The 61,025-nt window shown below is 47.0% G+C and overlaps 3 protein-coding genes across 7 annotated transcripts; 1 reads left to right on the top strand and 2 right to left on the bottom strand.

Moving 5' to 3' along the window:
- Nucleotides 1–3,344: 3,344 nt before the first annotated feature.
- Nucleotides 3,345–4,606, bottom strand: POU4F3 (POU class 4 homeobox 3). Its single transcript, XM_052689809.1, has 2 exons — nt 4,487–4,606; nt 3,345–4,205 (listed from the first exon to the last, which is right to left on the bottom strand). Exons 1-2 carry the CDS (start codon nt 4,604–4,606, stop codon nt 3,345–3,347), a joined length of 981 nt encoding a protein of 326 aa, XP_052545769.1.
- Nucleotides 4,607–12,740: 8,134 nt separating this feature from the next.
- RBM27 (RNA binding motif protein 27) lies at nt 12,741–35,718 on the bottom strand. Of its 3 annotated transcripts, XM_052689674.1 has the most exons (22): nt 35,548–35,718; nt 33,353–33,471; nt 32,581–32,705; nt 30,655–30,761; nt 29,989–30,182; nt 28,943–29,200; nt 28,205–28,438; nt 26,803–26,937; nt 24,681–24,830; nt 23,018–23,165; nt 22,611–22,764; nt 21,040–21,303; nt 20,806–20,934; nt 19,837–19,959; nt 19,276–19,350; nt 19,004–19,168; nt 18,476–18,580; nt 18,178–18,369; nt 16,752–16,838; nt 16,185–16,295; nt 15,478–15,581; nt 12,741–14,258 (listed from the first exon to the last, which is right to left on the bottom strand). In XM_052689674.1, exons 1-21 carry the CDS (start codon nt 35,604–35,606, stop codon nt 15,495–15,497), a joined length of 3,021 nt encoding a protein of 1,006 aa, XP_052545634.1. In that variant the 5' UTR covers nt 35,607–35,718; the 3' UTR covers nt 12,741–14,258; nt 15,478–15,494. The 3 variants fall into 3 exon arrangements, with proteins under 3 accessions (XP_052545634.1, XP_052545633.1, XP_052545635.1); XM_052689673.1 differs by having other exon boundaries at nt 12,741–15,581; XM_052689675.1 differs by lacking the exon at nt 35,548–35,718 and adding an exon at nt 33,584–33,626 and having other exon boundaries at nt 12,741–15,581.
- A 323-nt stretch (nt 35,719–36,041) lies between these two features.
- On the top strand, nt 36,042–59,507 carry LARS1 (leucyl-tRNA synthetase 1). Of its 3 annotated transcripts, none has more exons than XM_052689551.1 (32): nt 36,042–36,190; nt 36,653–36,771; nt 38,139–38,226; nt 38,850–38,930; nt 39,436–39,576; nt 39,930–40,091; nt 40,727–40,839; nt 41,168–41,231; nt 41,729–41,796; nt 42,118–42,343; nt 42,545–42,632; nt 42,730–42,806; nt 43,448–43,501; nt 44,414–44,554; nt 45,177–45,254; nt 46,067–46,152; nt 46,242–46,307; nt 46,400–46,482; nt 46,825–46,963; nt 48,423–48,635; nt 49,233–49,290; nt 50,170–50,233; nt 50,842–51,025; nt 51,279–51,369; nt 52,095–52,235; nt 52,794–52,937; nt 53,025–53,135; nt 54,186–54,296; nt 55,609–55,713; nt 56,840–56,935; nt 57,889–58,021; nt 59,090–59,507. In XM_052689551.1, the coding sequence occupies exons 1-32, from the start codon at nt 36,185–36,187 to the stop codon at nt 59,293–59,295; spliced, it is 3,537 nt and encodes a 1,178-aa protein (XP_052545511.1). In that variant the 5' UTR covers nt 36,042–36,184; the 3' UTR covers nt 59,296–59,507. The 3 variants fall into 3 exon arrangements, with proteins under 3 accessions (XP_052545511.1, XP_052545512.1, XP_052545513.1); XM_052689552.1 differs by having other exon boundaries at nt 36,044–36,190; nt 52,794–52,934; XM_052689553.1 differs by lacking the exon at nt 36,042–36,190 and adding an exon at nt 36,414–36,567.
- Nucleotides 59,508–61,025: the final 1,518 nt, after the last annotated feature.

Raw genomic sequence — 61,025 nt, 5'->3', positions numbered from 1 at the left:
ATTCACGTCTTGATGATGGAAGAAATTTGTTTCTAACATTTCTAGGCAAACTGCAAAGCACGACCACTCTCGTTAAAGACAAATTTGCTTAATTGCCTTAACGCACCGCTCTGAAGGTAACCAGCACAGCTGCACGGCTGGAGCCACTCCTCCTCTCCTATGGGTGCAAAGCAGCGTTCTGCTTTGAGCCCATGTGCTCCCAGTGCTCTGCTGAATGCCCACCTGAAGCGAGGTGAAGCGGAGAGGAGCGCGAGGAGCGGGGTGGGATGTTCTGCATGGGTTGGAACTGGACGGGATGAGAAACTGCGTGCAGCAGAGATGGGATGGAGGCCCTCGGGGTGCCCAGCAGTGTCCCACAGCCCATCCTCCCCTCCTCTCCTCCCCCCAGCTCTGTGCACTTGGGGGCCTTACCCCCCCCCGCCTCTCCCTGGGATATCAGCTGTGCTTCTATTGATTTCCGCCCCACATTTGTTTTTGCTATTCATTATTAATGGGATCGTTTTTCTATCCTTCGTGCATGAAGGCAAATTTTGTGTAAAAATCAATTGAGTGAGCACCGCCAATGGCTTGTTTGGTTTCCTTCTCTTTCATCTCTGGTGTGCAGTCCCCAGGAGACACAGGGCAGGATATTAAGGAACAAGCATGGGAGGGAGAAAAGAAAATAATAAATCAATTCTTAGTGGTTTGTGAACCATACGAAGGGATTTGCCTGCTGGTCTTTGTCTTACACACGTGTCTCACAGAGCAGCTCTCTGCTGCCCATCTCCCTTCAGTCATATTTCACTTTCTGCCCTTCCTCCAGGGCAGCGAATTCCTCTTCCTAGGAGCGAGGCTGGCCATGATCCACCGCGGGCCACAGGGCCGTGCTACAACCCCACCACTGAGGGTTGGCCACGGAGTAGAACTCTTTTCTCAGCTCCAGTCCCAGCCCGAGCCCCGTGGCTGCGCGGGGGGGAGTGGGCAGTGAGCAGCAGTGGGAGAGGTGGGTGCTCTGCAGGGGGTGCTGCCACCAACGCTCTTCTGGGTGCCAGTTCCCCGTCTCCCTTCCCTGCATTGCCCCTGGCATCGTTTCCCAGATCCAGAGCACTGCCCCTCACACCAAGAGGAAAATACACGCCATTTTCCTGTGCTCCTCGGCACCAAACGCCAGCTCTCAGCTACTCCTGCTGAAGCCAAAGGAACCGATGCCCCAACTCTGGGGGTTTTGTCTCAGTGCGGTCACTGGAGCTCTGGAAGCCACACTCAAGGCATCAGGAAGTGTTAATGCAGCATGTGCTGACCTCCAAAGTGAGATCCTAAATGAAGCACTCAGGTCATTCAAGAGAATGAAACTGGGCAGAGGGTCGCCTCAGCCCTGGGCCAGGACGAGATCCTCCTGGTGCAGCTCTGTCTCCATCAGAGGAACCTGGAGCAGAAAGGATTGTGCAGTCAGTGCGGGTGGGAGAGCAGCATGCAGAGCTCTGGTTCTGGAACAGTGACTGTAGATTTCAGAGCCTAAGTTCATTTAGGTCTTGTTTTACATCTTCAGGCCATTTTCTGGGCCTGGCCCAAAAGGACAAATGTAAAACCGTCACATAGCAGAGACAAAACCAGACCAGTCACAAACTAAAGCGGCAGGGACACCTTTGCCATCCCAAGAGCAGCACGATCCCAATCCCCTTTCGGCAGCGGCCGGCAGGAGGATGCGTCTCCACGGCTGCAGCGTGGCACGGAGAGGTGAGCCGAGCCCGGGCGGGGCGAGCAGAACGCAGCTGAGCGAGGATAACCCGGCCTGCAGACGGGAACAGAGCCGTGCGAGGGGCGCTTCCGAAGCGCTGGAATTCCTGTTCCGTGCTGGAAGACAAACGGCGAGAGGCTGCCGTGTCCTTCTGCAGAAGCGCTGACCGCGTTCAGTCCGGATACTCCTTTTCCGTGGGTTAAGGGCTCCTCGGGATTCGGATCCTTCTGTTTGAAAAGTTCTTCGAATTCCTGTATCACAAAGAGTGTTTTGGCTTTAACAGAAAGGCGGCGTCGGTTCCACTCTCCGTCGGCAGCTCCGGCTGTGGGACCGATCCCAGCAGCACCGGCAGCCACCCGAGCGAGCAGCGGGCAGAGCAGCGGGTGCAGCCCCGGCCCCTCCCGGCTCCCCTCGGTCCGGCGGCCGCTTCCCGGGCGGGATAGGCCGAGGCCGGGGCTGTGCTCGCCGGCCAGGAGCCGGTAAGGAGATAGAAACGCCCTTACCTGCTTTTACGGCGGAGCGCCCGTTGGAGCTCCCAGCCCCGGCGGCACCACCCGCTCTGCCGCAACGAGGATCCGCCGAAACGCGAGCTGGCAGAGGGAAGGCTGCCGTCTGGATCGCCTCCTGCCCTTTTTATACAGTGGGAGGCAATTAATATTGCATCACCCTTATTTTAAATTTTCAGAACCCACAATATAATGTAATGGCATAAGGGCATGTATTATTAAAGGACATTTGATTGGGGGAAAATCATTGGGGCTGATTGGAAAAAGGCGGCGAGAGGAGCGCGCAGCTTCCCGAGAGCCGCAGCGACGGGCGGAATTGTCGGATCCGCTCCTACCGGGGGAGGCGGGCAGACCCGGCTCCGGGGTTCGGTGTTTGTCACTCATTGAAGTGCCAAAGCAAAATATTCAGAAGAGCCTCGCGCTTCGACCATTAATTTTTAATCGTTAAGGTGCTTCTGGGAATCATAAATAAAAGCCTTTTCCCCTTTTAAACAGCATTACAAATGAGCCCACGGTGGGTTTGTTTGGGAGACGTTTTTGTTCCGCTCCAACCGGAGGGGCAGCGGTCGTCTCCCGCCCGCCCCGGGTCCGGCGCCGGGGGCACAGCGGGGCCCGACGGGGCGAAGCTTCGTCCCGGTGTCCGGGGGAAACGCACCGGAGGACGATTTTCGTTGATTTCGCGCTCGCAAATATTTTCCTCGGTCCTCCCAGCGCCGCCGGCTCGGAAACGAGAGAGGGAGCCAGAAACGACACGTTCCCTTCGGGTTGAAAAATAAAGCCTTTATTCCAGAGTCGAGGTGGGGAGCGGCGCTCCGTTCGGAGGGCGACGGGACGGGACGGGGCGGGCGGGGAGCGCACACGGCCCGGAGCTCCCGGCACTGCGCCCGGAACGGCCCGCACACGGCTCTCCTCGCGCGACAGTCCGGGAAACCGCGGGGACGCCGCGCCAGGCCACGAGGCCCGGGGGATGAGGGCGGCCCGCCCCGTCCCGGGGCTTCGGTGGGGCAGCGCCTGGGGTTCTTCCCATCCCGTCCCGTCCCGTCCCGCCCCGCCCCGTCCCGCCGAGCCCGGGGCGCAGCCGCGCCGTCGGTGGGCAGGGGTGCCGCCCGGCCGGGCCGCCGTCAGTGCACCGCGGAGTACTTCATGCGCTTCTGCTTCTGGCGCTGGTTGCAGAACCAGACGCGCACCACGTTCTTCTTGAGGTCGAGCTTCTCGGCGATAGCCGCGATCTTCTCGGACGACGGCCGCGGCTGCAGCGCGAAGTACGCTTCGAGGGAGCGCTTCTCGGGCGCGGCGATGGACGTGCGTTTGCGTTTGCGCTCCGCGCCCGCGAAGAGCTCCGGTTTGGCGGCGCGGTCGCGGTGCGCGGCCTCGGCCTCCTCCAGCCAGGCCTGCAGCACGGGCCGCAGCGCCGTCATGTTGTTGTGCGACAGCGTCAGCGACTCGAAGCGGCAGATGGTGCTCTGGCTGAGCGAGCCCACGCCCGGGATCTTCAGGTTGGCCAGGGCCGCCCCCACGTCGGCCTGGGTCACCCCCAGCTTGATGCGGCGCTGCTTGAAGCGCTCGGCGAACGCCTCCAGCTCGCGCGGGTCGGACTCCACGTCGGGCAGGCAGGGCGCGGTGGGCAGCGGCGGCGCGGGGCCCCCCGGCGGACCCACGGCCACGGGCAGGTGGCCCACGGCGCCCAGCGGGTGCGGCGGCAGCGGTGCGGGCACGGCCGGGGGGTCGGGCAGGGCCAGAGCGGGGGAGAGGTGCTCCAGCAGATCGGCGTCCAACGCGGGGTGCGGCGGCGCCGCGGGCAGCGCGGGGTGCGGCAGCGCGGCGGGGGCGGCCGGGCCGCAGGGAACGCCGCTCATGGCGTGGTAGGTCGCGTCCGGCTTGAAGGGGTGGCTCTTGGCGTGGGAGACGATGTCGACGGCCGCCAGAGCCTCGGCGCGGGCCAGCAGGCTCTCATCAAAGCTTCCAAATATATTGCCCTGGAGCTGCGAGCAAGAATGCGCATAGTGCAGTCAGTGGGGAATACTGTCATCTCCGGATTAAAAACCTCGCCGAGCACGGAGATTCCTCCTCAAAGCTCAGGTCATAAAAATTAATATGAAGGCAGCGGCTTTGCTCGAAGAGACATGTGGATCAGAGACGGGAGAGGGGAGCGGGATGGGGGAGCGCGGAGACGCGCGATTGTTCTGCTGACATGAAAAAAACATTAAGCGAGCGCCTGTCAAAAACCGTGCCTTAAAGCGGTAATTACGCTCCAGCTACATACCTGCGGGGCCGGGAGGCAAACCCTGCGCATCGCCTCCGCGCCGGCGTGCAGCCCGGAGTATTTGGGCTCCTGCAGGGCGGCGTGCATGGGGAAGGGCTGCTTGGCGTTCATGGCCATCATCTTCGCGCACCTCGCAGGTAGGCAGCCCCGGACATCGATTCAGGGTTGTCTCTGGCTCGCCGCCGTCAAAGTGAGCGATTGGCACTGACGGAGCGTCCCCCCGCCGCTCCCCCCCCCGCTCCCTCACTCATCTTACACCGCCGCCCGGAGCGGGCCCCGCGCACGCGTGTTGCGGGCGGGAGCGGAGGGCGCGGGGCCCCGCACCGGCTCGGGACTCGCCGTCGGGGCGGCTCGGTGGGCGGCGGGTCGGGATCGGCCCCGGCCGGGCGGAGAGGCGGCCGCTCCGCCGACCCCCAGTTCTCCCCGTTGATAACTACCGTCGGGGGACCGCCGAGCCGGGCCGGCCGGGGGGCTGCGGCCAAGGGGCAGCTCTCGGACCTTGCGGGACCTTCCCGCGGCCGGGGGTATCGCGTAACGCGAGGCCCAGCTCGGGCCGCACGCAGCAGCCGTCCGTGCGGAGCCCGCGGCTCGGCTCGGTTCGGCTCGGCTCGCTTCCGGCTGGGTGTGTCCGGGAGAGGGGCGGCCGCCCGCACAGCGCAGTCACTTCTGCGGAGCGCACAGGACTCTGCCCCCCTGCCCCCGTTTGACTCGTTAAGAGAAAACGGACAACTCCCTCCTCCCGAAATAGTCCTGAAAGGGGCAAAGCTGCTCCCGAGCGGTTGTTACTGATTTTTGATTTCTAATCGCCTTCCCACATCTTCAAACGTTACCAGACCTTGGTGGCCTGGGGATTTAAGTAACCTGCACGTAGGAAACGGGCGATTATTTAGCGAACGTAACACCCGTGCCCGGCTTCGAGGTTTACAAGAGCTTTGTGTGCAGAACAAGTTTGGTTTGGTCTTCTGACCGACGGGAGCGGCTCTCATTGCGGACGGCCGCGCGCAGCCGTGTGCCGCCTCGCCGCGGGCTGAGCGAGGGACGGGGCGCCGCGGGGACGCGAAGGGGAGAGAGGGGCGGCCGCGCGGGATCAGCACCGCGGACAGCGCAGCGGCGGGGCGGCTCCCCCCGCAGTGCCGGGAGAGCGGAGCGGGGCCGCGGAGCTCCAGGCTCTGATTTACGATAAAACATTTAAAGCAAATCATTTATATTTCAACGGGCCTAAATAGCTGCATGAAAGTTTTATCCGAAGCGGCACCATATTTATAGGCGGTCCTACTTTGTTGGGAGTAATTAATAGAGGGATGCTTTTCAGACCTTCGTTTTATCCTTAACCCCTCCTTTCTTACCCGCTCTGGCTGACATCAGTGCATCAGAGCATCCCGGCAGTGCTGGGAGCAACGATGGGAGCAACGATGGGAGCAATGATGGGAGCAATGATGGGAGCAATGATGGGAGCAACGATGGGAGCAACGATGGGAGCAGTGCTGGGAGCAGTGCTGGGTGCAATGATGGGAGCAGTGCTGGGAGCAGTGATGGGAGCAGTGCTGGGAGCAGTGCTGGGAGCAGTGCTGGGAGCAGTGCTGGGTGCAATGATGGGAGCAGTGCTGGGTGCAGTGATGGGAGCAATGATGGGAGCAATGCTGGGTGCAGTGATGGGAGCAATGATGGGAGCAGTGCTGGGTGCAATGCTGGGAGCAGTGCTGGGTGCAATGATGGGAGCAGTGCTGGGAGCAGTGCTGGGTGCAATGATGGGAGCAGTGCTGGATGCAGTGCTGGGTGCACTGCCCATTCCCTGGAGCTCCTCCCCCCTCTCGAAGGACTGCCCTGCACTGCCACTTCTCCTCATCCCCACACTCCCCTTCCCTCTGTTGGCCTGGAGCTGCAGCGGCCCGTGGGGCCTCCATTCCCACTCCCACGTGGGATGGCAGATGTGGCCCAGGCACACAGCGGCCGAACATTATGTGTGTGCACAGAGCTCTGCCCGGGGCCGTGTGGCATCCCAGCCCAGCCCGAGCCCTTCTGCTGCCCACACCGTGTGGTGGCTTTTCCTTCCATCCCGAAGGCCACTGTTCTGAAAGACACCGAACGGGGTAACCTAGCTGCTGAGCTCCCTTTAATTAAAGCTGTAAAATATTGATGTTCCTGGCCCTGTCTACTGACGTTACACCTTACAAACAGAGGAGAGGAGTCCAAGGGATAAACAATAACAAGTTAAAAGAGCCCAGATGGTTTGCCATCAGAAACTATCTGCAGACTCAAAGGTGTCACTGCCATAGATTTCAGAGATCATTCATCTACTGGTAAATAATTAATGGTATTTCTGGAAGAAAAAAAACACCAAGCCCATACCCTGATGAAACATCACCGCTGACTCATTGAAAATCTGAAGGCAGCAGTCAGATTGAAGGCGTGTGCTGAGCCCACGGTGCCATCCTATTCTTTGTCACCATTTGAAGGTCGTTATCCATTTTCCTAAGACATCAAAACGTTCTGCTCTCATTTAGGATTTAATTCAAAGCCCATCACAGTCGGTGCGCTGTCAGCAGGCTCTCGGTTTCATTACATCATTTAGTTGGAAGGATTTGTAGTAAATGCTTACATGGGGGTGAGGGATGCTCTGACATACAGAAGTCCATCGTTTAACACGCAGTTTGTCCTCACACACTCTCTATGACGGGTGGCCATCAGAGCTGCCCCACACCACCTCCAGGCTGACATATCTCACCCCATGGATTTTCCTCAGTTGCTCTTTAAAGCACCCGTGGTTTCCTGCAAACAGCCCACGGTGCTGCTTTACACGTGAGAGGCTGAAGTGAGGGGACTGGCTCATGGATGTGAACCTTCTGTCCTTTTGCACACACAGCTCCCACCCACTGCTATGGAGTTGCATCCCCTGCCCAGCACTGTGGGGTTTCTCCTCAGCCTTCTTCACTGCCCATCTATAAAAGAAATGACTTCTTTTTTCTCAAATAATGCTTTCCATCCTCCAGTAAGGCTCCAGGGCCGAGCCGAGCTCTTTGCTGAGGTGCAGCGCCTTCTCTGAGGTCGCTGGAGCCCTGCAGGAGGAGCTCTGCGTCGAGCCCAGGATGTTCTCAGTGCACCCTCAGCCCCACACGGCGCTGCGTGCAGCACGATACGGCCGTTCCACTGCACAATCTGATCGAGGAAATGGCTAGGATTACCCAGACGGTCAATTATTCATCAGCTAAACGGCTCAGCATCAATTACCTGGCTTGATTCTCTTATTCATTAAGGAGATTGAAGAGCCCGACTTAACAAAGCCAAAAGAAAGTTGCTAAGCTACGGCAGCTGCCCGGCTCACGGGAGGGCAGCAGTGCCGCCCTGCAGTGGGGCTGGGGCTGAATCCTGCTGGGGTCACCGTGTCCCGGCCAAAGGAGCAGCTGGGGAGGACAGCGTCCCTTTGTGTCTCTAAGAGTGCATCCGTTTCCCTTAGGGAGCGTTTGGTGAGGTTTTATCAAAGGTGGGAGTTGGGGTCTCACATTCGGGATGCGGGACGTTCGCATGGTGACGGCGCTGCGCACACAGCTGCTGAGAGGAGTGGGGAACTGTTGTGATGTCCTCACTGCTTCCGATTGAAGAACAGGGGCTCTCTCTCACCTCCTGTAATTAAAAACATTAAAGCATTTTGCCCTTCTTGTCTTTTCCAGCTGCATGCAGGGAGCTCCCAGAGACCTCAGCTCTGGATGCGTCACTGAGCACCAATGCGGGCACTCCCAGAAAGCCGTGCAGGTGTTTGCAAGTATCGCCTCGAGATCAGAAGTGTTCCTTGGAGGAAAACTGTGTCTGTAGTAAAATATTAAAAGAGCAAAAGCAGAGATGCGTGTTGCAGGGCAATTTTTCAGCCAAGTTTTTGGTTGAGGTCTGATGGACACAAGGAGCTCCGTGCGCTCCTCTGTAACGCGCATGAATTATAGAGCTTGTTTCGTGTGTCTTTCCCTGAAATTAAAACTGTACCGAAGCAGACTCTGATGCTCGTTAAAAATCAAACCCCTCTGTTTCCAATGAAGATCACATGAGTGACAGAGCGATATTTTCCGAGGCAGGAGGAGGGCAGAGTGCTCATCTATCAGGCATCTCTTTCTTGTTATATTTGCTCCTAACTCTAGAAATACATCTAAATGTGGTCTAACAGGACTCTGCTCCACAAGAAATTAATGAGGAGCAGGCATTAATTATTCATGGCCTGAAACAGGAGGTCTGCTAATGTTCCCGCTCATCAACAAGTCGCACAGCTGCAGCACACGGCGGTCCTGGGGAGGAAGGAGGAGAGCGCTGCGATGCGCGCCTCGCTGCCTCCGTTCTGCCGCGCCAACACGGGGCTCCCGAAGCCGCCTGGTGGCACCCGCGGAAACACGGAACGAAAAGAGCCCGCAAAGCCGCAAAGCCTCCCTGACACAGGGAAAGTGAAGGAATAAGACGAGGAAACAAACAGCCGGAGCGAAACAAACAAAAGGCTGCAAAGGCACCGGCGGGGTCCGGAGCCGGGAACGAGCATCCGAGCCGCAGCCGGGATCCCGCAGCGCGCAGCTCCGCCCCGGGCAGCCGCGCTCGGCTCTCCTGCGGGCCTTCATTCGGGTGGATGCGATGATGTGAATCGAGGTGCTGAGACGGCTGCCCGGAGCGCACTTAGAAACTGAGGTCTCCAGTTAGGAAAGACAAATTCACTGAAGCGTAAGTGGACAACGAGTTTCTTCCAGACAAGAAACTGAGATATTGAACAAGATCAAAACATGTATTTCCTTCAAAGAGACAAAATTACGCGGCCCAGAAGTCCCCAGATCCTTTCCCTCTGCCAGAATCCTCAGCCCGGAGCTGCTCTCCCAGTTCCGTGAGGTCGGCTGCTGCTGTCACAAAAGCAGAGCGCGGCTCTCAGCGCAGGCACGACGTCCCCCCGCGGTGCGGCGGACGCTGTTTGTCTGCGCAGCCACCTGGAGGAGCCCCGAGCGTGCGGAGCAAAGCGATTTGCGGCGTTGCAAATTGTAGCAAACGGGGGCAGAGGAAGCAGCTCCTCGTCCATCCCCATCCGCCTCTGCCAGCACGGCCCCACGGCCTCACATTCACCACATTTTGGTCATCATCCGCAAGCCAGTAAGAGCAAAGATACATTTCATTAATTATCCATGATAATTAACATAGAGATCGAACAACTTAAATACTTCCACAGGGGAAAATTGTCCAAATATTTTGCATTTGGGAAGATTTGTACTCCCCACTCAGGCCGGATTTAAAGCACCACAGACTGTGCTAAAGCAGCACCAGCTCAGCACTGACCCCACGGCAGCCTCAGAGCCAGTGAGGTCACACAGACATACAGGTTTGGTGACTTATCCCTACCGCAGAGTCTCTCCTCTCTGTGTCCCACGCAGTTCAAAGCTCCGTTCAAAACTGCATCCTGAAACCATCCCAAGGGGAGGATTGGGCTGCTGGGATCCCGGTCTGCATCGCAGCAGAGCCCCTCCCTCCCTCCAGGACCCCAAATCCCCCATTCAGCTGCTCACCACCCTGACACCAAGCCCACAGCCCTTCCCGCTGTGGCTGTTTCCCATCACTGTGCTGTGGGAATTGCTCTGCATCCCTTCTGGCTGCACAGGGCGCAGTGCGACCCCCCGGGGCTGCGTGTTGTGCCAGGGAGGGGATGTTTGCTGAGTCCCCCCTGGGGGCTGCGGTGCCCACGGGCTGAGAATCACAGCACAGCAATGGGGGTCGGGGGGGGGGGGGGGGGGGTTCTGTGCCCCATAGCTCTATGAAATTATTCAGCCCTGCGCTGCTTTCACATTCCTTTTACGTTAATGCTCCCTGAAATCTTCATTAAAATTTGAAATTAAAATGTAACAATCGGAGGGGGGCAGGGAGGAATTCTGTCACCTAACATTAAACTCATCGCTCCCACATTTACATTTCCTGGATTTTTAATTAGAGAAGTCACACGAGGCGGTCATTCGCACCGCACAGGGCTGTGTGTCACCGCAGCTCCGGGCGCTGCAGGGCTGCTCTGCTTTCAGCAGCTCTGCTTGTCAGCATCTGTGACATCTCTCTGCTTCTTGCTCTGTTTCTCACCTGTCAGACGTGTTGAGGAGCGCTGCTGTGATCAGGCAAAGCACATCTTGACTCACTGAGCCACCTTACACCGAGGGGCAAATGTCCCCCAGAAAGCCTGGCAGGCGAGAGGCGTTTCCAAAGCAGCAGAAAGTTCATGGTCCAGAACCATTGCAGAAACCCCTGGGGGTTCTTGGAGCACCTCAAGGCTTTGCTGTGCAAATCCTCCCACACCCACAGTGGTTTATTCTGGGGGGAGGGTGACCTCGGGAGCACCACTCAGAGCCCCCACAGCCTGTGCTGCTGCAGCAGACGCCGGGGCAGCGCTGCTGTCACAGAGCTGCTGTGTTCCTCACAGAAATGTTGGGTCTCAGGGCAGTGCTCACCGCAGGTTGCTCTATAGCTACTCCTGGCACTCTCTGGAAGGCACCAGTTCCTCCCAGAGCCCGTGGGAGCCCAGAGGCTGCAGGGAGCACTGGGGGAACTGGTGGAGCTGTGGGAAATCCTCCAGTGCAGCCGCAGGCGAGAGCTGCATCCTCCTGAGCACACAGCTGAGGTCAGGTGGGCACACCTGCAGGATGGGGAGTGCAGGCAGTGGAAGCTCCCGGCACTGTGTATAACCCCACATCAGCCCTCTGCCCACATAACCACCCCTTCGAGGCAGCGTCCACCTTTTGGGATCCCTTCCTGCACACTGGACAAACCTCACACTCTGACACGGTGCAGCCAAATGAGCGAGTCTTACTGCTGGCCTTCCTGTCCCAGTCGCCGTCCTGCCCCAGCAGAGCCAACAGCTGCAGCCCCCGATACCTCCTTACAGGCAGCTGCTTCTGGCCAGAATTAGACTCATCTTTCATAATTTGAAATTGGGACTTGGGAATTCACCTCTCAGAGAAGTCCTCCTCACTTTTCTTTGACCTACAGATAACCCAAAGTCACATTAAAAAGCAGAGACGAAGAGTGGATGGAGTTGCTATTTGACATATCTTTAGCCACCAGAGACCGTGCAGAGGTGCATTACATTGAGTCGACTCCAAATAATTTTCACATGAATTACTAAAGTGCCAAGGATGTTTAATTCATCAGCATTTAAATAAATCAGAGCAGAGGAGCTGCACGCTGACGGCGGATGCTGTGCTCACCTCAGGAGCACTCAGTGACAGGGAGCTGCACCGTCCTGCATTGCACTGCACTGCACAGCAACTGCCCCACACTGCACAGCACTGCACTGCACAGCACTGCACAGCATTGCACAGCATTGCACAGCATTGCACAGCACTGCACAGCCCAGCAACTGCCCCACACTGCACAGCACTGCAGGCACAGAGGGGCTGTGCTCCCAGCAGCCCCCAGCTCAGCAGTGTGGGACGGCTCAGCTCTTTGAGGCAGGAGGACCTTTGCTGCAAAGGTGGATCCCAATAAGAGGAGCCACAGCATCAGCTCTTGGATGCCATCCTTCAGGTGATACAAAGGCAGCCCAACACAGCTGGGTGTGTTTGTAAGCTCTCAATAAATATCTGGGCAGAAAGCAAGATGGGGAGCACTGAAAACCCACAGCAGTGCTGTGAATGCACCACAGCTCAAGGGAAGGCACACGCAGGCTCACACTGGCAGCGATGCACACGAAGCACAGAAAAGCATCGGGTGCTGTGTGCGAATGTGGGGCTGCAGCAGATGCTGCCTTACAGCCGTTTGCCTCACATCAGTCCTGCACTCAGGCCTAAGAGCACAGCGGTGTCCCAGCGGCAGCGCAGATGGCGAAGGGCTTGGAGCATCTCCCAGAGGGGAGAGGAGGGACCTGGGAACGTCCAGCCTGGGGAGGGGGCTGAGGGGCATCTGATCAGTGCCTGCAATGCTCTACAGGCCGGTGTGCAGCAATTGGTCAAGGAGCAACGGCCTAAAACTTGAGTGTAGGAAGCGCTGTAGTGAGACGTGGAAGAACTGCGTGGCGACAGAGCACTGCCACAGGCTGCCCAGAGGGGCGGTGGAGGCTCCCAGGTGTGCGGGGCCCCCTGGCCGTGGGATTGTGATGAGGAACTGATGGTCGCTGTGGTTGGGCTCAGCGATCTCTTCCAGCCCTTCCAACCCCGCCATGCTGTCGTTCTGCCACCCCCCAGCACAGCAGCTCCACGTGCTCACACACTGCAGCTCCACACACAGCTCCAGCACCAAAGTGATGACGCTCTTTTTGTGATCATTGGGTGGTTTGGTTTTGTTTTTTTTTTGAATGGTTCTGCTGTCCAATTTATTTAACTTAGTTTTCCTTTTCTTTTCTCCATTTGGAACCATTCCCGTAGCATATCTTTATTGCAAAAAAGTCAACATGCATCTTAGAAATTCAGATTGTAATCAATAAAACAAACATTACATATATGAATTTAAATGTATAAACAGTTAGAAATTCAACAGTATCTCCTATTACACTATTACACAAGTTCACAATTCTGTAAAAACTATAGTACAAGTTTACTATACACCAAGGGAACTTCATTCCTTTTCACATGATTTCGTAAGGAGGAAAAGAAAAGAGGTGCATTCTCACAGCAAGCAGCGACAGTTTCCACGTCCACCTTCCAGCTCTGGGGCTGCTGTTTCCTTTTGCCCAGCTGACACCCAGCGCAGGCGGCGCAGCTCCCCGCCCCACAGACCGGATGCCCTCCGTCCCCACAGCTCAGACCCAACACCTCCCGCCCTCAGGCCGCACTGCTGCCTCGTGGGCCCTCAGGAAGCATCGGCGCGGAACGGCAGCGCAGAGCAGCGCCCGCAGCGCCAGCAGAGCCGCGGCTGGGGCAGGATGCTCGCCCTGGGACACCTCGTGCTCCTGGCGCAGCGGCGGCGGGAGCGCTGCCACCACTCGCGCCGCAGGGAGGTGACTGTGCTCACGGCGCACAGGCTGAGCTCAGATGCACGACTCATTTTTTCACTCCAGCGCTCAGAAATCGCTTCTGGACGTCGCTGCCCACGTGGGCTGCGAAGGAAAGCGGTCAGAAAAGCAGAGCGATCCCGGGAAGCTCTGCGGGAAGCAGCGCGTGGAGCCGCCGCTCAGCTCCTGCCAGCGGCCGGCAGCCCAAACCATATGAAAAGGAAGCCCGTTCTGCACCAACGGCGCCGCAGCTTTTCTTACGGCTTCATTCGTTCGCTGTAGTTTTCATTTTGCAAATACAAAAATACAACAGTTCTTATTGAAATCTATACGCTGGTAGTTTTAGTACACAAAAAAGCAACATATTTACAAAATTATACAGTTTAAGAAAAAACTCTGTACAAAAAAATATATAAATCCTTTGTTCCCTCTATCACTTTTAACTGTCCGGACTCAACACGGTTGCTGCAATGGGCATTTCAACATATACACCGACTGAACCGCAGACAACAAGAACAACATCAGAGGAGAGACGTGGGGAATAGCTAAGATACGTTTTCCCTCATTTCCTTGCAATTTCACCTCAACGTTAACAAGAACGTCCACATCGCACACAGAGGTTCTAACGCGCAGAGGCGGAGCACTGAAAGGCTGAATTCCCTTCAGCTGGTGAGGAACCCGAAGATGACACCGCTTGGACTTCCAACGCACCACCACAGCACAAAGGGAACGCAGGCAGGGAGCAGCAAACACAGCGCGCTCAGCTGTGTTACCAACATCAGAGCCACAGCAACTCAGGGGTCTCTCTAAATTTTCTTCAGTCGGGAACTTGCTGGCAAATACTCTGGTAAACTAAAAAGAGGAGAGCATTTTTCACTGACATTCAGTTTATTTTGTATAGAAAAGCACATCAAAGCGTACTGAGAAGCGCACTGTGCAAACGCACGGCCAAAGAAAACGCTCCCTAGGTGGCACTGATGTTGGCGAGCCACAAAAGCCACGCAGCAGTTAAGAGACGTGGCTGCAGGATCTGAGCTGGCTGCCCTCATTTCTACCATTGCACGCCGCTGCTGGGCGCGGGTTTGGAACGGTGCAGCAGTGAAGCAGCCGAGCGGCGCCGAGCGAAACGCATGCAGAGCTGCAGCCACACAGCGCCGCTCCAAAGCCTGCAGCGAGACAGGAAGCGCCCTGCTCTGAACACCTCGTGGTTTGGCTCCAGTATAAACAGAACCAGAGGGAAGAAGAGTTTGGAGGGGCTGTGAGCAGTTGCCCATTCAGTTCTTTCTGGGGAAAGCAGGAAACTCGCTCGATTCAAGCTCACAGACTCAGGAATGCAGCGAACGGTGCGGCTGAGACTGGACTGCACTGAACTACAGGGGGAAACCACGGGAGAGCAAACCCTGCCCTGCAGCTGAGCCACTGCTGCTGCGTGCAGCGGGTCTGAAGAACAGAGCGAACGGACAGCATCACAGCCACCCCTGCTGGATTACCTGTTCCACCCCCTCACAAAGCAAACATTGAAACTGCGTGGCTTTCAGACATCCTGAGGTGTCTGATGAGTTCAGCCACAGGAACTTCTACAGGCAGTGACTGCATGTGAAACAAAATGCCACCTTTCTTCAATTAGTAAATGAGGCGTTTTTTCTTTCACAACATTTAATGACAGTTTGTGTCTTTCCCCCGAGCCTAGAATATTGCTAAATAAAACCTGTAACATCTTTTCAATTATAAGCTAACAAATCAATCACATTATAGAAAACCCAAAACAAGGTAATAGAGGGTGACACAAAAAGAGGACAAGAAAATACTAATATCTGTTTTCTTTCTCTCTTTTTTATCCTTCTTAAATAGAAAAAAATCACCATCCTGGTGAGCTTGATACTTCTATAAAAAGTTACTGGGCCTTTGGCTAGGTTGGCATCGCAGCTCTATCTCTGAAATGTTTTTATAACAAACTTTGCTCACTTTAAATCTTGTGGTTTGAAAAGAAAGTAAAGCTTTTTTTGGCTCATCAACTTTCTTAAATAGATGTCTAAAAGATGTAGCTTGAACTATATGCCTAAGGTTATACATTTCTAACGTCAAGTTTCATCTTCTCCAAGAACGGGATTCATCCTCGTCTTCATCCTCATCATCATCATCTTCGTGCAAAAACAAATCTGAGGTTTCAGTCTCCTGGATGAAGAAGAAACAGGGTTTGAAACCAAAGTTCTGTGCAGCAGAGCAGGACCTGTGACACAGCACAGCATGGGCTGCATGCACAGGGCACAGGGCACAGGGCACAGGGCACAGGGCACAGGGCACAGGGCACAGGGCACAGGGCACAGGGCACGCAGCTCGTTACCTCCCACAGACCATCAAGGAGAGCGGTGGACTCTCGCATCAAGAAAGGGAAAGAAGCCAGACTTCAAGGAAGCAGGGAGCAGCCACCCGCCCACCAAAACAGGCCCGTTCAACAAGGCCAGGAAACCCCTTAACAGCCTTTAAGGGCTCACAATTGCAATCCAAGAATTAATAACTTCTCCTCCAGTGGAGGATTCGCACCCAGTAACAAGATGGGCAGCCCCTGTGTACGTGAGAAAGTGAGGTTTATCCCAGCAGTTTGCAAATGCGAGTTTCCAGTGGTGTTCTATTTTCTTTCACTGGATTAATCAAAACCAGGGGAGGTTCTGCTTTGCAGAAACATCTGCAATGAAACTTATTCTGTCAACAGAAACCCGAGTTCTAAAGGAGCTCTCATGCTAAAGCAGTTATTACTTTACCCACGTGTCTTCCTACCTCTTCCTTAGATTCCTCTTCCTCAACTTCTGTGGACACAGAGGGTACCTTAGGTTTGTACCATGATATCTGCAGCCTTCGGTCTTTAAACTTGGATCCCTGGTTAGCAGCCTAGATTGCATTTTAAATGAACACGTTTTTAAATGGAAAATCAAATTAAGAAGTCTTCAGATCACCAATAACGAGTTAAAGCCAGTGAGCACTAATTAGTGCAGATGTGTGTCTGAACATCTCAGACGTGCATCACCTTCTGCAGTCCTCAAGAGCAACTTCACGTAATCCTGAATCTACTGAATAATGCCCACCTACCATCAATCTAAAGATATTAACAGGGCTCTAAACTGACTGTGACATTGAGTCCACATCAGCAGAAAACCCACCGTAATCCTTCAGACATGAAGCCTATCCCCCTTAGCAACACTACATGCAGGAGCAACAAATATTTGCACTACGTAGCTCAAATGAGTGGGATCCAAACCCCTGAAGTTTAAAGACAAAAAGGCAGCACAAGCAGGTAAAAATTCTTGTTCTGGAACCGAGGAGAAACAAATCCACCACATCACTTACATTCTCAGCTTCAGAGCGAGATTTGAAGGTCAGAACAACGCTCAGTGGGGAGTCTTCTTCTTGGAGATCCTCAATGTCTCCGAATTTCTGTAAGAAGAAAAATTGATGAGGAACAAAAGCAATGCTTTCCTCCAAGAGACTCATCATCACATGCTACACCTGAATCGTTTTGGTTCAGAGCAGCCCCGAAACCTCGTTAGTTTTAGGACAGAATTGGGAGAGAGAGGAACCTCAGCTGCGTTGGATGGCAACACCGCAGCACCTGTGCCTGTATTTTTGGACAAAAGCTCAGATCCATTCACATTCTCATAAATGGAACTTAATTTTGCAGGAAAAAAGGAAATAAATGTATAACTGAATTCAATTCAAATAATTGGCTGTTTCACTTATCTTTCTTGCCCTTCAATACTACTGCAGACTTGTTAAACCAGTCCTTTAGAGCTCATTTATTTGCAGAGGAGATAGGAATCAAACATTGCTACACACCTGAGTATGTTCTGCAAACACACAACGCAATTTTGTCTGGGACCATGAAGAGAAAAATGTCTAGCACAGCCAGATGAGCATAAGGCTTTATTTTTAGAAGTCAAACACCATTTTTAAGAACAAAAATTGCAGTGTCCACAGCTACGACAGGTTAAAACAAAAAACAAACCATGCAAAAAGAGGGGAAAAAAAATTAACAACAAAGCCAAACCACCCAAATCCCACCACAAAGGGCTTCTGGAGGCAGCACCAGCAGCCTGAACCCATCCCAAGTGGCCCTGAAGAGCAGATGGAAAGAACTCCACCAGCCCTGCCAAGGAGGACGTGCCGTTCTGGGCAGCATGACTGAGGGCAATGCCAAACGTGTTCCTCCTTCAGCGTCACAACTCAGCTAACAGAACAACGTGCTCAGTAACTCACCTTGCACACTACCAAGTTATCTGCTGTTTCCAAATGAGTTTAACTTTTATGAAATTGAAAAAGCAACAGGGTTTTGCTTTCTGAATTAGAGAGAAACAAGACAAATGTGCACGAATTGCCAATACCTGTTAAAGCAGACACGCTGGTAGGTATTTCTCAGCCTTCTATCATCTGTTTTTAACTATTCTAATGCAGAATAAAAATAAGCCATTTGGCTTTCCTATTAAAATAACGTGCTAGGCAGCCACTGTAAAGCAGCCGTAAAAGGCATTACATTCACACTCTTGAAAGTGTTTATTCATAGCTTGTTCCATCAATTCAAGATGAATTCATACTATAGAAAGGAAGACTTTTATTCATCCTTAAGACTTTGGAAAATAAACTGTTGCTTACAGAGTTCCCAGCCTGCCTCTCTCTGCAGCACACTCTCACGGTATCAGATACCCACTTCATCTGAGACTGAAAGTGCAGCCCTAACTGTCAGCTTCAGTTTTTCTTGTGAACGTGACCTCATACTTACAGAGAAGTGCTGCAGCAATTCATCTTTCTCCTCTTCAATGAATCCTCCAACTGTTAGTGCTTTGGGACGATGGTCTACCACCATGTGGTTTAACATCCCCCTTCCTCTCCCACCACGGCCCCGTCCTCGCCCTCTCCCTTGGGCTGGAGCCGCCTTTCCTCGGCCAGCAGGCAAAATGCCTAAACGGGCAGCCTGTGGAAAAAGAGGAAAAAAAAGGCAAATAAGGTGTAAAGGTTTGAAAGGAGCTTAAACTTGTGTCTGCAAAGCACATTAAAAGCATAAATCCTGACATACTTACCTCTACTTGCAGCTGATTCAGCTTTTTCCGCAGTTCAGTTGTGTCTTCCCCAGAAGAGAGTCGTTTGTGGAAGTCTAGTTCTGCATCCAGAAGTTCCTTTTGTGCCTTAGAGAAAAAGGTACAGAAAGAGAAAATGGAAGTGGAAAGCAGAACATGAATGCACACTTTTAATGCTTTAGTCCCCCTCTTTAGCAGTAAATTTATGTAACTGACACAAACAGGTCAGTACACAGCAGCCACACCTCCCTCTAAATTCAGTTCATCAGGCTGCTGCTTGCCTCCACGATTCTCCCCCAGACTCAGTTTTGGAAGGACCTGGAATTCCACACTTCAGAACTGGAACAATCCTGAATGAGCTGTAAGTTGCTCACCCAAGCTACTTAGAACCATAGTCTGCTTCTCCACAGTGACCAGGCAAATTCAAAACACGCTGGGAAGCAAGCTGATCAAACATGGTTGTGTTTTTAGGACACGTCATTAGAAACAGTTACAGAAGACAGGTGTGCAAGTGCATGGCACAACACATACCTCTGTCTTGGATTTTAATTTCGATGGCGTAGAGGTTGCAGATGAAGTTTTTAACTCATCCTTTAACTGAGATATTTTTCCTGCTAGTTCTTTTAACGTCTTCATTATTTCTGCTCTCTCTTCTGGTTTCATGGCCTTGTTTTTCTCCAGCTTGGATATCAACATCTGTACATTAATAAAAGAGCAGCAATATAAATTCCAGCAAGAATAATGCTGAACAGACAGATATCTACAAAACCAGGATGTGCTTAATGAAGTCAGTCCAAACTCACCTTCTGGCATTCTATTTGTTTTTCTAACATCTCCTGCTTCTTTTTCCTCATGTCTTGTTGGAGTTTCATTGCCTCCTAGGAGAATAAAACTCTTCCAATCAGAAGAAGTAGTCTAGCATTATATGTACTCACATGTCACATTTTCTTTCTGAAGCTACAGAAGTGAGGGCCATAATGAAAACCACTAGTCTGCAAACCACAAAAGTATTCAGTACATCTGGTCTGGAAAACAACAATGAAATCCTGCCAATTTCCTGCTGTGAAGTACTCTACTAACTTTTTTCCACCTCCAAACACCCCTTGAAGAAACATATCCCATGCTGTCAGTTAAGTTCCTCATATTTGCAGAGATTAAAATCAGAGAAATGCCACCAGAACTCCATCCCTCAAAAACAAAAAGCCTTCAGTGTGCATTATCACGATTGTTCCACGATGATAAAGCTTACACTGACTGTGCAAAACGCTACACAGCCACATCTGAGGTTGAAATTGTCCATCAATCCTTTTTTTTAAAGTACTTTAAGCACTGCACTGTTCATCCAGCAGCACACAGCACAGTACCTGCTTCTTCTTAAGAGCCTCCTGTACGTCGTGAGGTTTAGATCCTGCGCCAGGCTTCAGAGCCGCCTTCAAGTTTGAAGAACTGTAAACCATTTTTGAATGGCTTGTAGGAGTAGGAAATGTCTGAAACAGTAGAAATGCACACACATCAATATGTGGCAGGTTAAAATCAGGAATTTTAAATAAATATCTTCCGTGAAACAACGCGTGCTTCCAGAATTACAAAAGGAGACAAATACAGCAATGCAATGAAAACATGCAGAAAGCCTTCAGCCTAACGATCCACCTACTTGGGAGCCACCAGCATAAATGATTCATGGAACGCTTTCTGCAAAAGATAATTTCTTTTGGTCTTCATCCAAAAACTCCCTCTCTCTCCTGATATCCACGAGGAGCACTGCTAACACTCAGCTCCTGTATCAGAACCAACCCAGCACAACCCAACACACTTGCTGATCAGACATTCAGAAAAGAAATAAGGCAGCAACTGTCACTTGCATTCTTCCTTTCTTACAAGAAATAACTTCTTTGTGACCAAGAACATGTGCTGCCTTATGACACCAGTGCTAATTAAACTGTATCAGATTGAACTCTGCGGAAGTATTCTGTAAGTTTCCAGTACCATTGTTAAAGCACAGTGTAAACACCAAAATCACTCAACAGTAATTAGGTTAGTCAACAGAAAGCTGACATGTAAGCTGTAAAATTTGTTTAGAATGAAACCGTGTCAAAAATATGTTATGCTGCTGAAGACGGTGACACTCTCTGGAATTACTCTCCCTGGTTTATATGAAGCAGCTAATGAAAATTGGAAGAAATAAATGATCACGTCACAGAACACCAGCGATGAAAGGAACGAGCAACTGAGGACTCGCAAATCCTGCTCCATTTCCTAGTTCCACTTAGCAGACCCACACAGATGACAGCTGTAAGTGAAAGCACGACGACGGTCAGGTTTCATAACCATACCTGACAGTCCTCTGCCACGGCCCCAGCCTGACTGAGATCAGACTGATTTCCACCTGCTGCTCCAAGGCGACGTTTCACCGGGACTTTGTTCAGGACATAGGCACCGGATGCCAGCGGTTTGTTCACTGCCTGCGCGCCAGAGATCGAAGAACGAGAGGTTACACGTGCTGCACCTAAAAGCAGCTGTCACTTGGGAGCACTGCTATCAGCTCCGGAGGCCGCTTATCAAAGTACCTTGGGCAGATTGCTGTGCATTGTCACGGCGGGAGCCGGGGCCAGGGCCTGCTGCTGGAGGTGAAGTTGGTGATGGAGAGACGGCGAGGCTGACTGCTGCTGGGGCTGCTGCAGCAGGGGGGGCTGCTGCTCGCTTTCTCTGTGCCAGTGCACCCTTATGAACCGATTGTTTAAAACTGCCTCTGTGCTTGAAATTGCCTTCCTAGCCTCATCGTTAGTTAAGTACTGAATCAGAGCAGCTTCAGGATCGTTCTGGAAAGCAACCTAAAAGAAAGAGTTCATGAGAATACATTTCTCAAGGAAGAAAATACGTCAGCCAGCAGGAATCCAAGCGACAGGTAATCCACAGTAACAAGTGGAATGTGTAATGGTATTAGCAACTCAAAATAAAGGCAAAATCCTCTGTGTAATTAGAATCAAGTACATTTTGCAAATGCTATGCACAACTGCAGCAAAGACTATATGTAGTACAATAAAAATTGAGTAAATAATTAAAAAGTTATCCATCAAAAATCATCAGATATTCAAAGCACTGTAAACTGGGATAGAACTGAGGAGACCCAGTGCTGACTCCAAAGCTCTTTATTCTGATCTGAGATAGAAACGTCCAAGGATGTACAGTGCAGAGGTTCACCATATTCCCAAAGAAACCTTATCTAACAGTCACACAAAAGTATTTTTCTCTAAAAATCAATCATCACAGGAATGAAAACATACCTAGTACAAGATGATTGAGGTAGCATGTTTTTTAGAACGCACTACCAAGATTGAACCAAAGAAAGAACCAAAGTATCTTTTGGGCTAAAGCATAAAACTGTGAGCTCAAAAACACAGAGGCTCGCCAGGTATCTGTCCTTATTCAGACCTCAAACTGAGGATGAAGGAAGTCACTGCTTTCTGCAAAAATAAAACAGCACTCTAACCACGTAGCTAACTGTGCTTTGTTTACACAGTGCTTTTCCAAGGGACACCACTGAATTGGAGCCTCTTCTAGGACGTAACATGATGTAACACCCATGGCATCTTGGCCAAAATGCTAAGAAACGATGCAGGACTTCACAGCAAACAGAGTTTTATTGAATCATAGAATTACCAAGGTTGGAAAAGATCTCCCAGTTCACTCGGTCCAAGCATCGACCTCCCACCAGCATTACCCCACTAAACCATTCCCCAGGAAACAAGCAGATGATGCTGAACACCTCCAGGCACCGTGACTCCACCGCCCCCAGGGCAGCCTGTTCCAGCACCTCACCACTCTTCTGGAGAAGAAGTTTTTCCAAATATCCAACCTGAATCTAGAAGATCTGTTTCAAAAAGTATAGGCAAGCTGCTCAAAAACCTGAGAATAGTTTAGATGGTGTTAAATCTGCAAGCCTTTCAAATTTAACAGGAGCAAACCAAGCACGACAGGCCTCCAAAAACAAAAGAAAAGGCTTTTTTGAATTTGGTGACCTCCTCCTGCTAGCTTCCTCTAAGATTCCTCAGTGTTTACTGCAGTGTTCTGGAAGGCTCTAGGGGAAAATACCCACACACAGACATAAAACTGAGAGCTTTTTGTGTTTGTTTTTTACCTGAATGTTTACAATAGTTCCAAACTTGCTGAAGTGCTCGTTGAGTTGTGTAATGTTGTTCAGTTCTGGTGGAATTTTTCGAACTTCTAATTTTGTGTTAGTGTACTGATTCTTTTTCAGGAAACCTGGCTTATTCTGGTTATTATTTGCTTGCCTGCAGAAAACAAGTGCAAGAGAGTAATTGAGAGAGACATGCACACACCTAAGTAAGGTAGCAAGTTATTGCACACTTAATTTTTCTCTAGAGATTAGAAATAACAACCTCCCCAATATTTAGCCTCTGATTACATCAACACATTTTCTGACTCAGTCAACTCAAATTACAGAGGCCAATGAATTACTGTTTTTACAGCATTGATAGCAATCAGGTGCACTCAAGTTAGCCAACTGCAGCTGTTAATTCTTACTTTCCCAGCCACGGTTTCTTCAATGGTGGACATTCCAAACTACTTGGCGACCTTTTTCTGCTGTCTGGTTCAAGCACAACTCTAGTTACATTGCTGCTATTATTTGGAATGGGAATGGGAGGTTCGGTCTGGATGATAATATTGGCAGCTGGAGGAAAATAAAAAGCCCTGTGTTATTTACCACACATCAATGAAAACACTGAAAAAAGCTCTCATTTAAGCAGCAACATAGGATTGAGTTTAAAAACATTAAAAAAATAGGAAGACTTAAGTCAGTCAGTTCTGCTTACCAAGTTACTTCAGAGATGACTTACTAGCCCAGCTAACCCACGTGAGAAATACAAGCATTTAGTCTTGCCAGCAGAGAGGAGACTTTTAACCTTCAAGCTCAGTACCAGCTTGAAGAAATGAAGTTTTGGCCTTACTTGCAGCTACTGAAACTTCTGGTATGAAAATTAGGCCACTGGCACATACAAAACACTCAACTCCTAAAGAGAGGTGTGAGATGTAAATCAATTTCTTTTTGTTTTCCTATGTGCCAGAGCTCTGCTGATTACTCTGATGAGAAAAAAGTCTGGGCATTTTCAGGCATACAGCTTCATTCTTACATTAGGGGGTGGTTTTAGGGAAAACCTTTCACACACTTGACAAGGCAACAAAGCAATTGGTCTGAAGATCCACCTCTGAGATTTACAATCTCTTACAACTGGAACGGGTTCTTGGAACCAGAATACAGACCCAATAGTGATTTGTGAAATTCAGTCAGATGGAAACAGCAACAATAATTTCTGCAATAATAATTAATAATATTCTATACAGGGTGAGTCCCTGGAAGGAAATTCTGGAAAACAAAACAACAACAAAGCAAACCTTTCTTGTCTGGTCAGTAAGAAACGCCAAAGTGTAGCAGCAAATACTGAAATGCAACAACTTTTTCCTTAGAGCAGAAAGCAGGAGGAAAATGACAACTATGCCGAAAACACAAAAATTTCTTTCAAGACCTGTAACTTGTATAAAAGTTCTTTTGAGAGCGAGAACACGTCACCATTAGGAGACCACATCCACGCTCATCCAGTTTATGATTCAGAATTACTGAAGCGTAGACTGGGATTTCCATGAGCTAGAACTAGAATGCTAGCTGCAACAAGCACCTTAAATACACCAGCAGGCTGAAAGGAAGCCAGACCATCAGACACAAGCACATGGCACAGCAGTTCCCCTCACCACGACCACCAGAACAGCCAAGGCTCTTAAACATGTCCTTGTCAAATCAAACCCAGCTTCAAACTCCTGTTCAAAGCCAACTTCCTGCACCATTTGATTTCTTCTTTCTAGTAGCCCAATACCCAACAAGTACCTTTGTAGGCTAAAGATGAATAAAAACCCACCATCCAACCAATAGTAATAATAAAAAAAAAAAACAACAACGACCCTTCTAATATTCCCAAGCAAGTGGTTATTTTTAACCAATAAGACTGGTTTGACTTTAAGATTAGCATTAAAAATTAAAAAATAAAAATAAACAAATAGTAGAGACGTCAGATTTTTGGATGCCTGAAAATTGCTCTGAAATACCAAATCAGTGAGAAAAACCACTGCTTTTAGCCTGGAAAATGCAAAAACAAACATTGATGTTCTGAGACAAAACCAGAACCCTTCCTACCTCTAGGATTTGTATCCATCTCCCCAGATGTTAAGCCAATTAGATTTGGACGCTGCGTCTGTGCTCTTGTAAAGAACTGCCGGTACTGAGATCTACCAGCACTGGTAATACTAGGAGCTTCAGGGTTATAGCCATCGGGCTCATACGTGTCTGCAAAACAGAGGAGAGAAATGTAAGAGGTTTTCACACGAGCTTAAGACTCACAGTCACTCTTCCGTTAAGGAAACGCACGGGTGTCCAAGAATAAGAAGCTGTTTCTGTATGAAGAGGGAAGAGAGGTCATACAGACACCAAGTAGCTATAAAAGCCCTTAATTAAGCTTTACACTCAAGTATATCTGGGAATATTCTCCTATTTTAAAGATCATTACTGTTTGTCAAAAGCGTGTAAGTCTCCATAACTGAGTATTGATGGCAACCTGCCTGAAAAAGAAATGAGGCATCTCTATCACAGCCTTCAGCAAGCCTGACACTGCTCCAAAGGGAACAGAACATTTCGTTTGAGTATTTATTCTTATGCCTTGTCCTAAGATGCAAAGAGATTTTCATTCTTTCCTACCCAACAGGTCACATTACTTCAGAAGCTGATTTTGGAAGAATGCAGTTCAGTGATTTCAATCAGAGCAAGCTGAGAAATCATGCAGCTCCCCCCTTACCTACTGAATTCTCTTAAGTCAGTAAGAGCGAGATTCGCTGCCCACCTGCGGCGATGTGCTCACAGTGCTACTGACAGGGGATGACTGCGAGAAGACAGCAGAACTGACTCACGTTTTTCACCCAGTCTGCGGTCATTAAGGAAGATGCATTTTTCAAATAATAAAAAAGGAAAACCTACACAAGAACTTGGATGAATAAAACCCAACAAAAACCTCCATAGAAACACAGTAGATCCTGGAACAGAATTGGATGCAGATCCAGAGGGAGTCAGAGGACCCAAAACACTCTACGTGTCCTTATTCTAAGATGGCAATGAAACTGCAGCCTAAAGCAGCTGCCTCAGAACTTCAACACTCGTGTTCTGTCATGCAGTGCTGACTCTGCAGTCAGCACAGCCTCAGCACCACCAAGAACCTTCACTGAACTTGTGTGAGCTCAACCACAAGGTCCACCTGCTCAGGGATTCTTCATGCAATTGCAAGGTAACAATCAGCTGTAAGTGTACCAGTGCAAGAGCAGGACATGAGATCCAACTTCTAGAGAAGTTTAAGAGAAGAGAATTACATAGAGGAACTGAAGTCACTGATGCCTTGTTAGTAAAAACAGACAGAAAGTTTGGAACAAACTTTGAAGCTGAAAGAATCAGATGAGAATGTGGTCTGAAAGCATTTGGACTCAACTGAACAGAGACCCTGATGAGATACTTGGATGACTCTAAGAAGTCTTTCAGGTCTCTAAAAATGACTTTTAAACAGCTCTAAAAAGTACAGAATTCACAAAGGAAATGACACAAACTGTAAACTGAAGTTCTCCTTGTATAAAACATCAAAGTGTTTTTACTCTTTTCATTACCAAAAAAATACAAACTTTATTGGATTTAAAAAAAACAACTTAGGGTTCTCTAGTTGTTATTCCTTTCATAAAATACACGTTTAAAAAAAATTGTGCTCTGTAAAGAAAAAGATGTCATATCCATCAAACATCACGTGTTTTTCTTTTGGTTAGAAAGCTAGAATTACATCAGTGCTGGAAAGAAGACAGATATGAAGTACTAATGTATATGGAAAACGTAGAGACAATTCTGATGAACAGCAAAGAGAACAAAATCTCTCATGTAGTACACAGAACTGAGTAGGGGTGAAGACCAAGCTACCCAGTAATTACAGATCAGTAGATGCATCTTTCCCATGCTGATGTTCTACTGAACAGTTTGAAAACAAAGGGTTCCCTTCCTTACACTACAGTTTTGCTACTTGGAAAACACGAGATGAAAAAAAATCTCCCTACAGACGACTTTTCCTCGGGCTCACAGCAGCAGATGATGCGCTCCCACAAGGAAGGCAGCGCTCTTTTTGGATTTGTGCCTAACGGAAGAAGGCAGAGGTAATAACTTCTAATCCCACGAGCTGAAGAAACGTAACGTTGACATGCCGAGCACATTTAAGAGAAAATAAAGCACTGCTTACGTTCTGATACTGTGTACAGGAGGTTCTGGGGTAGCGGGGGGGGCAGCCGTGCTCCCACAGGCGCCAGGCTGGGCACTGCGCTCGTCCCGGGCTGCTCGCGGTTATTGATCAGACTGGACTGAGTCAAAGGCGGCCCTGCGGCGACAGCGTGGAACAGATGGGTAACACTCCACAGAGAAACGTGCAAACCTCCTGTGCAGTTAATGCACTCCTTGCCAACAATCACAGCTCTACCACATCAGAAGTTCAAGTCGACGAGAAGCCCCGTTCAGGTAAGTTACTCTGATTACAATCACCCTTCCCTGGTCCCAGAACGAACCAAGCTGTAAGCTTAAGAGTTAAATAAATACATACATACAAAATTTGCTTCCCCAGAGCTTTATTATTGTTGGAACTTCATTAGCTAAAGCAGCTCCTCCCTCAGCCTTGCCATGGAGAATCAAGGCTTACTCAGAACACGACATCACACCACCTACATTTAAACCACATAAAATTACAGTTCTAAACCACAAGCTACAGGGCAAAAGGTGTTAACAGGCAAGGTCTAGCTGTTTCTCCCTGTATGCAGCACACATATGCTCCCTGCTTACTGTACTGCCAAGGAAGGACAATTGAGATAATACTATGCAACATACTAAAATTAACAGTGATCCACTGGAGCCTTCCACAAAATTACAGCCATATGTAATTTCACCAGAAGCATCATCTTAAAATAACACTAGCACAAACAACAACTGTATTCCCAAAGATTAATTTATTAATTAATCCTCCCACAACAATTTGGAAGTGTTTTCCAGAAGCCTGCCTGCTAATTGCTCAGTGTAAACCTGATACAGAAACCATTCTGTATCCCATAGCTGCTACGATTGTCAAAACATGCATTGTGTTACTGGAATAGACAGCAATACAACCACACCTTCAATATTCTTAGATTTTTCTTCACAGAACTTGCATTATAAAACAGTGAGATAACAGAAAAGGCTGAACTGCCTCAGAGATCCCAGCTGAACAGATCACGGATCTATCGGGTATCTGCTGCTAAGAAACTGCATACAGCACAGTACCAACAGCATCTATTAAACCTTTGAGGAGATTAGACCTCTCTGTTTTCGCATTAGAAAACAGAAAAGTTGTCAATCCAAACAACACTTGTGTTATGAGATGATCTGAAAGATTTTTCCCTTCCCAATCTGTTCTGTTCACCTGATTCAATTTGGAGTATAAGAAACACCACGTTTTGCAGGCTGAGTTTTCAAAATTATTTTGGCAATCTTTTGGTTAGTACATTTGGACTACAAGAGAAACTGCAACTCATTGCTTCAACTACAGGTACCTTCCTTTCAGAAAGAGTGACAACTTTAACTTCTAAGACAGAGTGACAAAGGAAAGTGCTTTAACTTACTTGGTACAGGAAGCACAACAGGAGGCGGTGCCTGCGGGTGAGCTTGTGGAACAGGGATCCTCAAACTGCGAGCTGGACCTGGCATGGGAGGCAGAAGCATACCTGGAGGGGGTGGAAGCCCCGGAGGTGGTGGAGGAAAAGGAATCATACTTGGCAAGGAAACTTCATCTACTACTAACGGATCATTTCCATGATCAAACTGACAAAGATCACCAAGTACACAAAATCCTCTCTCTGCAAAACAAAAAAATTATATTTTCAGGAAAAAAAACCTCAAAACAATATCATCCTGGTTTTTGCTGGAATTTTGTACTAAAGAGAACACACAATTACTGATTTAGCACTACCACGTGAATTTTCAGAACAAACTCAAAGCAATCTTCCATAAAAGCACAGACATACATTACGCACCATAAAATCCACGTAAAAACAAAGATGCATCACCTGTTTCATGTTAAACACCTGCAACGAAACCTTTTTCAGAACTGCTGGTTGCTGAATTATTTGCCAAGGCATACACAGAACTGTGATCAACATCTGTACGTCAGCAACCACCAAATTAAAAGTAAACTGCTCCCAGCAAGAACAACTCTCTCTCCAGTTAAATACAGCTCACACATACATGCATTTTTACATAGAAGGTGCTCTAAAGGCTTCTGTGCTTTGACTTGAATACTTGGGAAAAAAAACGGATATTGCAATATAATGAAAACCAGGCAGGGACAGAAAACAGCTTACCATCATAATCTTGACACCTTCTCTTAGGTGGAGGATTTCTGCCAAATGAACTGGGATTGCTATGATTGTTGTAATAATTTGACCAACTCTCTGTTGTGTTTTCGAGATGGTGCGCAGGTGCAATTACAGTAACAGCACTGGGAATAGACTGTGCAGCAGAATACTGTTCAGAAGAGTTACTGGCAGATGCAGAAACTGGATTATATGTGCCTTCAACATCATTTCGTTCGCTCTTGAACTTTGATCTCTCACGGTGCTCTGGTTAAAAAACAAAATGAAAGCAAAACGATTCAGGTAAGGATTCATAATTTGTTCTGTAATCAGAGCCCTAGAAGAAAACAATAAAAACCCCAGACAACAACACAGACGCTCGCTTAAATATTCATTAATCTGTACGTGAGATTGTTCTTGAAGATCAGTCTTACCCATGGATCAACAACGAACCATAACGCAGGCAGGTTTTACATATCAGAAAATTAGATGCTGTCTTTACAAAACGAACGTTCTTTCTTTTACTCCTTATACTTTCTTGGATTTTAGCTTTCCCTCTTAAAGTAGAAAGGGTGAATAAACTCAGCAAACCTCCACCCATCAGTAATTGAGGTGGTCTCAATTACATTTGTAATCAGTGCCTCTTATTTTTCCTAGAGTTCTGAATTAACCCTGAAGAAATAAAGGATTGTGTGGTCATGACCTTCAATACAAAAGGACCTTCTCTAAAAATGCACAGTAACAAAAAGATTTACGCTACTTTGCAAAAGAGTGCATCTTTAAAAACATCAGCAGCTTTGTTAGCATATAGAGCACATAAATATCAGCTACTGATATCCACCAGTATACACCTGTGGATAAATTAAGAGGTTAGCAAAGAAGAAAACAATCCCCTTAATTATCCTACCCTGATGAACAGCACCTTAACGATTTCAGGAAGACAAAGTTCTCGAAAGTTGCTCAGATGGCTCAAGGGCACCTGCAGCCTGCTGGACCATCCCAGGCAGGAGTCCTTGACATCACTGTCCTCCTAAAGCAGCACCTCGACTACTCACCAACACTTCTGTTTGCATCATGGTCTTTGCTTCTACCCCTGCTGCGGCTGCGACTTCGACTCAGCCCTCTGCTTTTACTCCGGCTTTTGCTCCTGCCTCGCCGCCAGCTGGACTTGTCTCTGTACAGGTCGCTCCTGTCGTAGTACCTGTCGTAGTCCCTCCACTTTCCATCATCTCTCCTTTTCTCTCTGGTTCTAGAAAAACACACACGTAGACTACATTTATGAAAAGAGAAACTAATTCATTCCAGAAAGCAGCCAAGGGAGGACTAACAAAAATTAGAACTGTGAGGAAGTCATAGATGAAGAAAAACAGAAGGAGTTTTAAGAATGATGTTGACTGTATGTTTGTGTCTGTCCTGGTGGAGGAGACAGGGGAAATGCAGCAGGAAAATCCCCCCCACCACTGAGGATTTTCATTTATATAACAAGGGAAAGAATGGAACTGACAACATCTCTAGGCACCAACAGTGTAAAAGTATTGCCATTTTTTCCCCAAGGAGGCCAAAATAGAACCAAGTAGGGTTCTCATAGGTGCAATCAGTACAGAAATACACTGCAGACAGAGGAAAGTGGGCAGCAAATCACTGTTTTACATTATAACCTATGAGGTACAAACCCTCAGCTAAAGACTGCTGGGAAATACAGAAGGTATTCAACTACTAGCCTTTGTTCACTGGAATCCGCACGGCTTCTCTGTGGACTAGAATGCTTCTTCTTCCTGCTATCCCGCTCTTCTTCAACTGATTCTTGAAAATTCTGTTTAGCAGACAGCTACAAAATAAGGGTGAATATTACTTTTTTTTCAAAACAAAGATTTTTTTCAAATCAAAACAACACAGAAAGGCAGCCTTAAATAACGATTCGCTCATCCTTGCTCAGGATTATTCAGGAAGAATTGTTAGAAATACTCGAGATTTGCCTCGACAGGGCTCAGGATAGTCTAATCTGAGGTGACACTCTGAAAACATGGTTGGATGGCACGATCTCCACTATGGTCCCCTCCAACCAAAGCTTACGTATGATTCCATTCTCATTCCTCCATTTGCAAGAATCATGCAATACACTGAGCTGCATGGCAAATCAAGGTGCTGAGGTGCAATAGCTACTGAATGTCCTGCCACATAAAACTATCATCAACATATTTCTTTTTCTACTTTCACATCCCTGAAACACAACCAAAACGAAATTAAAACCAAAACCAACCAGTCAAACAAAGCAGTCCCCCTCCCACCATTTCATTGCTGTTTAACAGAATAGTTTTCAAAAAACTGAGAAATTATGTCTGTTTTTGAAGAATTGATCAGCAAACTGTGAAAGCCTTCTGTTGTTCCAAATCACAACCTTCCGTCACCAAAGCTACAATGACAGTCAGCTGTCACAGAATTCTGGAGCTAATCCTCAAACAGAAAAGGACATAAGAAAGGAAAGACCAAGCAGCAGCTCCGATTTAAATGGACTGATGAGTCGTTTCTCCCAAATAACATCTACTTTCCACAATGCAGCACAATACAACTTTGCTTTAGTTGACCAGAGTTCGATCATCAATTATTTGTTACTATCAAGACTGTCCAACAGTTCAAACGCTGACGACAGAACAACTCCTTCCAGCAAGGTGTTCCTTCATCTTATATTAGGCTCACAAATACATGAATAAGTTTGAATACCAGTTCAGAACACTTGCATCAAACAGCACTTCTTAAGGCTCATTTGTAAAAGAGAACGACAGTTTTTGCTCTTAGCACTTCCTGACACAAGCATCCCTGGAGGGGAAAGAACCGGAATGTTTTATCTGCTTTATCTGAATATTTCCCATAGCAAAGGAAATACACACATAGCCTAAAATATCTTGCAAATTGTGCTAGGACTATACTAGCAATGTACTAGAAATAAACTAGAAATAAAGAAAATTTACTTCTGTAGCAATTTTCCCCATCTTCACTCAGAGGTGATACATTAGGATGCTATAAAAACACACAGACACAAAGCTCTTCTCTTGGAATACTACCAACACAGGAAAAAGAGAAGTACCAAACACAGGTGAGGATGATTTGAAATTGAAAGGGGTTTGGATACTCACAAAAATATTACCTTGCTTTCTCAAAAACTTGAATGCTTTCAATTTTGTCAATAAAGGTTAAAAGACAAAACAAGAACTGCTGGCAAATGAACGCGACCTCACTTTTTTCAGTAATTGATCCTCAATAGAGAATTCAACTGTAAGTATTACAGAACACATTTAAAATAATTTCCAGAACATTTCCTGTTCCATTTTTTTAATGTTCTGTAAGGAATAGAACGTTTTCCTTCTTGCTCACCTCTGAAATCCTTTCAGATCAGTGCCAGCTCGTACTGCCAGGGACAACAGAACAGGATTTTTGGATGCTACTAACCTCGATCAAAGGCAGACTTCACACAGGGATTTGAAAATATATTGCCTGATTACCTTTCATTTTCCTTCAGACACACACAGACAGTAAGGGTCACTAGTCCCAGCACAACAAAGTGGATTTTGCTATTGCGTTTTCTCCCATAACTGTTACAGGATGGCTACGTTCAAAATTAGAGGCAGGTAGGGAATGAATGTGGTTACCTCCTCCTTGATGACTTCTTTCTCCTGACCTGCAGGCTTCACTTCTACTTTCGTGGGTTCGTGAGAAGGAAGGTAACTCTTCGTGTACAGACTTTCAAAAAGTTTATCTACAAAACCTGAAGTTTCTGAGGATAGAGAAAACAACAAAAAATATTATCATATATTAATGTATGATTTAAGATAAATCATATTAATATATGATTTAAGTAATTGTTTGGAATGGATTTGCCAGAAAAGTCCTTGGGAAAAAAAAAACACAAACCCTTGATAGACTGCTTACTGCTACAGCAGCAGTAACTCAGATTAATGATTAATAGTTCAAGAAAACAGAATTACATTTGTGGAGTTTTACCTTGTCTTTTTAGACAGAAAAAAACACCATCAAATGCATCGCAGACAAAAACACAGACTTCTTTCAATCACATTTACAACTTTGAAATGTTCTAAGAGGCAAAAGTGATTGGAATTTACGATCAAGGAAAAAGGTCTACGCTGAGCCCACCAAATAAAATCAACAGGTGATTTTAACACCTCGAATTGGAACCAAAGCGCCCTGAGAAGCTCTCCAAAAGTTCAACAGGTCAGGCTGTAAGAAGTCATCAAACATGCGACAGAGAAACTTCCAGCAGTACGAGAGACATTTCAGAACAAACTCAAGTGTTAGCTTTTAATTGAGAAGAGCTCCTCCTGCTCCCCACAAACAAGAGCGGGCTGCAGAAACACGATCTCGTGCTGAAACAAAAAGCCCCGAACCAAAGGAGATTCACAGTACCTTTCTGCAGAAAGACGTCCAGCTGATCAGCACAGAAAGCTTTTAGCTCCTTCTCTGGTTTGTCTTTCTTAACTAATGCCACAACATAGTTGGCTAAGGCTGATGGGTCTGCATCACATCTACAGAGAGAAAGAACCGTTCTTGATTCAGCTGAAGAACAGCAAAACCACTGTGCTTTGGACACTGACTGTTACAGAAGGACCACCAAAGGAAACCCAGAGTGCAGCTCACCTGCTGACACGAGAGCACCAGGATGACTGAACTAGCATTCTCCCCCTCCGTTAATTACAGTGAAATACTTTAATTGTCTGGTGACCACCCCGCCCCACCACAGCTGACAGCTCTCCCAGTCTCTCTGAGGCTGCTCCAGAATAATACCTTCCAGCCTCTTTACAAACATCCAATTCCAGGGCAGCAGGGCACATTTTTCTCACTTTCACTAAGCGTTGCAACCGCCACCAAGAACAGCCATACAAGAATTACAGAATGAGAAGAAAAGTCACTACGTAGTTGACTTAAAGTACTAAAGTGGTTTTAAAATACACATAATATTTAATATATACAATAAGCATCCCAGAGAAATACTCCCCAAAAGCACACGTTAAAATATGCACACAGATACACTCCGTACAGCTTAAGTTACTGTGCATAACGTACAGAAGTTTTCATTTCCAGCATTTCCATGCCCACAAATTTCACATTAGTCCTTTCATACTGGTAAAGTGCAAAAAAGGGTGTAATTATTAGCACAGAATCATTAAGCTCCTCACCAAAACCCTCATCTAGCTTCATGAAAGCGAAAGATAGGCAACTGTGCAGCGATACTCTGCCACTAATCTTAAACTGGATTCTGCTTTAGGTTCCACTATTCAGTGCAATATCATTAAGCATTGACTCCTCATTTTGCTTCTCTTTAAGAAGATGCAGATGTAAACCATCAGAAAGCAGGCAGCACCCCAAAGCAGTTCAGTGATTCAATGTGTCTTTTAAACCTTTAAATCTCAACACACTTTTTAAAGAGAGGAACGTCAGCTATAGAAACATGAAGAATGCAAAGTGTGCAGACTCCGAAACAATCTCAGATGAAAAAACTCAACAAATTAACAAACACACAAACTCATGTAGACAACAACTGGTTAAAGAAGACTTCTTAATGAGCTGTCAGTCAAGCAGTTCTGCTCCACATTAGTTTGCTTGTTCCCAGAATCCAATTAAAACCGCGTAGAATGCAGCAATTAACCACAAAGAAACCACAAATGTACAGATTTTACAGTTCTTATGCACACATGGAGAAAAAGAAATAAACTGCACAAAATGTATTCTGTGGCAATGACCACGTGGAACTGACTGTAAGTGCTATATTTGAACAGAAGATAGATGACCATCTATCACTTTGTGACCTGTCTGCTCCTCCCAAGTGTTCACATGGAGCTGTGAGGAGGGGAGCAAAGCCTGAGGAGGCGTTCAGAGGGATCTGACCGAGTGCCAGAGAGACTCCACGAGAAACAAAGGCAAGGAAGCCACCTGCCTTGCGGAAGATATGCACCAACACGTGCATATGCAAGTGGCACACAGGGACAGGGGGAGAGCAGGAGATGCTTTGCTTTGGGCACGTTAAGATAAAGCCTTCTAGAGATTCAGTTTCAGAGTTTCCTGTAGCAAAGCACACGTGTCTGTACGCGTACAACCACTGAGATGTTCCACCTTCCTTGGTGCCCGCGCTTCTAACAAACCAAGCCGAGTTTTGGACGCGCACATTCCGACCCTTGGTGCTCACAGCGGCCACACCGCAGTAGCGCAGGTGTGACAGGCCGGTGAGTCCCCAGCAATTTGCACAAGCCGTTGACGCGCCGCGCGCGGGCAGCCCCGCGCTACGGCCGATCCGCACCGACAGCCCTCGGCCCCAGGCAGCGCCGGGCCCCGGCCGCACCGTGCGCAGAGAGCCGTGCCCGTCCTCAGGCGCTCCCCACGGCCCGAACAGCGATCGGCGGCTCCGGGCAGCGCTCGCCCCCGGCGCGGCGGGGCGGGGCAGGGTCGGGCAGGGCAGGGCAGCCCCGAGCCCCGCATCCCCGCCTCCTCCTCTCCCCGCAGGCGGCCCGGCCCGGCCGCGCCCTCCCCTCCCGGCTCCCCCCAGACGTGAGGACGCGGTAACCGCCCCAGCCGCGCCACGCCGCCCCAGCCCGACCCGCGCTCACATCGGCTCCAGCAGCTTGGCCAGCCAGGACTTGAGCGCGTCCACGTTATCGATGAGCATGGTGCCGCCGCTCCGCCGCCCCTACGGCTCTGCCCGCATCGCACCCGGCCCGCGGCGGTTGCTGCCCGGTCCCCTCCCCCCGCCGAGGCCTAGTACCGGAAGTGCCGCTCTCCGCGGCGCAGCCTGCTGGGCGCATTGGGGGCGGAACCCGGCGGCCACGCGCCAATCAGACGGCGGCGCCGCCGCGCGACCGGCCAATGGCAACGGCTAGGCGCCCGTCCCGAAGGTCAGCGGGGCTCCAGCGGGCGGGGCCGGGCGCGCACGTGAACCGTGGAGCGCCATGTTTGGGGGGGCTCTTAAAGGGGCCGCGCGCAGCCGCGCGTCAAATGGGGCGGGGCGCGGGAGGGCGGCCGGCCGCCGCGGGGCTGGCGGAGCCGGCGTTATTTTTATTTGCGTTCGCACGAGGCGCCTTTCTGTGAGGAGCCGCGGCTCCACACTCGGCCCGCGGCTCCCGGCAGGCAGCCCCGACCCCACCGCAGTGGTACGGCCCGAACCGGCCGCGCCGCCGCCGTACGCTCCGGCCGCGGGGCGGGGCGCAGCGTTCCACTCCCATCAAGCACGGCGCGCCCGGCGGCAGCATGGCGGTGAGTGGGGCGGCGTCCCGTACGGCAGCGTCTCGCGGTCCGCTCGGCTCTGGGGGTTGCGCGGGGCCGATCTCACCGGGCGGCAGCGGGGAGCGCGTGGCTCCGGCACCGCCGAGCAGCGCCTTCGGAAGAACCGCGCGGCTCGGGGGCGGAGCGCCGTCCCGCAGCGCTGTGCGGCGTGACGGAGAGTCGCGCCTTACGGCACGGCGTCGCGTTTCTTCTCGGGTGCGGTGCCCGGTGTCGTTCCGTGAAAGAGCCGGCCGTGTTTCCCGATGTGGGGGGGGGGGTTTGACATCGCGATGCTCTGCTGAGGCCGTGCTGCAGTGCGCGCGTCCCGGAGACGTGTTTGCGGTAGTGCTCCGCAGCGAGGATAGCCGGTAACAAAGCGACCTGCGATGCTCTGCGGCCCCGCCGTGTTTGCTGGGCCCTTCGTGCCGACTTCTGTCCTCCCGCGCTTCACAGGAGAGAAAAGGGACGGCGAAGGTCGGCTTCCTGAAGAGAATCGAGAAGGAGATCCAGCAGAAGTGGGACGATGAGCGAGTCTTTGAGACCAGCGCTGTGGACAGGTGCGATCCAAAGAGGTAGCGTTATATTTTCTTGCGTGTTTTATTTTCAATTTTTTGTTGTTTATTTTTATTTATGGAACGTTTCTTCCCATCAATACCCAGGGTAAAAAAAAGTCTTTCTGTGAGTCGAGTTCCTCTGTGGGGTGGCAGTGCTGTGATACATTGGCACCAAGCAGAGGTGGCCTCGTGCTGCTCTGGTCCCAGTGGGGTGGGGCGAGCTGTCCTGCCTTCCTCGGTGCTGTCGGTGCTCCCTGATTTTAAAAGCGAGGCTCTTTTCAGTGACTTCTGCTCTCAGCTGTGGAGGAGCTTTTTCAGTGTGACAAAGTGGGAGGTTAAGGTATGACTCCCCCGTAGAAGCACAGCTCCTTGGTTTGAGGTGAGGCCGTTTGCAGGACATGGGCTTGCTCTGCCTCACCACGAGGGGTGGTTGCACACACAGCTTGGGTCCTGACGCAGGCTGACCTGTTTTCCTTGGCACAGAGATCGCTGTAGACCAGGTGTGTTTCCTGGTTTGATTTCTGCCTGAATAACCCTGAGAAGCCCGTTTAAGCCTGAAGCTGTGGAAATATTGAGTGTGCTTGGCAGCTGAATCCCTCCCTGGTCAATAGAATTGCTATTTTCAGTGTGGAAAGAATTGTGAAACAGTACTAGTAGCTTAAGTGGGTATTGTAGTGAAAAAACAGCAATCTTGGCAGCGTGAGTTATTTCTTATCTTGGTTTAGTTTGGCTTTCCTGTATAATAACCTAAGTGCTCTAACAAACAGCACCTTCTTAAACTGTAATCTTTTCTGAGCAAAGAAATGACTTGGCTTTTGTTTTTGTGTGTTTCTGAATCGGTGGCGTCAGAAGGGTGGGTCCATGCTGTGGGTTGGAGTAGAGTGCAAAGACGGAGGCAGTAATTACAAATGGCCTAATGATCTAGAAATTATGTTAGATGTTTTGGAAGGTCCGTAACCTGTATTCAAAGAGCTGTACAACAATATTATGCTTGATTACTACCAAGTAGTTGTATGCGGTGTTTGAATGGAAAAGCTGAACTCGGTGGAAGATAAATGATTTCTCTGAGCCTTTGCAGCAGTTCATCTGCAGAATCAGGACTAGAACTTTTACAACTGGGAATGTGTTGCATTTAATTCAGAGCTGCTTTGTGATGTCAGTCCTATGAAGCTGTGGGGTTGTTTTATAAGGGGGCAAAACCTGTTGTCATTGCAGTGCTTTAAAATTGGGCTGTTTTTGCAAGATACAGATTATTTTGGTGTCACTGTGTGCTGATAATGTCTGAACGTATAATGATGTTAACTGTGTTATTTGTGCTTTTTTTTTTGATGCTCACTTTAAAGCTGCTTGCATTGGGTGTTCTAATTGTTTGAATTTCTTCCCAGCAAGGGGAAGTACTTTGTTACTTTTCCTTACCCCTACATGAATGGAAGACTTCACCTGGGACACACCTTTTCTTTATCCAAATGCGAGGTAAATATTTTCCTTTGCCAATACCCTTAAATGCTACTTTTGAAATAGCTAATGCTTCTTTGGAGCTAACAGGATGCCTTGCTAAGTACTTTGTAGGCTTAATGATGATGTCTTCCTGCTTTCTTATTTTTCCCACATTTTCAATAGGAATAGTACTGTTTGGGGGGAGAAAAGGATTGCATATAACCTGTGTAGTTCTGGGAAACTGGATTGCAGGTGCTGCTCTTTCAGAGATCAGAGGTGTTTAGGAGATGTTGCTGCTTATTGCTTGTCTAGCTGCTGATTGGCACGAGCATCACAGAGAGCCTTACTGCCCTCTTTGTAAGTACAGTGCTCTGCTTCCTACATTAACAGGCTCCACGAACTCCATCTTTTCTTTGCATTCTTCTGTAGCCTAAAGCAGCCTCCCAGGAAAGGTTGGCAGGTTTGTCCTGATGTGGCCAGGCAGTGCAGGTCTGGTAGCCTCTGGAACCTTCTTTTCCTTCAGCACCTTCATGGGTGCTGCCTGCTGCATGCATCTGCCTTTCAGTAGTTTAATGGGAGGAAGGAATTGTATTTTCTGTTTGGGATGGGTGCTGTTTTAACTTTTTGCCATTCTCTTTTCATTTCTCTACTTTATATAGTTTGCAGTTGGATATCAGAGGCTCAAGGGGAAGAACTGCTTGTTCCCATTTGGTCTGCATTGCACTGGGATGCCCATAAAGGTAGGACTTGCTGAGGGGTTTTCCTTCTTGCTTTCCACTCTTAAAAGTACGTGGAGCATTGCTTTCTGTCAGTGCAGAACATTGTGGCGATTTATTCAAAGCTTTATCAAGAAACCTGGCTTTGTAGGAAAGGTGTGTTCTGTTCTTGAACTGAACTGCAGTATGACTTCCAAGAAAATGAAGTTTTTGAAATTCAGCTGGAGCAGTTCTTTGTTTGAGAGTTGTAGCAGAGATGCAAAGTCATGGCTTGAAGCAGTGATGGGGCACCTGGTGGGGAAGGCAGGCCCAGCCCAGGAAAGCTGAAGCGTGTGCACTGTGCCTCAGTGAGTGGAAGGGCTGGAGCCAGGATCCTCAACTAGAAGGCTCTCCTATAAGTTGATGCAATGTCTGGGAAAAGTTTGTGTTGTAGTGGGAAGCACAGCGTCACAGTAAAAATCAATCCTCGGTAATTGCTTCAGTCATAGATATGGAGAAGTGCTGACAGACTTCCAATAACTCTAATTAGGCTTGTGCAGATAAACTCAAAAGAGAAATGGAGCTGTATGGCTGCCCACCTGAATTTCCTGATGAGGAGGAAGAGGAGGAAGAAAACTCTGCTAGAAAAGATGAAGAGATCATCATCAAAGACAAAGCAAAAGGAAAAAAGGTAAAGTTGATCAAACAGGGATTGGTAGCTGTGCTCTCAGAGCTTCCAGTTGTGTAGCACAGCCTGCTTTCCCTCCTTCACACTCCTCAGAGAGAAACGGGGTGCAGATCTTAAATTGTTTTTCCAAGGCACCTCAGTACTTTTAATGCTGACTTGAGGAAAAATGCATCAGCTGCATGGATCAAGAGATACCGTTTTGTTATGTGAAAACTTTACAGTGAGCTGATGTACTTTAGTGATCATATTAACTTCTGTATTGGGTAGTAACTTTAATAGAGGGGGGAAAAAGAGTGTATCCAGTATTGCCAGTGTGAGAACACGTACTGTATTTCTCACTGCAATTGTCCTCTCAGAGTAAAGCTGCTGCCAAGAGTGGTTCTTCCAAGTACCAGTGGGGCATCATGAAGTCTTTGGGTCTGTCGGATGAAGAAGTGGTCAGTTTCTCTGAAGCTGAGCACTGGCTGGATTATTTCCCTCCCCTTGCTGTCCAGGACCTAAAAAGTATGGGATTAAAGGTAACTGTTAGAAATGCAAAGCTCGGTTCTGAAAGCAGCCATATTTGTATTTATGAATGTGGTTTTGTTCCTTTGGGACTAGAAATCATCTACACAATAAAGACATTATCCCAAAAGTGTTTCTATTATTTATAGAATTATTAAATTAATCTTTTAATATTGATCTTTTAATAGTCTCGTGTGATTAAGAGCTTTCTCATCTACAGAGTGTAACTATGTGTCAGTCGCTCCTTGAAACAAGAATCAGATGAAGAAATCAGGGCATTCTTTCCCTGTTTCCGTATGAAGTTACCATTCTATAATCAGTATTGACAGTAGTAGGAGGAGTAATGATATGATGACACATGAAGATACTTGTCCTACTGATAACAAATGTCTAAAAACAGACAGATATTGAGAAACAGATACTGAAATTCAGCTTTGTTGATTGGTTAAAGCTTCTACCAGACAGTCGGCCCCCGAGGCCTGGACTCACATGTCAGCTCTCAAGGCTGGACGTGCAGGCTGCCCAGTTGCCTTTTTAAGCATGCGCCATTCGTGTGCACTTCTTTTTATTTTAAAATTAGCTTTGCTGTTTTGTCGTTCCTTAAATTTTGTGTTGGATGTGTTTAGTAGAGACTCCTATGCATTTCCAGGTGGATTGGAGGCGTTCCTTCATTACCACAGATGTTAATCCGTACTACGATTCCTTTGTGCGATGGCAGTTCCTGACCTTAAAAGAAAGAAATAAGATTAAGTTTGGGAAACGGTAAGGCTGCATACTGTGAATGTGGGTGAACTGAGTTGGTGACAGATGGAAGCATGACACCATGTTTGTAACTTAGACTGAACGAAAAGGCTTTTATTTCAAATACCCTATTGGTGTAAAAGGCAGGGGGCTTATTGTGCTCAGTTTGTGTTTTAGTTTTACCACAGCTGTCAATTCAAGGTTAAATCAGTACTGACAGCTCATGCAGTAACTGTCATTGGCATCTGTGGACAGTGAGTTGAGCAAAATTTGAGGATATCCTTTGGTTCTCCCTTTGATAAAGGTAATTTTTCTTTATAGTTTATGAACATATACTTTTATTTTTTAGATACACAATTTACTCTCCAAAAGATGGGCAGCCTTGCATGGATCATGACAGGCAAACGGGAGAGGTAGTGTTTTCAGTTGTTTTCATGCACTGCTTGTGGCTCTTATCTACTGAAAGGGAAAAAAAGTGTCTTGGAGCAAAATGTATTTCATGCATTCCAAACTGCCTGTTCTCAATTGTTGGTACATGGGGAAAATTGAGTGAACTATTGAGAGTACTTACCTTAAACTGCAGATGTTTTCCATTGTGATCATTCCCTGTGAGTATTTGGCAATTTGTGCCATCAGCATTGCTGCAGCATATCCATCTGTTGAGACATAAGCTTTTATTTTGCTGCTGAGATAGCTGCTTTCATGAGTAAATTTTTGGACAGATGTATAAAACAGATCCTCTCTCTTCAGTCTGCGTTTTATGAAGCAGTTTTGTTTCAATGGAGTTGTGGTTTACTTTGAAGAAAGCATTGTTGCCTTAAATAGCATTTAGGTTAACTACAGAACAGTTTTTCTTAACTGCTAGAGCAACTTAATGTATTGATTGCTGCTTTGTTTATGTGAACTGCAGGGTGTTGGACCTCAAGAATACACTCTAATAAAAATGAAGGTGTTAGATCCTTATCCAGCCAAGTTAAGGTAAGTCTTGAATTCATAACAGCAAGTCAGATCCCTTTTATGGCCAAAAGTGACCTCAAGTTAGCCTGGTTTGCCTAATGCAGGATTTAATTTCATCCTGTTACTTCTGTCACTTCCTGAATGTTGTCTCTGCTTTGAGCTGCTGTATTTGCTGAGCTGTGTGGAGCACAGAATTGAGAAGCAAGCCCTGCACTGAATTTAATGAGCCAGATAGGAAATGTAACCTGTAGTTCATGTTGGCTTAAGAGCACGTTTGGTGTTATTTACCCTGGATGTTTTTATTTTGGTGACTTACAAAATGCTTTTCCCCCCCCCCACCAGTGGCCTGAAAGGAAAAAATATCTTCTTGGTGGCTGCGACGCTCAGACCGGAGACCATGTTTGGGCAGACCAACTGCTGGGTCCGCCCGGATATGAAATACATTGGCTTTGAAACTGTGAGTGGGGATATCTTTATCTGCACCCAGAGAGCTGCCAGGAACATGTCCTACCAGGGCTTTACGAAAGACAGCGGAGTTGTGCCTGTTGTGAAGGAACTGATGGGAGAAGTAAGCATCTTGTAGCTTGCTGGCCAAGCCTTTTTCTTTTTCTTGTACTTATAAAGGTGGTGGTAGAACTCTACTTAAAAGGAAAATGTAAATGTGGTTTTGGTAGATGAACTCAGCAAGTTTAAATGAGTATCAGCAGGAAGGGCTTAGTGGGGCTGAAGAAATGCTGTTTGTGTAATTATGTTCCTCTGCCCCACACAGGAGATTCTTGGTGCTGCGCTTTCTGCACCTCTCACCAGCTACAAAGTTGTGTATGCTCTTCCTATGCTCACAATCAAGGAAGATAAAGGTAATGTTGCTGCAGCAGCTTGTTGAGATCTGCCTGGTGCACGCTGTGCATTCAGTAAACCTGATATTTTATCTGTTGTATCTTTTTCTTTGTAAAGGAACGGGAGTGGTCACCAGTGTCCCCTCTGATTCTCCAGATGACATTGCTGCCCTGAGGGATCTGAAAAAAAAACAGGTTCATCTCTTCTCTCAATGACTTCTGGTTTTATTTCCTTTCCAAGGTGTGGAGGGACAAAAATGGATATTCAGTGGATAAATCAAAACTCCTTTTAATTGGAGTTTTGCCGTCCCTAACTTCACATCATTGTAGTTAAATGAAGTTAAAACTAGCTGAGCTCAGTCAGGTTTTTTTTTGTTTTCAAGAAGGATTTTGAATGGGAATTGTGTTGCTTTTGTCTTACTGACATTCTTCTTCTGTACAGTGAACTAGAAATGATTCCTGTTGTGGAAATGAATTTGAGATGAGACCTCTATATGAATTTAAAGTGAGTCTTAGAGTAGCTGTTGCTGTTACAGCTTCAGAAGTGCATCACTGTCTGAGCAGCTGTCACTGGCTGCGGAGTTTTAGTTCTGCTCATTCCCAGTGATGTGTTTTTCCCATCTTTAGATACATACGTGGTCTGACAGAGTCACCAGAAAATTAAACAGATGCAAGTCAGATGTGTGAAGTAGTGAGCAGGCAGAAGAGCAGTTTTGTTTGTTTTATAGTAAATTAGCATGTATGCAAAAGACCTTGGGAACAGATTAAAAAACTTCTAAGGTAAATTTCTTTCTTCCATTCATATGCTGTGTTTTTTTCCCCTCTAACTTTCAAAGGCCCTCAGAGGGAAGTATGGTATCAGAGATGAGATGGTGCTGCCGTTTGAGCCGGTGAGTTCACCCACTTGGGTGCACCTGCAGTACGTGTGGTGGCTTTGTGCTCCCTGAGAAACGTGCCAGGATGGTGCCCCTCTTCCAGAACTGTTGTCTGTTTGGCTGGGAAGCTTAGAGTGATATTGTCATGTTTTCTTACAGCTGTTGTATGTGGGCTGTGAAGGGTTGCAGTCAAGATTTTTTTTTAATTCTGTGAAATAACAAATGTACAAAAGCTTTTTTTTTTTTTTTTTTTTTTTTTTTGTGGGAATTACTGCTCTGGAGAATGCAGTACATCATTATCCTGATAGCCTGTTGGTTATAGTAATAAATGCAAATGATGGCTAAATCAGTTTCTGTTGGAAAACATGGATTGCTGTAGAGCTGTCCCAGCGTTTTGTGTTGGCCTTGCTTCCGTGGGCCAGCTGTAGTGCTGGTACAGTGTGATACTGGCATGATGTGAGGAGATAAAAGTGGGTTATTGCCTGTGGGGGAGCAGGTGAGGGATCTCATAGGAGACATCAGGAATTCTTGACCTAATCAGGGAGTTGCACCAATACTTTGTAAATGCCTGTGAAGCTCAATTAGTGATGGATGCTGTAAGTGTGCACAGAGTAGCACGATGCAGTGCAAGTCAGCCATTGCTCTGGCACCTCCTGCTGAGTCACTGGGGCTGTTCAGTACTGGCTCTTGCCCTGCTATCATGCAGTGTGTTTAGGTAATGTTTAGGTAATGTGTAAAAATTGCCTTTTTTCCTTTTGTCATCACTTGTTCAAACTCCGCTGTCAGCTGCAAACCAAGCTAAAAATACTCGTCTCTTATAGAGCACATCTCTTCTGAAGTGAAATCTGGGAGATGAATTCTTGTGTGGATTTTATTATGCTGAGATGATTTGAAATAAATACCCGGTGCTGTTTTGTTAATTCTCAGGTGCCCATCATTGAAATCCCAGGTTATGGCAACCTTTGTGCTCCATTCATCTGTGATGAGCTCAAAATCCAGAGCCAGAATGACAGAGAGAAACTTGCTGAGGCCAAGGAGAGAGTGTACCTTAAAGCATTTTATGAAGGAGTAAGTAATAGAGGTGGTTCTGCTTAGTTTGACTGGGAGAAAAAATTGCCAGGGCAAGAGTTAGAAATAAATAAAAAGGACAGGAAAGGGAGAGGTTTATTTTTCACCATTTTTTGTTTAAAACTTCTGCAGTTGGAAGAGTTGTGTGGAATGGAGGGAGAATGGAGAAGTGAGTGACTTAAAATTGAGGCTCGTAACTTAGTTTTTTTGGAAATGGTCCCATTCTGAGGAGCTGATCAATGTTGTTGCAAGTGTTGATTTGGAAACTGGTATAAAAAGATAGCAGCTTTTTTGTCTGTGCTTACATGATGGCTTACTGTGATGTATTCCTCAGGTCTGTTTTTGTAAGCTGGCAACAATTTGAATTTCTGCCTAGCCCTGTGTGACTGCCTGTGTGCGTGCTGCCATGTGTGCAGTTTATTTTTAAGGAAAAGATTGAGAAACAAAACCAAACAAACCACCCCAACAAATAAACAAAAGTCTCCGAAAAGCAAAAGCTTGCTTCCTATTTTTGCTTGTCAGAGGTAACAAAGAAGTGGCAATTATTGCTGGGTCTAAAACCTACTGCACCTCTTTCTTTTTAGTTTAAAGTGAATAAACTCCTCTGACTCATCTTTTACAGGTAATGTTGGTGGATGGATTTAAAGGACAAAAAGTTCAAGATGTCAAGAAACGTGTACAGAAGATGATGGTGGATAATGTATGTATGCATACCTATGGGATGGATGGCTAAAGCAGAGACCTCTTGTTCTCTGCTTTCTCTCACAACCTTATCTAGGAAATATTTTGGTCTGATTATTGTATTTGATGTACTTGTAAAGATACTGAAAATAGAGTATCTGAACTGTAAGTCATCTTCAAGTGAAAAGTAGAGGGGATTGTTTGCATGGAGATACCCTTTCTGGGGTTCATCAAGCAGAGAAGGAAGAGTAGTAACTGAAAAATGAGCATATCATGTCCAGTAAGATTTTCTGATGAGGACAGCAAGTGGGACAGCATCTGTTAGTCTGTATTTGCCTGTTGTCACAGCATTGTCATCTTCAGATTATAGTAAAGCACTTTGTGGTATTTTGTGCTGCATCAGAATGGATGGGCTGGGAAGGCAGAATTTCAGTTCTACTTTTCTTTGCCTCATGTTTTTTTGTATTAGCTGTGACATGTGTTATACATTCTGGGTTCTGCTATGAATAACTCCTTACCAAAAAGCTCCCACTGAACAGTAATTGGTAGGGAGGTGATTAATGAGTAATTTTTGCTTCTGCCTTCCTTGTCATCGTGCATGAAGATGGTACTCACAAAATTATGTGAACTGACGCATCTGAGAGGTCAAATATCATCTTCATTTTCTGGAAGGAAATGCTGGGGCAGTGCAGTAATGAAGCCATGTAAGAAATGCTGTAAAACAGACTGGAATTAAGAGGATACATATTTTAGTGAAACGTGAGGATTTGCAAGACTTTGTACTTAGATCTTAGCTTTATTGCCCTTTCAGGTGTGTAACATCTCTTGTAGGATGAAGCCATGATTTATATGGAACCTGAGAAACAAGTGATGTCAAGGTCTGCTGATGAATGTGTTGTGGCCCTTTGTGACCAGTGGTAAGTGAAGCAGAGGGGTAGTTAAAAGTCACTGTCAATTTGCATCCTAAGTTATGGTGTTTTTTAACAATAAAATGTTCTGACCGTAGGTATTTAGATTATGGTGAAGTGGACTGGAAGAAACAGGCATCAGAGTGCTTGAAACAGCTGGAGACGTAAGTTATGAAAGCAGATGTGAAGAGGAGTGATTGTTTGGAGGTACTGTGAGGGCAGGGAGGAGTGGATGCTCATAGCTTGGTTCTTCCAGGTTTTGTGAGGAGACGAGACGGAATTTCGAAGCTACTCTGGGTTGGCTCCAGGAACACGCGTGCTCCAGGACATACGGCTTAGGTAGGGAAAGCACTCCTGTTCTCTCCTGGCGCTTTGTGAGCGTGGCATTCATTACATCGTTTGAAAGGCTGAAGTGCTGCCTGGAATCCAAAATGGTGCAGTTAAGTGTAGAGCAGGTTTAACCAACTTAAATCTAGGTCCAACGTCCCTGAGAAGGCGGCACGCTGTATCTTGCGAACTCGTGTGGCACAGAACTTTTTCTTGGGCAGTTATTTTGGAAGGGATTTCAGCAGAAGAAACCTATGACTATTTCTTTAGCATCTCCTTAAGTGATGACTGCGAAGTGAAAGCAGGTGCTGTAAGCAAGGGGTGGTACTGTCTGATACCTTCTGCCTCTTCCAGGTACCCGTTTGCCTTGGGATGAGCAGTGGCTGATTGAGTCTCTCTCAGACTCTACAATCTACATGGCCTATTACACGGTAGCTCATCTGTTACAGGGAGGTAACCTGAGAGGTCAGGGAGAATCTCCTCTAGGCATCAGGTAAGGAGAATGTAACACTATTTTGCCTGTTCAGTTGCGTGCTTCTCTTCTGAGTTGTTCTTGACAAAGACTTGCCAAGCTGGCTGATGCTTTGCTTTTGTGTTTTAAAAGCATCACTGTAGAAAATTAACTTGCTGATTGCTGTGTTAAAGCAGTGATGTAGAAGGAAAAATGAGGGAAAGAGAATTTAGTGCTGTCCCCAGAGAGAAGGGGGGGAAATGTCCTTGAAAGCAGAACTGCACATGAAGTAAATCACCTTTTTTAGTACCTGTCTGGCTTGCCTTGAAATGGTCCTCCCCAGGTGTTAGAGTGACTTATTTCAGTGGCTGCTGAAGTGTCTCAGTTCTTGCTGAGAGACTGCTGTACAGCTCTGAAGAATGTTATGGTTCAGTGTACATAGAGCACAAGATCAAACTCCAGTTTTGTTACTGCATTAAAAGTTGGTAACTCTTGGGGGCGTAGAGCCCTCTGTCCATAGCCCACATGTGGAAACACTGAAGTTAAGAGGGACAAAGCCTTTGTTCTGAAACAGCTCTCAGAACTGCTCTGACCTTTTAGGTGGGATGACTGAACATCATTCCAGTGATGAATATCAGAGAGATGATGAGGCACAGCTGGTCTGGAATTTAAAACAAACAAAAGCCACAGAAAACCCAACCCTGTGGCATTCTTGTCTCGAATCTTACGCTCTAATTTTGCCTATTTGGTGAGCTGCTTTCTGGAGTAGTTCACACATTGTGGAATTGCAACATGCCTTTTTTGATGCTATAACTAATCTGAGAAGCATTTCCAAAGTAATGTGTGTACAAAGAGAAGTAATTCTGAAAGGCTTTCATTTGGGTTTGAACCTTTCTAATTACAGAGAACTTACCAACATGGTAGCCATGCCTGGATGCAAACTTTGTGATCATTCTTAGCACTGAGTTACAGATTTAACACGCTTAAGTATGTAAAATTACAGTGTGCTACTGCATGAGTGGATCACATCTTTCTTCTTACTATTAAGAAATGCTTTTTGCTGAGACTCCGTGGGGTGGGATAAGCAAGGGCTTTATGGCACATTAGTTGCCATTCAGGTAAGCAACCTTAGCACCAGGCGTAGAAGTGAGGACACAGCACACAGTGGTAATTTAAAGCATAGAACAATAAATACCAGAGATAAAGCAGTGGAGTGCTGCACAGAAGGGTGTGTAAGACTGGTGTTGTTGTTGTCTGTCATTTGAACTACTTGTTAATAGGTACAGAAAGCGCTTTGGATCTGGAATGTGTTCTGTCTGCATAATACAGGGCAAACCACCTTGAGAGATGTTAAAGGATGGTAAACATAAGTTTGAAATTATTTGGTTTGAGATACGTGACAGGGGTGGACTCCCCTGAAATAAGAAGCCAGAAATGAAACTGTGTAGAATGAAAACTACTGCTAGTGCAGACTCAGCTGTATCTTCATTCAAACTCGCAGAGCGAATCAAATGAGCAAAGAAGTTTGGGATTACATCTTCTTCAAGGAAGCTCCATTTCCTAACACAGAGATTCCGAAAGAGAAGTTGGACAAGCTAAAGGAAGAGTTTGAGTTCTGGTATCCTGTGGATCTCAGAGTATCTGGCAAAGATCTTGTTCCAAATCACCTGTCATACTACCTCTATAACCATGTGGCAATGTGGTCGGATCAGAGGTAAGTTTGGAAACGGTGCAGAGCAGGTGTGCAGGAGGTAAAGCTGCAGACCCTGCACTGCATGATGTTATGATGTGCAATACTGACACAAAAATCATAGAACCATGGCAGACTCCTAGCAAGGTGCAGTTCCTGTGCATGAGAACACAGTTAATATTTCCTTGAATGTCTATTTAAAAGTTGTATGAAATTCTGCATAGGAAAAGCAGTTTCCTGGTTGTTAGATATTAAATCTGCTTTCTCCACTGACCAACAGATTTGCCCAACAGAAAACAGAATAGCTCTCCCCATTGCTGTCGGGTGGTGTTAATGACTGACTTCTAAATTACCTGAATAGAGGAGGGTGGGGTAAATGAAATATAGGGCTGGATGCCGGGCTCCCTGCTTGGTATTTCAGCAGTGGTGAGCTCTGCCCCTCATGTTGTAGTTCTCCTCGTTTTCAAAGGCACTCCTTGATTTCTTAATTTTTAAGACACCTCCCAGATGCTTTCCTGAAGATTCTACTTAAGGTGTTCATCCCTGACTGGAAAAAAAAAACAGTTTGTTTTTTGAAAGAGAATGTGTTTAATTTGTAATATGCTTTGTATCTTCAAACAGAGAAAAATGGCCGGTAGCTGTTAGAGCGAATGGACACCTCCTCCTCAATTCTGAAAAGGTATGGTGAGGTGTTGTGTGTGAACTTCTTGTGGATGTTCAAGTAGGCCCTTAGCAGACTCAAAAAAAATCCATATGAAGATAAAAGGAGGAAAGTGAAAATTCTGGTTCCTTCACTCTTACCTTCCAGGTTTTCATTTACCAGAGGTTACTGGAGGGACAGAAATTGCTGTTCCTCCATTGCTGCTTCACGTTCTTCTGTTAGCTCTTGTGTCACTTGATTGGTTTAGTGAAGATTTCAGTGAATTTCTGTTATGTTTTAGGATAATGAAAATATAGTAAAACAAACAAAATCATTCTGCCTTTTAGCTTTGAGGCCTGGAGTCAGTATAAGAAGAGGAAATTTTGTGTGGATAACTCGCTAATGCACATGAGTTCTGAAACTGAATTTGAAAGTAGAAGTGCCTGAGCCTAGGAATTTGGCCTTGGAGATTGTCTGATGTGAAACCAAGAAAGCCACCATGATCCTTCTTGAAAAACTGATGCAGGATGAGCTGAAAATGCTGATTTTGAAGTAGTATTTAATTTTCAGGGATTGGATAAGAGTAATTTCTGGAACTGAGTTTTGGTGCCAGTTGTTCCATTTTCCAAGGCCTGAGAAGTTCTGGGGTGGAACCCAAACGACCCAGGAGGCAGCTGCAATTTCCATGAGTTTATAGCTTATGGCTGCCTTAGTCACAGGCTGAGTTCTGTGTTCTGAGCAGATCTGTACTTGTGAAGGTCAGTCTGTTTTTGCAGTGTGACCTCGCTCAGATTTACCAAAGTTCCCTTTCATGAGAAAACGCTTTCCTAGTGTTTTCACCAAACTTTTTCTGTCTTCTTGCCTGTCCAGCAGTGGAGTGGGTATATGAGAAAACAAAGGTGGTTCTATTTCTTTCAGATGTCTAAATCTACAGGCAACTTCCTTACCCTAACTCAAGCTGTGGACAAGTTTTCTGCAGATGGTAAGTATGTTCTGACCTGTCTCTGTTATTTCAGTGATGCCAAAATGATGAGAACTCATGTTTTGCTCTCAGAGGAGCAGTGGGTATATTGGAGTATTGCATTGCAATAAACCTACCAGCTGCTTTTGTTTGAAAAGCTGAGCTGTGTTTAGAAAATTGGGATGTGCATTAATGGAACACCTGTTTAAATCAAGACCTTCTCCCAGGTTGAGGTCTTCTGGAAGGTGCTTATATACACATTGCTATTGGAGATGAAAATACCAGACAAATGCTGCTGATACACACTGTGTTCCTGCATGCCGTGTTCCTCCTTGCAGCCTCCTGGTGGCTCTTTGGTGTTTTCTGTTCCACCTTTGACGATGTCAGGCTCTTGGTTCTTGCTGTCTGTCTGATCTGCTTCCTAAGGAAAGCAGTGCTCATCTCCTTGGGTAAAGTGCATCCTTTGGGGCATGTCTCTAGTTGGCCAGGCAATTTGTAACTTAATTCCACATTCACATTAACATGGAATTAAAAGTTGGTTGTCACTGACTTGCAGTCCCTTGCCTCCTGCACCCCCATCTAGCAGCTCATTGCAAAGCAGCCCTGTCAGCTGATGTGATTTCCCTCAGGAATGCGTTTAGCCCTGGCTGATGCTGGGGACACTGTTGAAGATGCCAACTTTGTGGAAGCCATGGCTGACGCTGGGATTCTTCGTCTCTACACGTGGGTGGAGTGGGTAAAGGAGATGATTGCAAACAGAGACAGTTTAAGAAGTGGTCCTGCCAACACCTTCAATGACAGAGTCTTTGCCAGGTACTGTGTGAAGGCTGCTAATACAGCGTGGTGCCAGCTGGTTTTCTGTTTTATTTCTTTTCTTGCAAGGATTGTCTTTGTAGCAGTCTTATGGAATTCATTAACTTGTATTAAAAAAACATTTTTTAAATTCACTTTCAGAAGAGTTGATGTGACTGTGTTGTGCTGGTGGCATTTGTTGCATAGTTCCACACAGTGCTCCTGTTAAGTGGGGTGGGCTGTGCAATACTGGTGTTTTTACTTTCCTCCCTAGTGAAATTAATGCAGGCATAAAGAAGACAGATCAGAATTATGAGAAGATGTTATTTAAGGAGGCTCTGAAGACTGGCTTCTTTGAATTTCAGGTAAGAGCTCTCGTTATAGAAAAATAATGCTTGACGTTTATTGCGTTGTGTGGGTTTCTTTTGGTCCTGATGTCTGTGATTCTTAACCAGACAGCTGAACTGGAATCTGAGTTATATCAAGAAACAAGACCAATTAGATGGGCTTAATCTGAAACTATGAAGGTCTGTTTGTGGCATTTTGCAGAGGCCTGGAGGAAGACACCTGTGATGTTGCATGTAGGCACCACTGAGAAGAGTGTTTCCTGTCTCTAGGTCCTTTTCAATAGAGTTTTAAGTAATCCAGATAACAACAGAGTTCTCTGCAAATAGTGCTTTTTGATGCACTCCATAAACCACATCCAGAGTGTCTGCAGAAGCATTCCACTTCACTTAATGAGTTACAGACTCTCTTTATGTTTGGGAGTGGAGTTAAATAAGCTGAGTTGTATGCGTGATGGTAGATCGTATTCATTGCTCCTCTTTGTACTTCTTTGTGAGGGCATTTCGGGGTCTTTTATATCTGTCCTAATCAACACTAAGGTACTATTTGTGAAGTGAAGCTGTCAGCTGACATATTTGCAGTCAGATACTTGAGAAAAATGCACTACTTCCAATAATCTGTTACTGAGTTCTAAGCTTCTTACATTCTACAGGCACCTTGGAGCAAACAGCTGGGTGATCTTCCTTTTGAGAGCTTCTCTGTGGCAGTTACTGTATTTATGGTGGTGACGTTGACTTTCTTCCAGGCAGCAAAAGATAAATACCGTGAGCTGGCGATAGAAGGGATGCACAGAGAGCTGGTGTTTCGGTTCATCGAAGTTCAGACTCTGCTCTTGGCTCCTATCTGTCCCCACCTGTGTGAGCACATCTGGTCACTGCTGGGAAAGGTACTAATGGATGTTGGTTTTGTCATTTGGTTCAGATCTGAGGTTTAATTGATTTTTTAGGCTGGTGTCAGACTTGTAGATTTCATTTGTTTGCAAGTAGGAGAAACAGCTGTCCTGTAACGTTGATGTATGCATTGCCATGATAGAATGCTGTGTGTGACAGCAGGTACGTCGAGTTACCCTGCGTCTTTGGTTACTGCAGTGATACGGGTAACTTCAGTGCAAGTCGCTTTGACTAACTTCACACAGGGTGATCTGAAATTAATCTGATCACAAAATATTCCCGCATCTATGCGTGGAACAGCTGCTTTTGTGCTACCAGGTAAATTGGGGAAATGAATCCGGAGAAGTTATGCATCTACGTGGCAGGCGTGCTTGTGTATGTAACACAAATAAATGCACGTTGGCCGTGTTCTTACTCCTCTACAACCGAGTAATGGATGAGTGCTCGTTGAGGTTCATACTGCCTGAACTTGTTTCCAGTCGAGCCAATTGATTGAAGGACCACCAGATACATGCACTGAGATAAAAATGCCCTGTAACTTCCTTTCTTAACAGCCTGATTCCATCATGAAAGCCTCCTGGCCAGAAGCTGGCCCTGTGGACGAGATCTTAATTGGCTCTTCTCAGTACCTCATGGAAGCAGCTCATGACCTCCGACTCCGTCTCAAGGGCTACATGGCACCTGTGAAAGGAAAGGTGGTGTGTAATGGTGGTCTAAGTGTGCACAGCTGGTGATTCTGCATTGCCTCCTCCCTCCTGATGTTATGAATCTCTTCCTTTCCTCAGAAAGGTGCTAAAGAACCTTCCCAGAAGCCTTCTCACTGCACCATCTACGTCGCCAAGAGCTACCCCCCATGGCAGCACACCACCCTGCTGCTTCTGCGCCAGCACTACCAGGCAGGTGTTCTTCTGTGGCTTTTTGGGCTCCTTCTCTGCTTTATCTGTAAGAAAGTTTGTAAGTTGTAACTTGTTACCAAATTACTTACGTGTAAAGTGAGGTAGTTCTAATTTCTTCTACAAATGTCCAATGAATTTTAACACTTAATGAGAACGTTCTGAGGTGTGTCTTTAATTCAACAGTATGTCCTTACTGCTTTTGGCTATTTCTGAGTAAATTGGGCCCGTGTTCCCTTGCATTTGACAGGCTATCCACTTGTAAGTCAGTTCTTTCCCAGCAGTGTTTCTGAGGAAATCTTACTGGCCAAGAGGTTGATGCTGCCTTGCTGCACAAGTGGGCTTAGAGGTGTTTTCTGCTCCTTAAGTAGGCATGTACTGTTGAGTGAGGAGGTTGCAAGAAATATGTTGGAAAGCAATATGTGTCCTAAATGCAAGCGATTCACTTCTCTGGAAGTGGAGAAACCTGTTTCCGACACGGAGACTGCTGGGTGGCTTTTGCCTTGCTGGTGAGCTGCTATCCTCAGCGTTGTAGCTGACACCTTTTGAGTCAGGACTCTTATAACTTGCAGTGTTGAATTAAATCATTATTCCTTGTGTGAAACTTGTCTTTAGAGTATTAAACGTTGGGAGTTCTATAGCATTTCCTGCATCAGCATTAAATTCTGCTGTTCAGTCTGGTTTGCTGAATGGGAGTAATGGCAAATACCTGAGCTGTGAATGTAAAATCAAAACAGTTGAGGAAAATAGTGCTTAAATAGCTGCTCGAGGGTAGACTTAAATATGCATTTAAGATGCGTTTGACTTGATAATTTAGGTACACTAATATGTTGTTGCAGACAAGATTAAAGAATGGCAGTAGATATCCTTGGGTTTTGGTAAATTTTACATTTTAAATACTTCTAAAGGGTAGGAAAATGATTGTGTGGAATCAACGATAACAGTCCTTGAGGGCGTTTTGGTAAAGCATGGAGGATAGATGATAGTAATGGGAACATGTGGTTTGTTTTTTCCTTCTGATCCTTGTACTCAATGGATATCATCACTGTTTAGGTCACCGGAGGTCGGCTGCCAGACAACAAGGTGATTGCCAGTGAGCTCAGTGCCCTGCCAGAGCTGAAGAAGTACATGAAGAAGGTCATGCCTTTTGTTGCCATGGTTAAGGTGAGTGTCAGAGTGCTTTCATGCAGAAGGCTGGTGTTTTCCTGACCTTGCACAGAGTGTTGCCAGCAAGTTGAGGGACTCAGTTCTTCTGCTCTGTTCTGCACTGGTGAGGCTGCACCTGCAGTACGGCACCAGGTTTTGGGCCTCACAGTGCAAGGGAGGCAAAGAGCTGCTGGAGAGCTGCCAAAAATGAGCCTTCAGAGGAAAGAGGGCACAAAGCAGCTGCTATGAAGTTTCCTGCATAAGAGAAATTTGTAAGAAGAGGCAGTATTTTATAGATCAGCTCGTACATTTGCAACGTATCAGCCAAACTTTCAGCCATGCAAGCAGATCAGGTCTGAAATGTAGCTGTTTTTTGTTGTTAGCCTGGCAATTAATGATTCCCTTACATGCAGGGAATGGTTTGGCATGCTGAGACTTACCAACACTTCATCCGTGTGCTTTGAAGGAAGAGCAGTAAGCGACTGCATATGAATACATAGAAGAAACGTGAGCTTAGATTCCCTAGACCAGTATGTTCTCTGAAACAGATTATTCAGCAGTTCCAGGGTATAAGAAGCATTTCTGCTTGTGCTTCCTCTCTGTCAGAAGATCAGGCTTTGTGATTTACTAAGGGAAGCAGTTCACTGTTGGTGCAGGGAATCTTGCATGTTACACTGATGAGGGAACCATGGCTGTGCCAAGAGTGATGAAGCAGAGCTTCAGAGGAGACAGCTGACTGAGTGTGTGGAAGCAAGAGACTAATTAGATTCCAAAGAGGAAGTTCTGTTTTACTCCAATAAATAAATAAAAAGTGGTTGTTATATTGCTTTTAATACTTTGGCTATTGTTACTGTTGCTGTTGGTTTTCTATACTAATTAATTTACCTTTATGTTAACATATAAAGTGGTTGTTATTTCCCTGCAGAGAACTGTTTTATGACTGTTGTGAACGTGTTCAGCTGTTGGATGCTTGTTCTTTATTCTAAACTAGGTCATAAGACTGAATTTCATGCTGTGAAACAGCAGTGAAGTGCTGACTTACTGGGAGAATTCTCAACTCGCACATTAAATGGAGATTACGAGTGACAGAATATAAAACACCTTTTGAGTTCTGTGTTAAAGATGTGTTATAATTGCTCTTACTCCTCCCATCAGTGTCGCCAGCTCCCTGTAGAAGACACCCTGTTACAGGAGAATTATTGCTCCTGTGCCAGCAGAGAGCTCGCGTATTTTAAAGCCTGTTCTTTTCATGACTAATGTAGATAGATTGCAATTTTGAAGCATCATCTTGCAGTCTTAGATGGTTTTAATCCGTTTTTTCTCCTGGCAGGAAAACCTGGAGAAGAATGGTTCGCGTGTTCTTGATCTGGAGCTGGAATTCGACGAGCGGGCAGTGCTCATGGAGAACATCGTCTATCTGACAAATTCCCTGGAGGTTAGCATCTTCTGGTGCACTTGTTGCTTGGCTCTTACTGGGATAGCTAGAGGATCAGCCTCTTCAGTGCTGCTTCTGAAGAGCTTTGCTCTGACCTGTAACCTTGTTTTTCAACTGAAGGAATTCGGACGTGTATCACTGGTGAGAGTGGTCGCAGTCCTTAGCCTGAAGTCCTCAGGCTCTGGCAGTGGCACACGTGAGCTGTAGCAGATTACTTTGTTCTCTTCAAAAGCTGAATCTGGGCAGGGCTGTTAAAACTGTTATGAAGTAAATTGGCAGTCTAGAGGAAGTTATGCTTAGCATGATCATCAGAACACAATGAGGGGACTGCTTGGGCAGGTTTATGAGAAACAGCTTGTTTCAGGAGTTAGAAATTTCAAAAATACAAACCACAGAATTTCATTGTTTTCAGTTGTGCAATATGAAATAAAAGTGGGTCCATTGGATTTGTCCTGTATCAGAGCAAAGTCTAGAGCAAGCAGTGCCTGTTTTAAAACTATCCATAAGTTTGCTTTCTGTGATAAACTGTGGAAGGAGGGAGATGTCCTGCTGCACAGTGGGGCTTTCATGCAGGAGAGAGGCAAGATACGTAAGAGCTGAGCTGCTTTATCACGCAGAGTTCAGCAGGAGCTGCCACATTCAGAACCTTGGCACAGTTGCTCTGTTTCTGGGTGAGGTGGGGGCTGGCTGGCTATGAAAGCTACGTCTTTCTGCTATGAAGGATTTGGGGTTTACTGTGGGTCACTGTTTACTGTGGGGTTTACTGTCAGGTTCAGTGTGAGTGTGCTGTTACTGCAAATGGGCCATGCTGTTTGTTGACCTAGATTAGAAGGAGTTACCTGCACAGGATGTGATTTGGCAAGCCAAGGGAAGCCATCCCTCCCAGCTCTGCTGATCTCAGACTTGGAGGATGTGTGTCAGAGTTCTGTCCTCCTCATTGTCCCCACACCCTCCCCCCAGTGTTAGAAAGGATGATGAGGAACTGCAGCTTATTGAGCAGAGGCCTTCAAGAGCGATGATGTGAACTTTTTGGAGTGCATGGAGGTCTGGTATCTCCTCTTGTTCCCTCTAATATGATCAAACTCCTCTTGATTCCCTCCCCTCTCCCCGCCCACCTTTCCTGCAGCTGGATCACATTGAAGTGAAGTTTGCTTCTGAAGCAGAAGATAAAATAAAAGAGGAGTGCTGTCCTGGAAAACCATTCTCTGTATTCAGAACTGAGGTAACCAAGAGCAACAGAAAAATCCAATGTTCAGATATTGGAGGTCTGAAAAGTGGAGTACAAACCAACCCACAAATACGGCATTTGAAAGTTTACTCGGAGGTGTAAATAGGAATTTGTGCCCTTCACACCCTTCAAAACAGGAAACGTTTACTGCAGCAATTGCTATTTCTTTCCTATGCATACAGCTGTCAATGTGACAATTCTATCTTGGCCTTCAGGCGCTTCAGATCAAATCTTTCAATTGTGCTGGCTGGAAGGCTGTTAAATGAGTGACTTGAGCATCAGTGTGTATGCCTTCAGTCATGTGCCTTGCCTACCACCCTTCAGATCAGGTAGGCTGTGTTCCAGCTAAAACATGGGCCACAAAATAGAGAACTGAGAGCTCTTGATTCTGCTGATCTGAATTTTGCTTCTCTGCTGTTATTCAGAGCTTCTGGCGGTGCTGTGCTTGCTGGAAGGCATCACAAGCTCCCATGTGAAACTTCATTTGCTGAATTCTGTAGTGTCTTAATGTTTTCAGTGCTCTTCTGTCAGTTTACAGTGGGCTAATAATGGCATTCAGTTCATAAAATCAAACACTTAAATTATCCTTTCAGCTCTGTTGTGGAATTCTGAGAGCACTGCTCAGTGAGCGTGAGATCTGTGCAACGCTACAGCAGTAGTAACAAATGTGAATGTTTCTAGCTCTGATACTCTTCAACTCTTCAACAGTAAAAATTTCATGGATTTTTTTTCCTTAGATATGTCCTAAAAAGTCACATACCCTGCAGCTTACATTCTAAAAACTTGTGTAGGTGTTTCTGTTCTGCCACTGGCACTCTGTGCTGTGCAATGAAGGTGATCTGTCTGGAGCACTCGGTGGTGGCTGGTTTGGTTTAGGTGCAGATTTCCTCTGAGCCTTGAATCACAAACGTGGAGCCCCCTCTAATTGTTTGTTAACTGTCTTGCAGCCCAGTGTGTCTGTGTTTTTGGTGAACCCTCAACCATCAAATGGCCACTTCTCTACGAAAATTGAGATTAGGCAAGGAGATAACAGAGAGACTGTGATCAGGCGCCTAATGAAGATGGACAGAGGCATCAAAGGTAAATCCTGGAGCTGACATAATGTGCCGTGCTGGGGAGGTGGGCACAGAGCTGCTGTGTCAGTGGCACAGTGTGGGTGCAGCACAGGTGCAGCCGTGGCTCAGAAAGGTTTCTGCATGGAAGGAAACAGCTTTCCTAAGGAAACAGCAGCTGTGGTTCTGTTGAGGAGTGCAGAAAGTAGGAATGGAGCAAATCTGAATCACCGTAGAGCTGAATGTTAGTGGAAAACTGAGCTGAATCCAAAAGGTTCTGACAGCAGAGAAATCTTTTCCTCATTTTTCTGTATCTTGTGTTTATATTAACGTTTATCTGTCAAACAAAGGTAACCACTGATGGATGGTGATGCACACAGGGGGAGTACATGGTAACTTGTGTGTAGCAAAATGCATGCAAAGGGCAATGTGCTGTACACATAGAGATGTGTATCACAGAATTGTAGGGGTTGGAAGGGACCTCCAGAGATCATTGAGTCCAACCCCCCTGCCAAAGCAGGTTTCCCTACACCAGGTAGGTGTAGATATACATATCTAATGCCCTGCTGCAAGGTGACTATTTTGAGATGATTGGGAAGAAGTGACTCTTTCCAGCTCTGCATCTCTTCCAGAAGGTGTCACTGTTCTGTCGGTGCACAGGAGAGAGAGGCAGTGCTTGGAGGAAGGTGTTGCTGAAAGATCCTGCTTTTTTTTCTGGTCTGCTCAGCAATCTCCTGCTGGTGCGAATTTAAAAAGGAACTGTATTTCACAAAAACTCTCCCGTTCCTTTCCCCCAGTCTCTGAAATTAATTCCTCAAAACAAAAGCACTGCTAAGTCACTCACAGCTGACATGAGAGCAAAAAGGCAGACGTGCTTGGAACGGGGCCGGGGGACTTGGAGATAAAACAGACAGATGCTGTCTCTACAGTTTGCTCTGTGCCCGCTGAATGGCATCTTCTAATGGGCCCAAGTCTTTGGGAGTGTATCTCCGTGGAGAAGATCTCTAGCAGTGCCACGTGTTCAGTGCTGCTGTGCTGAGCTGGGCATCGCGGTCCCTGTGTAGATGTGTCCTCATTAGTTGTGGCTGTATTGCAGATCTCTCCAAAGTGAAGCTGATGAGGTTTGATGATCCGGTTCTTGGGCCTCGCCGTGTTCCGGTCCTCGGCAAAGAAGAAGCAGAGAAAACTGCTATTCCAGAGCAGGCAGTTTTCCACATCGACCTGGCTGAGAAACGTGTGTGCGTCACAGAGAGCGGCCTGAGGAGGGACATCGGTGACACCATGGTGTACCTGGTGCACTGAGCTGCCTGTGTGCAGCTTCATCCCTGGCTGAGAGAGGGAGAGCTCGTGGAGTGACTTTGAAAGTGTTTGTGACAAAGATGTGAATTTGTTCTTCAAAAAAGAAAAAAGCCCACACAAAGAAATGCCTTTTTTGCATGCAAATTTATCTCCACTCTTTAAAATGTGGATATAATGGAATTATTTTCCTTTGGCCCTTTGGGTTTTTTTGAAAATAAACAATTTTCCCAAACAATGTGGCAAATCTTCCTTTCCATCTGGGGCCTGTGTGCTCAGTAGAGTATCAGGCTTAGCACTCCTTTTTCTCCCAGCCAAACTGGGATCCAGGCAGAGCAGTTGGTCATGAATCTCCTCTAATAGACGGGAAAAGTCACTTAGAGACTTTTGTACTTTGCTTTTCAGTGACTGAACAGCACGAGGGTATTACCATATGGACCATCAGGTCAGAATCAGCTCAGCAGTGGTGAGCTTTGAGGTAAAAGCACGAAAGCTTCCATGCTAGGCTTTTAAAATAAAGGCTAAAACCTGATTTTTTTTTTTCCCTCACAAAGCTGTTTATAAATGGCTGCCCTTCCTGCCTGGGCAGCCCTTGTGCCTGGGAGCAGCTCTTCCTGCTCTGAAGCCATGGCTGAGGTTAGGAGCCGATCCTTGGTTACCATTATAAATGATGTATTGTAAGAAGATCCATATGGAAACCATTTGGGTGATGGGAATGGCTGCTCAGCATTGCACGTCGTGCTGCAGCACCGTGTTGCTGATGAGGGATCCCCTTTTGCTCAGGAATTCGGCTCAGAGTTCATTAATCCCCGCAGGTTCTCCTAGCAGAAGAGAGAATTATTGACTGTGGCAGCAGCAGTCTGTGTGGGATCGTTATTTTGTTTAAAGCAGTAGCAGTTTTTCTTCAGTGCTGTCTCCCCACGTCAGAAGCATTGCCTGACCTTTGGTGTGAGTTACTGGGCACAGAGGTGGGCAGCGTTCAGTGCCTCCATCAGCCCTGGGCAGTCAGAATGGGGCTGTGGGGAGGTCAGGGCAGGGTCTCCCGTTGCTCCGTGTGGCACTGGGTGTGCTGTGCTGGCTCTGTGCTCCGTGCAGAGCTTTGAGCAGCCCCAACTTCCCCCCCACTGCAGCTTTTCTGCCACAGGGTGTCATATATGCATCTAACGGGACAAAGTCTGCTGCTTCTCATGTTCTGTTCCTCGGGCAGCAGGTGGGTCTCTTGGATTGCGTTGCTTTCCCCAACTCTGCTATGTGAGGGGAATGGGTGCTCAGTGCACGCCTGCAGTGTGCATGGGCTCCAGCGTGGGGCTGGGTGTGCATGTGGTGCAACAGCAGTGCAGCAGCCCTGCAGGATGGGTCGCCCCTTTCTGGTGCTGCAGCTCTGCTCTGCTCTGCGCCGCGCTGGCGCTCTGACCCCTCCTGCAGGTTGCAGAGCGCCGTGCTGCCTGACGCATGTAGGTAAGCATCTGTAAACTTCACGTGTTTTCAAACCTTTGTTTTTCAGTTACAGAAATAGAAAACAAATGTTTGAAGATGGACGCAGACCAGGAAGCCGATATCTTTTTGTTTATTGAGTTCATTCTTCTCCTTAGTGGTACGTTAAATTGAAAAAGCCTTTTTAAAAAATGAACTTCACATCATGGAAAAAAATATTGAGCGTTGCTGAATTTGTACGGGTGCCTTTCAACCCCAAGGTAAATGTCAGTGTTCTGTTTGCTCTTCCTGCCCGTCACCAA

Source organism: Tympanuchus pallidicinctus, unplaced genomic scaffold, assembly GCF_026119805.1.
Source record: "Tympanuchus pallidicinctus isolate F22 unplaced genomic scaffold, pur_lepc_1.0 scaffold25, whole genome shotgun sequence".
NCBI classification, from domain to species: Eukaryota; Metazoa; Chordata; class Aves; order Galliformes; family Phasianidae; genus Tympanuchus; species Tympanuchus pallidicinctus.
Note: the sequence above shows the minus strand (reverse complement) of the source record. Positions and strands in the feature narration are given on the sequence as shown.

Bases quoted from the DNA above. Each gene is read 5' to 3' on its own strand.
- POU4F3 (XM_052689809.1), bottom strand. From the start codon at position 4,606: ATGATGGCCATGAACGCCAAGCAGCCCTTCCCCATGCACGCCGCCCTG. The intron at 4,206-4,486 runs GTATGTAGCTGG...TCTTGCTCGCAG, and splicing joins TTTGCCTCCCGGCCCCGCAG to CTCCAGGGCAATATATTTGG.
- RBM27 (XM_052689673.1), bottom strand. From the start codon at position 35,606: ATGCTCATCGATAACGTGGACGCGCTCAAGTCCTGGCTGGCCAAGCTG. The intron at 19,960-20,805 runs GTATGGTTATGA...CTACTGTTTCAG, and splicing joins CCGTGGCAGAGGACTGTCAG to ACATTTCCTACTCCTACAAG. The intron at 19,351-19,836 runs GTACTGTGCTGT...TTATTCTCCTAG, and splicing joins AGGCTCTTAAGAAGAAGCAG to GAGGCAATGAAACTCCAACA.
- LARS1 (XM_052689551.1), top strand. The intron at 43,502-44,413 runs GTGAGTTCACCC...GTTAATTCTCAG, and splicing joins TGGTGCTGCCGTTTGAGCCG to GTGCCCATCATTGAAATCCC. The intron at 51,370-52,094 runs GTAAGAGCTCTC...ACTTTCTTCCAG, and splicing joins CTGGCTTCTTTGAATTTCAG to GCAGCAAAAGATAAATACCG.